Genomic DNA, 72089 nt, shown 5'->3' with positions numbered 1-72089 from the left:
GGGACCCATCAACTGTAGTTAGGGACCCATCAACTGTAGTAAGGGATCCATCAACTGTAGCTAGGGACCCATCAACTGTTGTAAGGGACCCATCAACTATAGTCAGGGACCCATCAACTGTAGCTAGGGACCCATTTACTGTAGCAAGGGACCCATCAACTGTAGCCAGGGACCCATCAACTGTAGCTATGAACCCATCAACTGTAGCCAGGGACCCATCAAATGTAGTCAGGGATCCATCAACTGTAGCTAGGGACCCATTAAACTGTAGCTAGGGACCCATCAACTGTAGCCAGGGACCCATCAACTGTAGTCAGGGACCCATCAACTGTAGCTAGAAGCCCATGAACTGTAGACAATGACCCATTAACTGTAGCAAAAGGTCAATCAAGTGTAGTCAGGGAACTGTAGCCCTGGATCCATCAACTGTAGTCAGGAACCCATCATCTGTATCTAGGGACCGATCAACTGTAGAAAGGGATCCATCACTGTAGCTAGGGACCCATCAACTGTAGTCAGGGACCCATCAACTGTAGCTAAGGACCAAGCAACTGTAGCTAAGGACCCAGCAACTGTAGCTAGAAGCCCATCAATTGTAGCCAGGGAACTGTAGCCAAGGACCCATCAACTGTAGTCAGGGACCCATCAACTCTATCTAGGGATCCATCAACTGTAGCTAGGGACCCATTAACTTTAGCTAGGGACCCATCAACTGTAGCCAGGGACCAATCAACTGTAGTCAGGGACCCATCAACTGTAGCTAAGGACCAAGCAACTGTAGCTAAGGACCCAGCAACTGTAGCTAGAGGCCCATCAATTGTAGCCAGGGAACTGTAGCCAAGGACCCATCAACTGTAGCCAGGGACCCATCAACTGTATCTAGGGACCCATCAACTGTAGTAAGGGATCCATCAACTGTAGTAAGGGATCCATCAACTGTAGTAAGGGATCCATCAACTGTAATAGGGGATCCATGAACTGTAGCCAAAGACCCATGAACTGTAGCCAGGGACCAATCAACTGTAGCTATATATGAACCCATGAACTGTAGCCAGGGACCCATCAACTGTAGCTATAAATGAACCCATCAACTGTAGCCAGGGACCCATCAACTGTAGCTAGGAACCCATCAACTGTAGCCAGGGACCCATCAACTGTAGCCAGGGATCCATCACCTGTAGCCAGGGACCCATCAGCTGCAGTCAGGGACCCATCGACTGTATCTAGGGACCCATCAACTGTGGTCAGGGACCCTCAACTGTAGATAGGGACCCATTAACTGTAGCTAGGGACCCATCAACTGTAGCCAGTGACCCATCAACTGTGGTAAGGGACCCATCAACTGTAGCTAAGGACCTAGCAACTGTTGTCAGGAACCCATCATCTGTATCTAGGGACCCATCAACTGTAGTAAGGGATACATCAACTGTAGTCAGGGACCCATCAACTTTAGTAGGGGATCCATGAACTGTAGCAAAGGACCCATGGACTGTAGCCAGGGACCCATCAACTGTAGCTATGAACCCATCAGCTGCAGTCAGGGACCCATCGACTGTATCTAGGGACCCATCAACTGCAGTCAGGGATCCATCAACTGTAGTCAGCGACCCATCAACTGTAGCCAAAGACTGGTTAACTGTAGCCAAGGCAAATCAATTGTAGTCAGGGAACTGTAGCCGGGACCCATCAACTGTAGCAAGGGACCCATCAACTAGCTTGTGGGAACAGGAGAAACGGTTTGTTTCTTCGAATTCATTTTACGAGCACATACCACGGAAAAAGGCATGTAATTTGTTTTCATGGGTCCTGGGACACGTGAACGCGTGTTTCTACGAAATAACAACCACCGGTTTCACTCTTTCATACAATAGTCAATAATACACTTCACAAGGTTTGTTCAGTACTGTTCAAATGCCTGTTAATGTCGCCTTCAGAACGCCACCGTGTAACTGCTCCACCAACTAATTACTATAGAACCAAACTGATAAAGATCTTGTCTGTAGAAACAATTCAACTCCGATAAACACAGAATACACCAGTATGACATTATTCTAGATGTTATGATCTCATGGACATACTTTCAATTTACGTTTGGTACAGCTCCCGCTTGAAATAGCCATAATTCATTTTGACACAAAGCCGTATAAAGCTTAGGTATCAATAGCGTCACTAAAAGAATGTCCATCATACAATTACAGCTATGGGAAAACAGCCGGTATGACCACTGAATAATGTTTGGGTAGCCCCTGTCCCGATCAGCATCTGATAAACTAATAGTTTAAATCATTGGTATCATCGTCGTCTACGGTATATGTATAATTACTTAATTCCTTACTACATACACGTAGTTACTGAAAAAGGGAAACCTAGAATGGTTCGAGCACTTTATTCAGGAAAATTAGCGAGCCTTACAAAAACAAACCAAAAACTTGGTGTAAGTATACTTCCTTCACCAATGTAATGTACAAAGAAGCAAACAGTTTGTTCAAGACGTGTCGAAATCGCCATCGAATATACCCTGTTAGAATGGCTGTTTTAACTGTACGATATACCGTCATGTTACATTGATTGATGTGTTTTGTTGGTTTTTATGTACGGCATTATTTGTTTAGGAATTTATTTACATTGATAATTTAATCACATGCTCCACATCTAGTTCACCGAATACTGGAACAGTTTTAATGAAATAAGCTGGCTGTCAATAAGATTATGTCTCCTCCGTTTCATGTACTTTATAGGGGAAACACATTGATCAGTCTCCCTCGGGTACTTGTATCAGCCCACAATCAATCAAAGACACATGTCACGTCGTTCCCTCTGAGTACGTGATCAAGATTCGTGTCGTCATAATAGAGTAAAAGGTGTTTGACATATTATTACATAGGATCGGTTTGGTGACACGTGGAATCTGAGGTGTAAAACAGTTCTTGTCAAATATAATTCATTTATTACATTGTTGATGTTATTGAACACCAAACTAAAGCTTTACATTCAAATACATCGACATCTTATTTACACGATATCTGATACTATAGGTAAGATTTACACGATATCTAAAACTACAGGTATGATTTACACGATATATGATACTACAGGTATGTTTTACACGATATCTAATACTACAGGTATGATTTACACGATATCTGATACTACAGGTATGATTTATACGATATCTGATACTACAGATATGATGTGCGATATATATGATACTACAGGTATGATTTATACGATATCTGATACTACAGGTATGATTTACACGATGTCTGATATTACAGCTATGATTAACATGATATATGATACCACAGGTATGACTCACACGATATCTGTAATTACAGGTATGATTTACAAGAAAAATGATACTACATGTATGATTTACACGATATCTGATACTACAGGTATGATTTACACGATATCTGATACTACAGGTATGATTTATACGATATCAGATACTACAGGTATGATTGACAAGATATCTGATACTATAGGTAAGATTTACACAATATCTGATACTACAGCTATGATTTACACGAAAAAAGATACTACATGTATGATTAACATGATATCTGATACTACAGGTAAGATTTACACGATATCTGATACTACAGGTATGATTTACACGATATCTGATACTACATGTATGATTTATACGATATCTGATACTACTGATATGATGTGCGAGATATATGATACTACAGGTAAGATTTACACGATATCGAAAACTACAGGTATGATTTACACGAAACATGATACTACAGGTATGATTTACACGATATCTGATACTACAGGTATGATTTACACGAAAAATGATACTACATGTATGATTAACATGATACCTGATACTACAGGTATGATTTATACGATATCTGATACTACAGGTATGATTTACAAGAAAAATGATACTACAGGTATGATTTATACGATATCTGATACTACAGATATGATGTGCGAGATATATGATACTACAGGTAAGATTTACACGATATCGAAAACTACATGTATGATTTACACGAAACATGATACTACAGGTATGATTTACACGATATCTGATACTACAGGTATGATTTACACGAAACATGATACTACAGGTATGCTTTACACGAAAAATGATACTACAGGTATGATGTACAAGAAAAATGATACTACAGGGATGATTTACACGATATCTAAAACTACATGTATGATTTAAACGATATCTGATCCTACAGGCATGATTTACACGATATCTGATACTACAGGTATGATTTACACGATATATGATACTACAGGTAAGATTTACACGATATCAGATACTACAGGTATGATTGACACGATATATAAAACTACAGGTATGATTTACACGATACCTGATACTACAGGTATGATTTACACTATATCTGATACTACAGGCATGATTTACACGATATCGAAAACTACAGGTATGATTTATACGATATCTGATACTACATGTATGATTTAAACGATATCTGATACTACATGTATGATTTACACGATATCTGATACCACAGGTATGATTTACACGATATCGAAAACTACAGGTATAATTTATGCGATATCAGATACTACAGGTATGATTGACACGATAGATAAAACTACAGGTATGATTTACACGATCCCTGATACTACAGGTATGATTTACATGATATCTGATACTACATGTATGATTTATACGATATCTGATACTAAAGGTATGATTTATACGATATCTGATACTTCATGTATGATTTAAACTATATCTGATACTACATGTATGATTTAAACGATATCTGATCCTACATGTATGATTTACATGATATCTGATTCCACAGGTATGATTTACACCATACCTGATACTACAGGTATGATTTCCACTATATCTGATACTACAGGCATGGTTTACACGATATCGAAAACTACAGGAATGATTTATACGATATCTGATACTACAGGTATGATTTACATGATATCTGATACTACAGGTATGATTAACATGATATATGATAACACAGGTATGATTTACACGATATCGAAAACTACAGGAATGATTTATACGATATCTGATACTAAAGGTATGATTTATACGATATCTGATACTAAAGGTATGATTTATACGATATCTGATACTACATGTATGATGTACGAGATATATGATACTACAGTTATCATTTACACGATACCTGATACTACAGGTATGATTTACACGATATATGATACTACAGGTAAGATTTACACGATATCAGATACTACAGGTATGATTGACACGATATCTGATACTACAGGTATGATTTACACGATATATGGTACTACAGGTAAGATTTACACGATATATGGTACTACAGGTAAGATTTACACGATACCTGATACTACAGGTATGATTTAAACGATATCTGATACTACATGTATGATTTAAACGATATCTGATACTACATGTATGATTTACATGATATCTGATACTACATGTATGATTTACATGATATCTGATACCACAGGTATGATTTACACGATACCTGATACTACAGGTATGATTTACATGATATCTGATACTACAGGTATGATTAACATGATATATGATACCACAGGTATGATTTACACGATATCGAAAACTACAGGTATAATTTATACGATATCAGATACTACAGGTATGATTGACACGATATCTGATACTACAGGTATGATTAACATGATATATGATACTACAGGTAAGATTTACACGATACCTGATACTACAGGTATGATTTATACGATATCTGATACTAAAGGTATGATTTATACGATATCTGATACTACAGGTATGATGTGCGAGATATATGATACTACAGGTATGATTTACACGATACCTGATACTACAGGTATGATTTACACGATATCTGATACTACAGGTATGATTAACATGATATATGATACCACAGGTATGATTTACACGATATCGAAAACTACAGGTATAATTTATACGATATCAGATTCTACAGGTATGATTGACACGATATCTGATACTACAGGTATGATTTATACGATATCTGAAATACATGTGCGATATACACCAAATTGTAAAACAGATGTGATTAAGGTTAACTTAATGTGAGTGCGCACGACCGTTTAAACATCACAGAAAGAGGTTAGAAAAATTCTCACACTGTTATATTAAATGGACATAACTGTACAAGTACTGATAAGCTTCAAACTTACCCGCCATAGATGATGTATTATCCAAACGTTGCATCTAGAGAGCCATTCTTTGGGTACACGAGTTGTTTACAGTAGTGATAATACTATCCAGTGCTGTCGTTCGGCAATGTACGGAGCCTGTAGATGTACACGCCTCCGTGTAGGTTCGTCTTGTAGCGTTCATATAAAACACTACAGACTCCAGCAACTCCTTAGGACTGGTTATTAAAACTACGGAAGATCGCCAGCGCAATAAGGCATGGCATTCACGACTTACATATAGTGTCTCCTGTTCAGCAGGAATGATACTTTTATAATACGGAATCAAACCTGATATCAGACGATATGGATTAATGTCCAGGTTCGATGAAGGAAAACTGAAAAAGATCGCTATATATTATTGTAAGTGATACTTGACAATATAAGACATGTTGACAAACGAACTGATCCGTTTACCTGTGAAACAAGTAATCAACTACCCCGATATGAAATTAAATCCCTAGATATGAGCCGATATTAACATATCTGGTTTCTATATTCACCGTTTACAGCGAAAATGACGACATTAAACCCATATAATAAGTTACTACACCTATATCAAAGTTTGGTAATGGACATCAATGTTTAAAATGTATTCATGTTTAATACTATATATATATATCACAATCGAAAATGGCAGAATATGGATATTTTTCATGAGTGCGAATCACAAGTAAAAATGTCGGCATATTCCATAGGAGTGAATTATGTATGGTATTCAATGGGAAATCTTTTCCATATTCTATTGACGTCACGCTTGATAACTCTGCAGGTCGGGGATCGAGAAAAGAATAGTATATCGTATGGCATTGCCACTATATATAACCCTACCAAATTCAGTAGGCATTCATTTAGGCTATGAACGCCAAGTACCGATTATTGACGTCATCATTATAATGACGTCATAATTGTTACGTTACAAACCACTGACTCTCACCCTGGCGCTGGCTATTCTATTAATTGAACAAGCATACACGACACATACATTATTTGAACTAAATGCTAATCAATAATAAGTGTAATTGAATTTTCTATGAGATGAAGTGATTCCGAAAAATTGTAGATATCATGATAATAATAATTAATAATTCTAGGTTCTTATTTACCGCTTTATCACAACCTAGTTCGTAGGTCGTCTCAAAGCGGTTCACAGATCATTATCCGTGGTTATAGGGCCTTTGCAATCAGCCAATATTTTTCTCAACTCCCTGGGGAGCATACAGCCGGTGCTGCCATTTCGGCGCTCACAGCTAGCATTCTACAATTCTAGCACTGCCAAACCACGTACTCATTTACAGCTGGGTAGACTGGAACAAGAGGGGTAAGGTATATTTCTCTAGGATACAACACAGTGCCGTGCCGTGACTCGAACCCGCAACCCTTCGGTCACGAGCCCGGCGTCTTACCACTAGACTACCGTATATCCAATAAGTATTGAACTGCTTTCAGTTGGCTTTCATATGCAATAACAAGAGGCCAAATGGGCCTGCATCGCTCACCTGGTATTAATCTCACACTTGTAATCTTAAAAGTGGTCTAAAATACACCTACAGGCAGAATATCAGTGTTAGATTCATAAGAACATATTAAAAGATTTAAACATTTGACCCCTGTGACCTTGAAAGTGGGTCAAAGTCTTTCATTTGAACAAATTTGGTAGCCCTACATCCCAGCATGCTACAGGCCCACTATCAGTACCATGGACTTTCTGGTTATTGAGAAGAAGTTGTTTGAAGATGTCAAGTCATTTGTCACCTGTCACCTTGAAAATTGGTCAAGGTCATTCATTTGATCAAACTTGGTAGCCCTTTATCCTAGCATGGTACAGGTCCAATATCATCACCCTGGGCCTTTTGGTTATTGGGGAGAAGTCGTTTGAAGATTTTAACATATTTGACCCTTGTGACCTTGAAAGAGGGTCAAGGTCATTCATTTGAACAAGCTTGTTAGTCCTTCATCCCAGTATGCTACAGGCCTAATTTCAGTACCCTTGGCCTTTTGGTTATTGAGAAGAAGTTGTTTGAAGATTTTACGACATTTGATCCCTGTGACCTTGAACGTTGGCCAAAGTCATTCATTTGAACAAACTTAGTCGCCCTTCAACCCAGCATGCTACAGGCCCAATATCAATACCCTGGGCCTTTTGGTTATTGAGAAGAAATTGTTTGAAGATTTTACGACATTTGACCCCTGTGACCTTGAAAGTGAGTCAAAGTCATTCATTAGAACAAACTTGGTAGTCCTTCATCCCAGCATGCTACAGGCCTAATTTCAGTACCCTTGGACTTTTGGTTATTCTGTAGAAAACTTTTGAAGATTTTACGACATTTGACCCCTGTGACCTTGAATGTGGGTCAATTTCATTCATTTGAACAAACTTGGTATCCCTTCATCCCAGCATGCTACAGGCCCAATATCAGTACCCTGTGCCTTTTGGTTATTCAGTAGAAGTCGTTTGAAGTTTTTAACATATTTGACCCCCGTGACCTTGAAAGTTGGTCAAGGTCATTCATTTGAACAAACTTGTTAGTCCCTCATCCCATCATTCGGGCCAGGTGAGCTGAAAATGAGAACTGGACAAAGGCAAATTCAATAAAGGGCACTAAATGCTTAAACAAATCTGCTGTTTTCCTCTACATGGTCGTACGAGGCGACTAATGTGGAAATCCTTTGCAGAATTGGGGATTTCAGTGAGATAGCATTATAAAGTCGGCATCAGATCGGCGCTATCACAAGGAGACATACACACAACATACTCTGCCTCCGGCACATATACACACGCGTACGCATACACAACAAACATGGAGGCACATCCTTGACAACAAGGCTGCACGCCATTTTAATGGGCTACTTAACACATCACTAACAATTTTTTCTACTATTATTTTGTATGATTTGCTTACAATAAATGGTAGCAGTTGTGAAGGTTAACTAATAAAACATCACATAAAATTATGTCTGTCAGTGTATGTGTGAAAAATATAAGTTTATCAAGTTGAGGGAATATTCAATATCTCACTGGCAAATATGTGTAGCTCTGCACCAAAAATAAGTCCAATTCAAATTAACATATCATGCAAAGTCCCCGGAGCAACTCAATGATTCATAACAGCATAAGTCACGAAATGACGAAATGAATTTTGGAGAATTGCAGACATTGTCCAATCTATTACATCAGATTTTTTATTTCTACTTTCTTTTAATGTAACGTTGCCTTTTCTTAAAGAGAAAATCAAAATCCACTACAGAGAGGATTCACAGCCGGAGTGTCGCTAATGAACGTCGCTATACTGGTTATCGGAGGCAGACAAAGGAAATTAGCAGAAATCTATGTTAAGTAACATCAGACGCCCAAAAAGCTTCGATAATATAAATAACGAGTGGTGTTCAACAACTTACTACACGCTTAAATCAATGACCGCTATGGACAACAGCCTGAAGTAGGCACCACGGGTCTTCCACGAAGATATACTGACAAATCAACTCGTCTGACAGTGTCAAACACTTACAAGAAACAAAGCAAGGCACTATCATCCACCTGGTATGTTTCACAAATTAACACGTATATGGGAACCCACATAGGCAACATCTGACGACATGGCTATTCTAGCAAATAACCTTCACGAAACGCAAGCTCCTCTGACCCACGTTAAATTCCACACTGAATTAGACAAGTCACAATCAATTTATCTCTTCCAAACCAGAACTTTTAATGTATGGAACAAAAAATACAAACGAAAACACAATGACAATGAAAGCATGGCCACCAAAACGGGAGCAAACCGCCTAGAATCAACACACTCTGAAAGCAAACATTGGTGAAAGGATCAGAGCAGCAAGAGAGGTCATCCACGCCATTTACAGCATGTCACCAACTCGCTCACAAGTTACAGAGGATAGATATGCCACCAGGATTAACCTTCTGTCTTGAAATAATGTTTACAACTACATTGTACTGCCGAATGAAAAACTCTCCCGACAGCTAAAAAGGTTACCCAGTGTCACAGCAATGCTGCAGTACATATACTAATGGTGTCGAATGGTTAAATACCATTTCAAAGCACTTCCAGAAACCAAAGGTTCTACAGAACACGTTAATGTCCTATCAACAGCTAAGGTCATATAAGGAATGCCTCCATGTGTGTTGTGTATGCGTGCTTGCATGTGTTTGTGCAGGTGGCAGGGTGTGTTGTCTTTTGTGATAGCGCTGATCTGATGCCGACTTTACATTGCTATCTCACTGAAATACTATGGCGAAGGCACCAAGCACAGCATTACGCCCGGTCACATTATACTGACAACGGGTGAACCAGTTGTTGCCATTACCCAAAATGCTGAACGTGAAGCAGGGAGTAACAACTACCATTTGGTATGTCCCGGCCTGGGGACAGAACCCATTGCATTCCTCACATGGGCGAACGTTCAACATTAAAGCAAAACATGAGGTGTTGCCAAGCAAGCATTGCTTGTCTATACTTTGCTTGTCGATCTGTTTTTTGGGGTCTATGTTTTGTTGTTCGAAGGTTTGTTTATCTATCTATGTTTTGTTTGTAAGTCTATAATATCATATTCTAAATATTGCAATGGTTGCAGCAGATTTATTTTGGTCGCTTTTGTGTCCACAAGTAGAGGGCACAAAAAAAAGAAAATCCTCAATTATGCAGGGGGTTACCTCATTAGTCTCCGCTTACGATACATGCCGTGGGTAATAACAGGTGTACTCTTTTCTTGATCCCCTACCTGCAGGGATTGCCAATGAAGGAACAAAACAGTATATTCCTTGTATCAAAGTTATCACAACTACTAGCCAAACATTAAGTGTCATCAGCTTTGGATATCCTTGAACACCCCACCATCAGCATTGGCTATCCTTGAACACCCCACCATCAGCATCGACTATCCTTGAACACCCCACCATCGAAGCGGGAATCGAAAAGCCCGTTAAAACTGCCAAAACATGCTGGGAAATCACCCACAAATAGAAAGAGAAATACAAAAACCTGTTATCTACCAATTCAAAATCAGGCTCTCAAACATCACAACAGCTGGATGAGTGCAGCAATGTCAACAAAAAAGATGAAAGCCACAGGTATCGAGGCCAGACTCGTTATCAACGCCTGCAACATATAAAGTTAACGGGATACGAACCAGAGAAATGTGAGGAAACAATGAGGACGAGGACCTGATATAATTCCAAACTCATGATGAACACCATAAAACAAAAAACGAACACTAAAGGCGAGGAATGCTGGAATAGGATAAACACTTGAATCCTATCTTTCCAAATTATTTCTAAATATTTTCTTCGTGTGATAAGAGTGGATTGTAAACATACGTTCATGAAGCACAACCATTAAAGGTTTTCGCACGACGTTTCGATGACCATTATGATATGTCCTCTATTACCTTCATCAGACAAGTGACAAGTGAAGCGTATGCACACAAAGGTGTAAAATATGTACGAGTTGGCAACAATCAAATCGCTGTTGATTCGTCTACGCTACGCCTAAGATATCAAATCTCGAAATCCAGGACATCATGGATTTGATAGAATTTGTACTGACAACAGCAAATTTCATAGTCCAGTGTTTCCCATGGCGGCCAATTTCTGCATGACATATTGAGCAAGAAGTAACAGTCACTGCCCACATAGACGACATACAAGTTATACCGAACTATCGAGATTGGTTGACAACATTTTATGTTATATTTGAATATATTTATAAATAGGAACAAATTCTTGTTTGATAAAAACATCGCGGCTCCCTTCATCTATATCAACAGTTCAAATTACTAACAGGAAAATAAAAGTTACAAAATTCGAAAAACTCAAAGAACAAAAGTATTTCAGACGAGTTGATAATATATCTTTTGTTCTACATGTGTGATGTAGTTGCAGAAAATGACCGTCAGAGCTATAATTGACGCCTGGTAATTCATTCTTGGCACCGGACTGCGTCAGCAGACTTCAAACTGAAACATATCAGTTGTGCATATTGGTCGTTCTATAGGGAGCAGGGAAAAATATGGTGGAACGATCGTCACGGAAATGTGATATGTCTGATTCTTAATTTATTTTAAAACCAGAAAGAAATCTGTCTGGCTCAGAAGCACCATATGATTACACAGAGAAAAGCGACATTTATTCCATTGAAGGTAGTTCAGATATATCATCAAACCTGAAATGATAATTGGGTGGTATTTCTAACAGGTGATTATGTTTATAATGCTCATGTATTTGTACACAAGAATAGCTAGTAAACGTCGCCTATTGTACGTTTACGTGCTGCAGTTAGCGGAGAATACCTTTTCAATAATCAGCCAACAATGCTCGATTGTGACGGACCCGCGATAGAGCAACTTCTAAGAACCGTCTCACTCAAATATCGTATCTTAAATACAGAATATAACGTTATTATGTCCATCCACAGTCAACCCCTCCACTCTCTCATCCCCACCCTTATCCTCAACCGTTCTCATATCCGTCCCTCTCATTTCCCCGTCTGCAATCCTGTTCCCACACCCTCTTCCAGGTACAATCCCTCGAACCAACGTACCCTCTTCGGTGCAAAAGCTCTCATCCATCTAACATATTTCAGTTCCCTCAACAATGGTCTAGGACATCTGACACAATGACCTTCAGACATACATCACAATAACCTTCAGACATACGTAACAATGACCTTCGGACAAACGTAACAATTATCTTCAGAAATACATCACAATGACCTTCAGACATACGTAACAATGACCTTTAGACATATGTAACAATGACCTTCAGACGAACGTAACAATGACCTTCAGACAAACGTAACAATGACATTCTGACATACATCAAAATGACCTTCAGACATATGTAACAATGACCTTCAGACATTTGTTACAATGACCTTCAAACAACTCTAACAATGACCTTCAGACATATGTTACAATGACCTTCAGACATGTGTAACAATGACAATCTGACAAGTGTAACAATGACAGTCTGACATTTGTAACAATGACCTTCAGACATATGTAACAATGACCTTCAGACATATGTAACAATGACCTTCAGACAAACGTAACAATGACATTCTGACATACATCAAAATGACCTTCAGACATATGTAACAATGACCTTCAGTCATTTGTTACAATGACCTTCAAACAACTGTAACAATGACCTTCAGACATACGTAACAATGACCTTCAGACATTTGTTACAATGACAGTCGGACATGTGTAACAATACCCTTCAGACATATGTAACAATGACCTTCAGACATACGTAACAATGACCTTCAGACATGTGTAACAATGACAGTCTGACATGTGTAACAATGACCTTCAGACATATGTAACAATGACCTTCAGACATGTGTAGCAATGACAGTCTGACATGTGTAACAATACCCTTCAGACATATGTAACAATGACCTTCAGACATATGTAACAATGACCTTCAGAAATATGTAACTATGACCTTTATATTATGACATTGACTTCTGTATCATCAAGACTTGACCAGACCCCCCAATATTTTTAAGATTCATCCAATTTAAACTGACCAATCAGATATTATCAGTAGTGATGTCACAATAGCCTGGTGTTATACAATTGTTGGTGGGAGATGGACTAAATAATACAGTCTATGTCAAAAGAACATGTGAGAAATGTAATAATCTTGGTTTGTTGATGAAAACAGTTCAGTTTCATCCTGTTGTTACTTGAGTGACGCAGTAAAATAGGGAAAAAAGGACACAGACAAGAGCTAAAATTGTGGTGTGCCCAAGAGCCCAGTATCAGGAATTGTATGTGCTTCTTTATTCCATGTATTTAATTTCATAAGTTCTTTATATTTCCTGAAATACTGGTAGGTTTATGTAAATCAACGATGTTTATGTAGAAATACCACAAGCTAGTGACAGATATCAGGCGGTAAGTGACCTTAAGGATGATAATATATGGTGACATTGTTCCAGCACTACAGATTATCATATGTAATAATGATGTAAATAGCAATACATCCCAGACCATCAGAATATAACAAGTACCATTAGTCTTACCCAATAAACACTGCCTCATAGGTATACCTCACTAAATCATAAAGAATGATCAGCACAATATACTGTAGATTATTTATTTCACAAATAAGTACAATGTACAATTTTATAATTCATTTGACAACATGTTAAAATGACTGTGTTTTATATAAAACAAATAAATTAACTATTCACAGTAAAACCATTAGAATTCATACTAGATATGTAAAATACTTAAAAACAGTTTATAAACCATAGATAGCACACTGTCAAATATTGACACAAGTTTTATCTGTGTTTTCTATTAGAAGAGAGACTTTTTGTAAAAATCTCCAAAAAATCTTGGTAATGTGATAAAAAGACATAGAATTAGTTTCCATTTCAGATTTCGTAACTTGTCCTGATATTACTGGTATACAGTGACATTTCTAAACATTGGATTTGAGCCAATGTAAATCTTCACATCTGGCCCATGATAATGTAAGAATTTTAATTATCCTTGACATAAACAGAGATTTTATCTCAATGCCCATTTAAGGACCCTTACAGGGTCCTGTAAGACTCAACCAGACTATGTGAGCGAATCTGAAACACACTACCAACTGATAATGTAGGATCAATTATATCAAATTTGGCTCAGGTGAGCTAAAATAATATAAGAAACAAACTACTACAATATGTATCAATATGCATGTAACAGTCTGAGTTATTTCCCTTCAGTTTACAAGCGTAGAGGTTCTGGTTTCTATAACACTGATAAGGTGCATATGATAGATCCATATTGTAAAAAATTGTTTAACATCAATATTTTCATCGTCAAGTAACTCGCCACATTGCATCCTCTTTTCTGTTAGGTACATGCATCTTCTAATGGAACTGTGAAAACAAATGTCCAGAAAAATAACACCACCAACTAATGACAGATTTGACAAGTGACTGTTGTGGTTTCTAGGACTTGTTGACATCCCAAAGGCCAGCTGTTGGACTGTCAGTAGGGGTAGAATCAGTGTTTAGGAGGGGTGGGAGTTGTGCGTTTCTTGCTCTTGGACTTGTTGATACCCCCAGGGACTATCTGCTGTGGCTGTTGTGGTTTCAGCTGTATTGGGTGGAGCTGGAGTGGCTGCTGTTTGTTAAACGTCAGCTGTGTCGCCTGTAGCTGCATCAACTGCTGCGGCTGAAGTGTGCCCCCTGGTGCCTGGCCTGGCTTCAACTGCGACAGCGTTGCCACCTGGTGGCCGGCCAGGCTCTGGGCCGACAACACTCCTGGAAATGAAACATTATATGGTGAGGTGAATATTACACGAAGATACCTGTTACAACATATTAAACACCATTATGCCAGGCACATCCTGTCAACCTCGTCATTGCTAGGGTTAGGGTTGATACCACGTAAATCTTTGAATTAATTTCTTTGTCAATGTGACAGTGCGACAGCATTTCTAATGCTCTTAACTTGTATATATAGACTGTCTGTATGATAATGGAGCCATAGTTGGTAGTATGGCATTACATTTTGATATTAATTTTGATTACTTTTAGCTTGGCAGTTCATTTTATGTATTTAATATGGACATCTTGTTTTTTGTGTTTTTTTATGTGCCCAGAAAACACTGACTGGAAAGCTGGACAACTGGGTTAGTAGTGGTTTATATTAAAGACACTTGACTATACATATATATCATTTTGTTCCCTATAGCCAACTGAAATTCATTTTAAAATTCATGTAACACTAAACAAGTTTTGATGCAACAACGTACCTGTTGTTGGTATTGAGACGGCCACTTTAGTGCCACCGAGCTGTTGTCCTGCTGGCTGAGACGCCAGATTTGATGTTCCCGTTTTCAGAGGAGCTCTCTGCTGTTGAAGTCCCAAAAGCTGTATCCCACCATGTTGTCCTTGAATCTGAAAAAAATTGTAACATTTTAGAAAACATTTTTTTCTTTTTTTCTTTCATTTCATTGACTTATGACTGTTGATCAACCAAACAGCTATTGTCAAGGTGTCAAACTGTGCTCAGTGTACCAAACTGTGCTCAGTGTACCAAACTGTGCTCAGTGTACCAAACAGTGCTCAGTGTACCAAACTCTGATCAGTGTACCAAACTCTGATCAGTATACCAAACTCTGATCAGTATACCAAACTGTGCTCATTGTACCAAACTCTGATCAGTGTACCAAACTGTGCTCATTGTACCGAACTCTGATCAGTGTACCAAACTGTGCTCATTGTACCAAACTCTGCTCAGTGTATCAAACTCTGCTCATTGTACCAAACTCTGATCAGTGTACCAAACTGTGCTCAGTGTACCAAACTGTGCTCTGCATACCGAACACTGCTCAGTATACCAAACTCTGCTCAGTATACAAAACTGTGCTCGGTGTACCAAACTGTGCTCAGTGTACCAAACTGTGCTCAGTGTACCAAACTGTGATCAGTGTACCAAACTGTGCTCAGTGCAACAAACTCTGATCAGTGAACCAAACTCTGCTCAGTGTGCCAAACTCTGCGCAGTGTACCAAACTGTGCTCAGTGTACGAAACACTGCTCAGGGTACCAAACTCTGATCAGTGTAACAAACTCTGCTCAGTGTACCAAACACTGCTCAGTGTACCAAACTGTGCTCAGTGTACCAAACTGTGCTCATTGTACCAAACTCTGATCAGTTTATCAAACTGTGCACATTGTACCAAATTCTGCTCAGTGTATCAAACTCTGCTCACTGTACCAAACTCTGCTTAGTGTACCAAACTGTGCTCAGTGTAACAAACTCTGATCAGTGTACCAAACACTGCTCATTATACCAAACTCTGCTCAGTGTAACGAACTCTGATCAGTGTACCAAACTGTGCTCAGTGTAACAAACTCTGATCAGTGTAACAAACTGTGCTCAGTGTACCAAACTGTGCTCATTGTACCAAACTCTGATCAGTGTACCAAACTGTGCTCATTGTACCAAACTCTGATCAGTTTATCAAACTGTGCACATTGTACCAAATTCTGCTCAGTGTATCAAACTCTGCTCACTGTACCAAACTCTGATTAGTGTACCAAACTGTGCTCAGTGTACCAAGCTGTGCTCAGTGTACCAAACTTTGCTCAGTGTAACAAACTCTGCTCAGTGTAACAAACTTTGATCAGTGTACTAACAAATTCTGATCAGTGTAACGAACTCTGATCAGTGTAACAAACTGTGCTCAGTCTCACAAACTGTACTCAGTGTACCAAACTGTGCTTAGTGTAACAAACTGTGCTCAGTCTAACAAACTGTGCTCAGTGTCACAAACTCTGATTAGTGTAACAAACTCTGATCATTGCACCAAACTCTGCTCAGTGTAACAAACTTTGATCAGTGTACCAAACGCTGCTCAGTGTACCAAACACTTCTCAGTATACCAAACTGTGCTCGGTGTACCAAACTGTGCTCAGTGTTCCAAACTGTGCTCAGTGTACCCAACAGTGCTCAGTGTACCAAACTTTGATCAGTGTACCAAACTCTGATCAGTGTACCACACTCTGCTCAGTGTAACAAACTTTGCTCAGTGTACCAAACTGTGCGCAGTGTAACAAACTCTTTTCAGTGTACCAAACTGTGCTCAGTGAACCAAACTGTGCTCAGTGTACGAAACTCTGCTCAGGGTACCAAACTCTGATCAGTGTACCACACTCTGCTCAGTGTAACAAACTCTTTTCAGTGTACCAAACTGTGCTCAGCATACAAAACACTGCTCGGTGTACCAAACTGTGCTCAGTGAACCAAACTGTGCTCAGTGTACCACACTGTGCTCAGTGTACCAATCTGTGCTCATTGTACCAAACTCTGCTCAATGTATCAAACTCTGCTCATTGCACCAAACTCTGATTAGTGTACCAAACAGTGCTCAGTGTACCAAACTTTGATCAGTGTACCAATTGTACCAAACTCTGATCAGTGTACCACACTCTGCTCAGTGTAACAAACTTTGATCAGTGTACTAACAAATTCTGATCAGTGTAACGAACTCTGATCAGTGTAACAAACTGTGCTCAATGTAACAAATTCTGATCAATGTAACAAACTCTGATCAGTGAAACAAACTCTGATTAGTGTACCAAACTGTGCTCAGCATACCAAACACTGCTCGGTGTACCAAACTGTGCTCAGTGAACCAAACTGTGCTCAATGTAACAAATTCTGATCAATGTAACAAACTCTGATCAGTGGACCAAACTCTGCTCAGTGTAACGAACTCTGATCAGTGTAACAAACTGTGCTCAATGTAACAAATTCTGATCAATGTAACAAACTCTGATCAGTGTGACGAACTCTGATCAGTGTACCAAAATTTGCTAAGTGTAACAAACTGTGATTAGTGTACCAAACTGTGCTCAGGGTACCAAACTCTGAGCAGTGTACCAAACACTGCTCAGTGTATCAAACTCTGCTAATTGTACCAAACTCTGATCAGAGTACCCAACTGTGCTCATTGTAACAAACTCTGATCATTGTACCAAACACTGCTCAGTGTAACAAACACCAGTGTACCAAACTGTGCTCAGTGGACCAAACTGTGTTCAGTGTAACAAACTCTGATCAATGTACCAAACTCTGCTCAGTGGATCAAACTCTGCTCATTGTACCAATCTCTGATCAGTGTACCAAACTGTGCTCAGGGTACCAAACACTGCTCAGTGTTCTAAACGCTCATTGTACCAAACTCTGATCAGAGTACCCAACTGTGCTCATTGTAACAAACTCTGATCATTGTACCAAACACTGCTCAGTGTAACAAACACCAGTGTACCAAACTGTGCTCAGCATACAAAACACTGCTCGGTGTACCAAACTGTGCTCAGTCTAACAAACTGTGCTCAGTGTACCAAATTCTGATCAGTGTACCAAACTGAGCTCAGTGTAACAAACTGTGCTAAGTGTAACAAATGCTGATCAGTGTAACAAACTCTGATCGGTGTAACAAACTGTGCTCAGTCTCACAAACTGTACTCAGTGTACCAAACTGTGCTTAGTGTAACAAACTGTGCTCAGTCTCACAAACTGTACTCAGTGTACCAAACTGTGCTCAGGGTACCAAACTCTGATCAGTGTACCAAACTTTGCTCAGTGTACCAAACTCTGCTAAGTGAAACAAACTCTGCTCATTGTACCAATCTCTGATCAGTGTACCAAACTTTGCTCAGTGTAACAAACTCTGATCAATGTACCAAACTCTGCTCAGTGTATTAAACTCTGCTCATTGTACCAAACTCCGATTAGTGTACTTAACTGTGCTCAGTGTACCAAACAATGCTCAGTGTAACAAACTGTGATCAGTGTACCAAACTTTGCTCAGTGTACCAAACTGTGCGCAGTGTACCAAACTGTGCTCAGCATACCAAACACTGCTCAGTGTAACAAACACCAGTGTACCAAACTGTGCTCAGTGGACCAAACACTGCTCAATGTAACAAACTGTGCTCAGTGTAAAAAACTCTGATCAGTGTACCAAATTTTGCTAAGTGTAACAAACTATGATCAGTGTACCAAACTCTGCTCATTGTACCAATCTCTGATCAGTGTACCAAACTCTTATCAGTGTACAAAACACTGCTCAGTGTACCAAACTCTGCTCATTGTACCAAATTCTGCTCAGTGTATCAAGCTCTGCTCACTGTACCAAACTCTGATTAGTGTCCCAAACTGTGCTCATTGTACCAACCTCTGATCAGTTTATCAAACTGTGCACATTGTACCAAATTCTGCTCAGTGTATCAAACTATGCTCACTGTACCAAACTCTGATTAGTGTCCCAAACTGTGCTCAGTGTACCCAACAGTGCTCAGTGTACCAAACTTTGATCAGTGTACCAAACTCTGATCAGTGTAACAAACTGTGCTCAGTCTCACAAACTGTACTCAGTGTACCAAACTGTGCTCATTGTACCAATCTCTGATCAGTGTACCAAACTTTGCTCAGTGTAACAAACTCTGATCGGTGTAACAAACTGTGCTCAGTCTCACAAACTGTACTCAGTTTACCAAACTGTGCTCAGTGTACGAAACTCTGCTCAGGGTACCAAACTCTGAGCAGTGTACCAAACACTGCTCAGGCTCAGTGTACCAAACTGTGCTTAGTGTACCAAACTGTGCTCAGGGTACCAAACACTGCTCAGTGTAACAAACACCAGTGTACCAAACTGTGCTCAGTCTAACAAACTGTGCTCATTGTACCAATCTCTGATCAGTGTACCAAACTCGGCTCAGTGTAACAAACTGTGCTCAATGTAACAAATTCTGATCAATGTAACAAACTCTGATCAGTGTGCCAAACTCTGCTCAGAGTTTGTAACACTGAGCTCAGTTTGGTACACTGATCAGAATTTGGTACACTGAGCACAGTTAAGTACACTAATCAGAATTTGGTACAATGAGCAGAGTTTGGTACACTGATCACAGTTTGTTACATTGAGCACAATGTGGTACACTGATAAGAGGTTGTTACACTGAGCAGAGTTTGGCATACTAAGCAGAGTTTGGTTCACTGATCAGTGTTTGTTACACTGAACACAGTTTGGTACACTGAGCAGGGTTTGGTACACTGATCAGAGTACCAAACTGTGCTCATTGTACCAATCTCTGATCAGTGTACCAAACTCGGCTCAGTGTAACAAACTGTGCTCAGTCTAACAAACTGTGCTCAGTGTACCAAGCTGTGCTTAGTGTACCAAACTGTGCTCAGTGGACCAAACACTGCTCAGTGTTCTAAACGCTCATTGTACCAAACTCTGATCAGAGTACCCAACTGTGCTCATTGTAACAAACTCTGATCAGTTTATCAAACTGTGCACATTGTACCAAATTCTGATCAGTGTATCAAACTCTGCTCATTGCACCAAACTCTGATTAGTGTACCAAGCTGTGCTCAGTGTACCAAACAGTGCTCAGTGTAACAAACTGTGCTAAGTGTAACAAATTCTGATCAGTGTAACAAACTCTGATCAGTGTAACAAACTCTGATCAGTGTACCAAACTGTGCTCAGTGTAACAAACTGTGCTCAGTCTAACAAACTGTGCTCAGTGTACCAAACTGTGCCTCTGATTAGTGTACCAAACTGTGCTCAGTGTACCAAACAGTGCGCAGTGTAACAAACTGTGCTCAGTGTAACAAACTCTGATCCGTGTAACAAACTCTGATCAGTGTACCAAACTCTGCTCAGTGTAACAAGCTCTGATCATTGTACCAAACTCTGCTCAGTGTATCAAACTCTGCTGATTGTACCAAACTCTGATTAGTGTACTAAACTGTGCTCAGTGTACCAAACTGTGCTCAGTGTAACAAACTCTGATCCGTGTAACAAACTCTGATCAGTGTACCAAACTGTGCTCAGTGTAACAAACTCTGATTAGTGTAACAGACTCTGATCAGTGTACCAAACTGTGCTCAGTGTAACAAACTCTGTGTACCAAACACTGCTCAGTGTACCAAACTCTGCTCAGTGTAACAAACTGTGCTCAGTCTAACAAACACTGCTCAGTGTACCAAACTCTGCTCAGTGTACCAAACTGTGCTCAGTGTAACAAACTCTGATTAGTGTAACAGACTCTGATCAGTGTACCAAACTGTGCTCAGTGTAACAAACTGTGCTCAGTCTCACAAACTGTACTCAGTGTACCAAACTGTGCTCAGTGTAACAAACTCTGATTAGTGTAACAGACTCTGATCAGTGTACCAAACTGTGCTCAGTGTAACAAATTCTGATCAGTGTAACAAACTCTTATCAGTGTACCAAACTGTGCTCAATGTAACAAACTGTGCTCAGTGTAACAAACTCTGATCCGTGTAACAAACTCTGATCAGTGTACCAAACTGTGCTCATTGTACCAAACTCTGATCAGTGTACCAAACTGTGCTCATTGTACCAAACTCTGATCAGTGTACCAAACTGTGCTCACTGTAACAAACTGTGCTCAGTCTAACAAACTGTGCTCAGTGTACCAAACTGTGCCTCTGATTAGTGTACCAAACTGTGCTCAGTGTACCAAACTCTGATCAGTGAAACAAACTCTGATCAGTGTACCAAACTGTGCCCAGTGTACCAAACAGTGCTCAGTGTAACAAACTGTGATCAGTGTACAAAACTTTGCTAAGTGTAACAAACTCTGATCAGGGTACCAAACTCTTATCAGTGTACCAAACACTGCTCAGTGTACCAAACACTGCTCAGTGTAACAAACACCAGTGTACCAAACTGTGCTCAGTGTACCAAACAGTGCGCAGTGTAACAAACTGTGCTCAGTGTAACAAACTCTGATCAGTGTACCAAACTCTGCTCAGTGTAACAAACTGTGCTCAGTCTAACAAACACTGCTCAGTGTACCAAACTCTGCTCAGTGTACCAAACACTGCTCAGTGTAACAAACACCAGTGTACCAAACTGTGCTCAGTGTACCAAACTGTGCTCATTGTACCAAACTCTGATCAGTGTACCAAACTGTGCTCATTGTACCAAACTGTGGTCTGTACCAAACTGTGCTCAGTGTAACAAACTGTGCTCAGTGTAAGAAACTCTGATGAGTGTAACAAACTCTGATCAGTGTACCAAACTGTGCTCAGTGTAACAAACTGTGCTCAGTCTCACAAACTGTACTCAGTGTACCAAACTGTGCTCAGTGTAACAAACTCTGATCCGTGTAACAAACTCTGATCAGTGTACCAAACTTTGCTAAGTGTAACAAACTGTGATTAGTGTACCAAACTTTGCTAAGTGTAACAAACTGTGATTAGTGTACCAAACTTTGCTAAGTGTAACAAACTGTGATTAGTGTACCAAACTTTGCTAAGTGTAACAAACTGTGATTAGTGTACCAAACTTTGCTAAGTGTAACAAACTGTGATTAGTGTACCAAACTTTGCTAAGTGTAACAAACTGTGATTAGTGTACCAAACTTTGCTAAGTGTAACAAACTGTGATTAGTGTACCAAACTTTGCTAAGTGTAACAAACTGTGATTAGTGTACCAAACTGTGCTCAGTGTACCAAACAATGCTCAGTGTAACAAACTGTGCTAAGTGTAACAAATGCTGATCAGTGTAACAAACTCTGATCAGTGTACCAAACTGTGCCCAGTGTACCAAACAGTGCTCAGTGTAACAAACTGTGCTAAGTGTAACAAATGCTGATCAGTGTAACAAACTCTGATCAGTGTACCAAACTTTGCTCAATGTAACAAACTGTGCTCAGTGTACCAAACTGTGCTCAGTGTACCAAACACTGCTCAGTGTACCAAACTGTGCTCAGTGTAACAAACTCTGATCAATGTACAAAACTGTGCTCAGTGTACCAAACAGTGCTCAGTGTAACAAACTGTGCTCAGTGTAACAAATTCTGATCAGTGTAACAAACTCTGATCAGTGTACCAAACTGTGCTCAGTGTACCAAACAGTGCTCAGTGTAACAAACTGAGCTCAGTCTAACAAACTGTGCTCAGTGTACCAAACTGTGCTCAGTGGACCAAACACTGCTCAGTGTACCAAACTGTGCTCAGTGTAACAAACTCTGATCAGTGTCCCAAACTTTGCTAAGTGTAACAAACTCTGATCACTGTACCAAACTCTTATCAGTGTACCAAACACTGCTCAGTGTATCAAACTGTGCTCAGTGTACCAAACTGTGCTCATTGTACCAAACTGTGGTCAGTGTAACAAACTCTGATCAGTGTAACAAACTCTTATCAGTGTACCAAACTGTGCTCAATGTAACAAACTGTGCTCAGTGTAACAAACTCTGATCAGTGTACCAAACACTGCTCAGTGTACCAAACTGTGCTCAGTGTACCAAACTCTGATCAGTGTAACAAACTCTGATCAGTGTACCAAACTTTGCTAAGTGTAACAAACTCTGATCAGTGTACCAAACTCTTATCAGTGTACCAAACACTGCTCAGTGTACCAAACTGTGCTCAGTGTACCAAACTGTGCTCAGTGTAACAAACACTGCTCAGTATACCAAACTGTGCTCGGTGTACCAAACTCTTATCAGTGGACCAAACACTGCTCAGTGTACCAAACTGTGCTCAACGTAACAAACTGTGCTCAGTGTAACAAACTCTGATCAGTGTACCAAACACCGCTCAGTGTACCAAACTGTTCTCAGTGTAACAACCTCTGATCAGTGTACCAAACTGTGCTCAGTGTACCAAACAGTGCTCAGTGTAACAAACTGTGCTCAGTCTAACAAACTGTGCTCATTGTACCAAACTGTGCTCAGTGTAACAAACTGTGATCAGTGTACCAAACTTTGCTAAGTGTAACAAACTCTGATCAGTGTACCAAACTTTGCTAAGAGTAAAAAACTCTGATCAGTGTACCAAATTCTTATCAGTGTACCAAACACTGCTGAGTGTACGAAACTGTGCTCAGTGTAACAACCTGTGCTCAGTCTATCAAACTGTGCTCAGTGTACCTGTGCTCAGTGTACCAAACAGTGCTGAGTGTAACAAACTGTGCTCAGTCTATAAAACTGTGCTCAGTGTACCAATCTGTGCTCAGTGTAACAAACTTTGCTCAGTCTATCAAACTGTGCTCAGTGTACCTGTGCTCAGTGTACCAAACAGGGCTCAGTGTAACAAACTGTGCTAAGTGTAACAAATTCTGATCAGTGTAACAAACTCTGATCAGTATACCAAACTCTTATCAGTGTACCAATCTGTGCTCAGTGTAACAAACTTTGCTCAGTCTATCAAACTGTGCTCGGTGTACCAAACTCTTATCAGTGTACCAATCTGTGCTCAGTGTAACAAACTTTGCTCAGTCTATCAAACTGTGCTCAGTGTCCCAATCTCTGCTCAGTGTACCAAACTGTTCTCAGTGTAACAACCTCTGATCAGTGTACCAAACATTGCTCAGTGTACCAAACTGTTCTCAGTGTAACAACCTCTGATCAGTGTACCAAACTGAGCTCAGTGTACAAAACAGCGCTCCGTGTAACAAACTGTGCTCAGTATATCAAACTGTGCTCAGTGTACCTGTGCTCAGTGTACCAAACAGTGCTGAGTGTAACAAACTGTGCTCAGAATAAAAAACTGTGCTCAGTGTAACAACCTGTGCTCAGTCTATCAAACTGGGCTCAGTGTACCAAACTGTGCTGAGTGTACCAAACTCTGATCAGAGTTTGTTACATTGAGCACAGATTGGTACACTGATAAGAGTTTGTTACACTGATCAGAATTTGTTACACTTAGCACAGTTTGTTACACTGAGCACTGTCTGGTACACCGAGCACAGTTTGGTACACTGATAAGAGGTTGGTACACTGATCAGAGTTTGGTACACCGTGCACAGTTTGGTATACTGAGCAGTGTTTGGTACACTGATCAGAGCTTGTTACACTGATCAGAGTTTGGTACACTGAGCAGAGTTTGCTACACTGAGCACAGTTTGATATACTGAGCACAGTTTGTTACACTGAGCCCTGTTTGGTACACTGAGCACAGGTACACTGAGCACAGTTTGATAGACTGAGCAAAGTTTGTTACACTGAGCACAGATTGGTACACTGAGCACAGTTTAGTACACTGAGCAGTGTTTGGTACACTGAGCAGTGTTTGGGACACTGATAAGAGTTTGGTACACCGAGCACAGTTTGGTGTTTGTTAAACTGAGCACAGTTTGTTACATTGAGCACAGATTGGTACACTGATAAGAGTTTGTTACACTTAGCAAAGGTTGGTACACTGATCACAGTTTGTTACACTTAGCAAAGTGTGGTACACTGATCAGAGTTTGGTACACCGTGCACAGTTTGGTATACTGAGCAGTGTTTGGTACACTGAGCAGTGTTTGGTACACTGAGCAGAGTTTGGTATAATGATCAGAGTTTGTTACACTGGTACACTGATAAGAGTTTGTTACACTGAGCACTGGTTGGTACACTGAGCACAGTTTGGTACAGTCTACCAAACTGTTCTCAGTGTAACAACCTCTGATCAGTGTACCAAACTCTTATCCCAAACTGTGCTCAGTGTAACACACTCTGATCAGTGTACCAAACTTTGCTCAGTGTAACAAACTCTGCTCAGTCTAACATACTGTGCTCAGTGTACCAAACAGTGCTGAGTGTAACAAACTGTGCTCAGTATATCAAACTGTGCTCAGTGTACCGAACTGTGCTCAGTGTAACAAAATGTGCTCAGTCTATCAAACTGGGCTCAGTGTACCAAACTGTGCTCAATGTAACAAACTCTGATCAGAGTTTGGTCCACTGAGCAGAGTTTGGTACACTGATAAGAGGTTGGTACACTGATCAGAGTTTGGTACACCTAGCACAGTTTGGTATACTGAGCAGTGTTTGGTACACTGAGCAGAGTTTGGTACACTGAGCAGCGTTTGGTACACTGAGCACAGTTTAGTACACTGAGCAGTGTTTGGTACTACACTGAGCAGTGTTTGGTACGCTGATCAGAGTTTGTTACACTAATCAGAGTTTGTGACACTGAGCACAGTTTGGTACGCTGATCAGAGTTTGTTACACTAATCAGAGTTTGTGACACTGAGCACAGTTTGGTACAGTCTACCAAACTGTTCTCAGTGTAACAAACTCTGATTAGTGTAACAAACTCTGATCAGTGTACCAAACACTGCTGAGTGTACTAAACTGTGCTCAGTGTAACAAACTGTGCTCAGTCTATCAAACTGTGCTCAGTGTACCAAACTCTGCTCAGTGTACCAAACACTGCTCAGTGTACCAAACTCTGCTCAGTGTACCAAACACTGCTCAGTGTACCAAACTGTGCTCAGTGTACCAAACTGTGCTCAGTGTAACAAACTGTGCTCAGTCTATCAGACTGTGCTCAGTGTACCAAACTCTGCTCAGTGTAACAAACTCTGATCAGTGTAACAAACTCTGATCAGTGTACCAAACTCTGCTCAGTGTAACAAACTCTGATCAGTGTAACAAACTCTGATCAGTGTACCAAACTGTTCAGTGTACCAAACACTGTTTAGTGTACCACCAAACACTGCTCAGTGTACCAAACTGTGCTCATTGTACCAAACTGTGCTCAGTGTAACAAACTCTGATCAGTGTACCAAACTGTTCAGTGTACCAAACACTGTTTAGTGTACCAAACACTGCTCAGTGTACCAAACACTGCTCAGTGTACCAAACTCTGCTCAGTGTACCAAACTCTGCTCAGTGTACGACACTCTGCTCAGTGTACCAAACTCTGCTCAGTGTGCCAAATTGAGGAACCAAACTCAAGTCATGCTATAGTTCTACCATTGCAATATTTGCTTCCAATTATAAAATTAGAAATAAGTTCCTATAAACCTTGTAAATACCAGTATGTTCCTAAATATAATGGTATTTTCAACTTCTTTATTGATTGAGCATTGTTTTATACAGCTTTTCTTAACAGCTTTGCAGTTGCTGGTTGTGTTAGACCTACCTGTAGGAGGGGAAGTGTGGTTGGTGCCCTAATATTGCTCCCTGCCTGCTGTTTGATCCCAGACATGAAGGGACCCAGACCAATGGAACCCAGAGGGAGTGACAGCATGCCAGCAGGGGGCAGCACTGATGCTGGGTTATTAGCGATTCCTACAACAAACACATTTACTCATTCTATAAAAGCAAATACAGCTAAAATTTTAGGACTACCTGTATTTCACTCAGAAAACTTTCTTTGCTTTCCAAAACATTTCAAACCAAACCAGTGGAGTAATGCAAGGTATCAATGGAGAAGGATTTTATATTTGTTGTAAGTATAAAAGATCAGTACCTTAAACATACTTTTTTGACTTCTATGGAATGGTCATAGGAAATGTAAAAAACTTGTAATCAATCTTTTTCAAAAACTGTTTAATTATATATGCAGGACAGTGATGAAGAGTTGCACTGGGGAGATAAAAGTAGACTTTGGTATATGAGCACATACCTGATGTCCGACCACCACTAGATGCTACTGTTGTTGTGTTTGTAGTGGAGCCATGGTGAGTCACTGAAGATATGGCGGTTACCATGGTAACCATGGTTGGAACACTAGCACCTGATGAGGATGTCTGATAAAGCACAAGTGTACATCAGGTTATCAAAATTATCATAATTTCATCATAATTAAAATTGTACTTAATCTGTTCACCGATCAAATCAAAATCTTTGTTTTCCTATTGACGTTCCATATCATTCCTCGGATTTCTCCACCACTCACACATCCTATGTCACACATACATATCTAATGCTGTTTTATACTGATGGTTAATTGTAATTTGATTCTTAGACTTGTCAATGTAATCCATTCCCCATAAATAGCAACTGAATGTAACAATAATGTTAGAATATGACAGATGTCCCCATGATGGATAATTAGTGAAAATGGGAATACATTTACCTAGTTATCCACTTTTCAGAACCAAGAGAACTGTTCACTAAATATCTGCTATAACAGCCCTATACACTGTTTATAAAGCAGATACAGGTATGTCCTTGCTCTATCTGACTTACCTGGGCAAGGGATGCTGACGATACTATGGGAGATGATGTGCTTGTCGATGATGACACAATGCCGCTGGGCAGTGAGCTGACAAAGATACCAGTGTGGTTCTGGATCACACCAGCGTTTGTATTAATAAGGCTGAGTGGGACAGGGATGCTCCCTCCTCCCGGGACAGACAGCGATACCTGCATGTTCTGTAAACCCTGAAGGTTGGTAATATTCATGCCTTGTAAACCTGTTAGATTCTGGAGGAGGTTGGACGGCAGGCCGATGTTGGCTATATTAATGTTTGTGATTGGTTGTTGGTTTAGTGTTGCCTGACCGGTGTTGCCCTCTGTAGCTAAAATAAAAGCAAAGTAAATTTATTCATACATATTTTACTTCGACACACTTTCATTTTTATACAGGATCTTCATTACCATAATTTTTGAAACAGAATCTCCAATGAGTTCCAAAAAAGGACCAATGGCACACTCCTTACTGATGGCTTGTATGTGTATGAAATGTAATAAAAATGTTTTCAATGGTAAAAAGTATGTTCCAGACATCATCAACTGATGAACGGACAGACAGTGTCATATCAAAATACGTCCTGTCAAAATTGTCATATTTAATTACATGATAAACACAGTTGATGATATATAGCTTGCGATAAACAATTTTTTAATTAATCTCAAATCATAAAACGTTAAATATTTTCCCTTTTTTTTTAAACACATTTGATAAGGGTTTAATGACCTATATAACATTATCATAATGCCATAAAAAATTAATGTAGAATTTCTGGTGAGGGCAAGCCACTGAATTTGCATTGTATAATGTATAATGAAAGACTTACTTTGTACAAATGTGATGTTGCCGGCCTGTTGGAGGCTTTGTTGGATCTGAGTGATGTTGGAGTTGTCTATCCCTGGCTTTCTGCCTTGCAGATTCAGGTTAGTGAGTGTGGTGTTGGGTGGGGGTGTTGGGGTGGGGATCGGAGTCTTCACACTGTGAACTGAGGTCACAGAAGTCGGACCCTGGGGAAACAGCTGACCTTGACCTGCAAACACAAGCAATATTACTTTAGTCAATTCTATATTTAATTTGATGTTAAGTCCATGTTCCAAATCTCTTCACATGTACTTAAGAAATAGGCTTTTAAGAATTGAACCGAATTTCTCATAATGCATCTCAATTATATGCCCCCCCCCCCCCCCTCCAATGAGGGCTCCACCTTCATGTATAAATGCTGAGTAACCTGGCCCTGTGACGTTCCATACTAAGTTTGAGGGCTCCACTTTCAAGTATCAATGCTGTGTAACCGGGCCCTGTGAGGTTCCATACTAAGCTTGAGGGCTCCATCTTTCCTGTATAAATGCTGAGTAACCTGGCCCTGTGAGGTTCCATCCTAAGTTTGAGGGCTCCATCCTTCCTGTATAAATGCTGAGTAACCTGGCCCTGTGAGGTTCCATACTAAGTTGGAGGGCTCCACTTTCATGTATAAATGCTGAGTAACCTGGCCCTGTGAGGTTCCATACTAAGTTTGAGGGCTCTACCTTCATGTATAAATGCTGAGTAACCTGGCCCTGTGAGGTTCCATACTAAGTTTGAGAGCTCCACCTTCATGTATAAATGCTGAGTAACCGGGCCTTGTGAGGTTCCATACTAAGTTTGAGGGCTCCATCCTTCCTGGATAAATGCTGAGTAACCTGGCCCTGTGAGGTTCAATACTAAGTTTGAGGGCTCCACTTTCATGTATAAATGCTGAGTAACATGGCCCTGTGAGGTTCCATACTAAGTTTGAGGGCTCCACTTTCATGTATAAATGCTGAGTAACATGGCCCTGTGAGGTTCCATACTAAGTTTGAGGGCTCCACCTTCATGTATAAATGCTGAGTAACCGGGCCCTGTGAGGTTCCATACTAAGTTTGAGAGCTCCACCTTCATGTATAAATGCTGAGTAACCGGGCCCTGTGAGGTTCCATACTAAGTTTGGGGGCTCCATCCTTCCTGTATAAATGCTGAGTAACCTGGCCCTGTGAGGTTCCATACTAAGTTTGAGAGCTGCACTTTCATGTATAAATGCTGAGTAACCGGGCCCTGTGAGGTTCCGTACTAAGTTTGAGGGCTCCATCCTTCCTGTATAAATGCTGAGTAACCGGGCCCTGTGAGGTTCCATACTAAGTTTGAGGCCTCCAACCTTCCTGTATAAATGCTGAGTAACCGGGCCCTGTGAGGTTCCATACTAAGTTTGGGGGCTCCATCCTTCCTGTATAAATGCTGAGTAACCGGGCCCTGTGAGGTTCCGTACTAAGTTTGAGGGCTCCATCCTTCCTGTATAAATGCTGAGTAACCGGGCCCTGTGAGGTTCCATACTAAGTTTTGTTCAACCCATTGCTTGTTTTGGACCATAATCTTGTTGTGCCATGATATCCCCTCACTAGCCCTTCAGACAGATGAGCTGACATCACAGTTCAATGATCAACATGATGTTTTACCTGTAGATGTGGGTGTTGATGCTGGACAACATGATGTTTTACCTGTAGATGTGGGTGTTGACGCTGGACTCTGATCTGGCGTGTTGGGTATAGACCTGTAATAGTTAAAAGTTGATATTCAAGTAAAGATATGTGTGGCTCTTAATTTGGTTATAGGTCTAGAAAAGGTTATTTATTACAAATGGAAATACAGAATACATGGTATAGGTTACAGATGAATATCTGCCAATACAAAAAATTGTGATCTGAACATTCAAATGTAAAATCAAAATTGTCAAAAAGATTGTGGAGTCGAAACAACAATCACACTGACAAAATTACTAGCAGTCTACCATCTTTTCACCGTCACCTTAAACCTATACATCACCACCATCTGTAAAACATATCTGTATCAATTCACCTTTGTCCAATTCCATGGTGGCCTAGTTTGGTACGAGACAGCGTCTGTGATTGGTGACTTGTTGGCTGTTTCTGTATGTTAAGCTGCAGCTGATTGGGTGCTTGTGAAGTGCTTCCCGGGGCTGAAAGGAAAAACAGTTGTGTCAAAATTTCTGTTTTAAAGTTTTCTGACAATCATCTGATAAACGGTCTCTTGCTTTGTCACCTCCAGTGTATCAATACATCATGATGGAAGACCAGGTTCTCCAAGAGCTGATGCGGTATATCACAGTAAATAGAAGCTAAAATAAGTCAGTGTTTAATTTTGTAAAGGATCAATAACACACGACATCCATCAGGGAACCATTTTTAATAATTATGATGACAGCACAAACAAATTATATTAAAAGTAAAAATATTCACATCATGATATTTAAAATTGTGAATGCCTTCACGCATTATCTTTAATTTCATACTGTGCAAAATATAAGTGAGGAACAGTATCGTAAAAATGTTGGACCAGCCTTAATAAATAAGTTTCCTGCTGGAGCTATGGTGAGTGAGAGCTGTATGGGGACATACCTGCTGGAGCTAGGGTGAGTAAGAGCTGTATGGGGACATGCCTGCTGGAGCTAGGGTGAGTGAGAGCTGTATGGGGATGTACCTGCTGGAGCTATGGTGAGTGAGAGCTGTATGGGGACGTACCTACTGGAGCTAGGGTGAGTGAGAGCTGTATGGGGACATGCCTGCTGGAGCTAGGGTGAGCGAGAGCTGTATGGGGATGTACCTGCTGGAGCAATAGTGAGTGAGAGCTGTATGGGGACGTACCTACTGGAGCTAGGGTGAGTGAGAGCTGTATGGGGACGTTCCTGCTGGAGCTAGGGTGAGTGAGAGCTGTATAGGGACGTACCTGCTGGAGCTAGGGTGAGTGAGATCTGTATGGGGACGTACCTGCTGGAGCTAGGGTGAGTGAGATCTGTATGGGGACGTACCTGCTGGAGCTATGGTGAGTGAAAGCTGTATGGGTATGTACCTGCTGGAGCTAGGGTGAGTGAGAGCTGTATGGAGACGTACCTGCTGGAGCTAGGGTAAGTGAGAGCTGTATGGGGACATACCTGCTGGAGCTATGGTGAGTGGGAGCTGTATGGGGATGTACCTGCTGAAGTTATGGTGAGTGAGAGCTGTATGGGGACATACCTGCTTGAGCTAGGGTGAGTGAGAGCTGTATGGGGACGTACCTGCTGGAGCTAGGGTAAGTGAGAGCTGTATGGGGACATACTTGCTGGAGCTATGGTGAGTGAGAGCTGTATGGGGACATACCTGCTGGAGCTATAGTGAGTGAGAGCTGTACGGGGACGTACCTGCTGGAGCTATAGTGAGTGAGAGCTGTATGGGTATGTACCTGCTGGAGCTATGGTGAGTGAGAGCTGTATGGGTATGTACCTGCTGGAGCTAGGGTGAGTGAGAGCTGTAAGGGGACGTACCTGCTGGAGCTAGGGGAAGTGAGAGCTGTATGGGGACATACTTGCTGGAGCTATGGTGAGAGAGAGCTGTATGGGGACATACCTGCTTGAGCTAGGGTGAGTGAGAGCTGTATGGGGACATCCTGCTGGAGCTATAGTGAGTGAGAGCTGTATGGGGACGTACCTGCTGGAGCTATGGTGAGTGAGAGCTGTATGGGGACATTCCTCTTGCCAGCCAGTAGTCCAGCAGCTGTGGTTCCACTCTGTGGGTCAGGCTATCACAGACAAAAGTAAACATTCCGATCATACAGTGTGGATATGTTGCTATAGCAATAGTAAAACCCGGTACAGTTACACCCTGCTAGTTCAGGTTGTCAGGTTGTCCTACTATCTTGCCTTTCAAACAAATTTCTTTTTGTATAAATAATAATTTATTTACAAACCAGCTTCAACCGATCGCTCTCTATCATGTTTGTTTACTGTTGAGTTACTGGTTGTTATGTTCCCCGATTCTGAAAATATTTCTCTCTTTTTCTTTTTTATAATAGATCTTTCTAATATGTTAGGGATCTTTTACTTGTCATGACATACATGGGCAATGGTAAGGTTTGTAGAGTTGTTTGAGAATCATTGTAATGGTGAGAGTTGTGGTGGTGTACCTTTGTCATGGTGAGTTATGGTGACTTACCTGGGCAGTAGTGAGAGTTGTGGTGACTTACCTGGGCAGTAGTGAGAGTTATGGTGACTTACCTGGGCAGTAGTAAGAGTTATGGTGACTTACCTGGGCAGTAGTGAGAGTTTTGGTGACTTACCTGTACAGTAGTGAGAGTTGTGGTGACTTACCTGGGCAGTAGTGAGAGTTGTGGGGACTTACCTGTGCAGTAGTGAGAGTTGTGGTGACTTATCTGTACAGTAGTGAGAGTTGTGGTGACTTCCCTGTACAGTAGTGAGAGTTGTGGTGACTTCCCTGTACAGTAGTGAGAGTTGTGGTGACTTCCCTGTCCAGTAGTGAGAGTTGTGGTGACTTATCTGTACAGTAGTGAGAGTTGTGGTGACTTCCCTGGGCAGTAGTGAGAGTTGTGGTGACTTATCTGTACAGTAGTGAGAGTTGTGGTGACTTCCCTGTACAGTAGTGAGAGTTGTGGTGACTTCCCTGTCCAGTAGTGAGAGTTGTGGTGACTTACCTGGGCCGTAGTGAGAGTTGTGGTGACTTACCTGGGCCGTAGTGAGAGTTGTGGTGACTTACCTGGGCAGTAGTTAGAGTTGTGGTGACTAGCCTCTGCGGTTGTGAGAGTTTTGGTGACTTACCTGGGCAGTAGTGAGAGTTTTGGTGACTTACCTGGGCAGTAGTGAGAGTTGTGGTGACTTACCTGGGCAGTAGTGAGAGTTGTGGTGACTTATCTGTACCGTAGTGAGGGTTGTGGTGACTTACCTGTAAAGTAGTGAGAGTTGTGGTGACTTACCTGTGCAGTTGTGAGAGTTGTGGTGACTTACCTGTGCAGTAGTGAGAGTTGTGGTGACTTACGTGTACAGTAGTGAGAGTTGTGGTGACTTACTTGGGCAGTAGTGAGAGTTGTGGTGACTTGCCTTGGCAGTAGTGAGGGTTGTGGTGACTTACCTGGGCAGTAGTGAGAGTTGTGGTGACTTATCTGTACAGTAGTGAGGGTTGTGGTGACTTACCTGTACAGTAGTGAGAGTTGTGGTGACTTACCTGGGCAGTTGTGAGAGTTGGGGTGACTTACCTGGGCAGTTGTGAGAGTTGTGGGGACTTACCTGGGCAGTTGTGAGAGTTGTGGTGACTTACCTGTCCAGTAGTGAGAGTTGTGGTGACTTACCTGTGCAGTTGTGAGAGTTGTGGTGACTTACCTTGGCAGTAGTGAGAGTTGTGGTGACTTACCCGGGCAGTTGTGAGAGTTGTGGTGACTTACCTGTACAGGAGGGAGAGGTGGGGTGACTTACCTGGGCAGTTGTGAGAGTTGTGGTGACTTACCTGTGCAGTTGTGAGAGTTGTGGTGACTTACCTGGGCAGTAGTGAGAGTTGCCGTGACAGCTTGGCGACTCATGAGAGCCTGCGCAGCAGTGATTGTGATACCAGGAGTGGAGGTGGTCAGCGTGGTCTGGGTGTATTCTATGTGGGGGGCGTGGCCTGGTTTCTGAGTTGTTATCTTTACTGCACGCCGTCCCTCCTCAGTGAAGATCTCCTTAAACTGCTGCAAGTACCTACAGTAATAATGAAGTACTTATTGATGATCTAAAGCAACTTAGACATTCTTCCATTACTCTGTCCTAAGTGACTTACTGACCAACATAATCTCAAGGATGCTTGGGAAGTAGCTTTCATCGTCAGACTCTGTCCTAAGTGACTTACTGACCAGAGATAATCTCAAGGATGCTGAGGAAATAGCTTTCATCGTCAGACTCTGTCCTAAGTGGCTTACTGACCACAGATAATCTCAGGGATACTTGGGAAGTAGCTTTCATTGATAGGAGGAGAAGTATACTTGAAGTCAAAGTGTGGAATTAAGATAGTAATATCGTTCAATGTGTGCAATGTATCAAGCTGAATGTTGTTCTGTATATATTTATACTTACTTGTCAACAACACTTTTTGTTCTCAAGTTAAACCTGAAATATAAGAGGATAAAAGAATTAACAACAGGTATATGAGAATCAATGGTTATATTCAGCAAACAAAGCACTTTGAGGTTGTATTGTTTACACAACAATCCTAAAATACCATTTATAGCAATATGCTGTTATCTCACACATTTTATTTTTTTCAAAAACTGCAAGTTATAGACCTTGTAGTAAATATCAAACTTCAGTCCGAGTGGTCTATTTTATGTTGTACACCCTATACCTGACTACATACGTGCAAGTCTTTCCTCGCGAGTTCTCCTTGTAGTCGTGGTCCAGATACAGAGTACCAAAGTACATATCATCAGACTTCCGTTTCCTTATACTCAGTCGAGCCAGTAGTTTTTTCTCTGTGTTGATGTCTCGCTCCAGTGTGGTCTCTTCAACCAATTCCTGTGATTATACACATACAGATATTGTAGAAATATTGTTCAATAGCGGGGCATTTTTTTTTTTGAACTTCTGCCACTTCACTTGTGCATGAGAAATAAATCCAGAACAATGTATATTAAAGAGTTTCCCTGTCAAATACTTAAAAAACAGAGTCACATAACAACTCTGAATGAAACAACTTGCACTGGATAAAATTAGCCTCAAATAATGTCAACTTATGATACTCTCAGTAAAGAAGTACAATGTCCTTATGAATCTTTCTTCATATAACTATTTCTGTTACATTTAAAAGTGAACATTTATCAGTAAGAATGTCTATTGATTAAATAAACATCATAGGAGAAATAAACAGCAAAGCTGTAGAGTTTAACATTTCAGGACCTCTTTCACACTTATAATTATATAGCAATGTGAATATGGGGTAGTGGAACCTTGGTACATGTAATACATGTACTTGAGGAACAGTTTTCCATAAGGAGCTATCGATGTTGGTGAGAATCAGAACACAAGTTAATACAAGACAGAAATATTGGCAATTTTTTTTATTTATTTTTTTCACTTAAGAAATTGAAATTGAAGCAGTCTAGATATTGAACTTCAAAACTATCAAACTTAAGCTCTGCTAAATTCATTTTCTATCAGGATTGTTGATATTTTGTGTGTTTGACCTGTTGTCTTCCATTCCAACCCTGTCAGCTAGCTGTAGCCACTTTAAAATCCATCCTTACTTAATACCATTATTACATTTACCCATTGTATACTATTTATATACAGTAATGCCTATTGTTTCATTGGCTGCAAACTTCATCAACAACATAATCTCAAGGCCCCATTTCCTCATTGCTGAACAATTTCATCATATGTCCCTCCCAATAGTTGTTATATTGACAAACCACTTTAGAATGACGAAATTGTACAGGACGAATTGTGGCTGTGTTATAAAGCTTACTTGAAGGTTGAACTCAGTCTAAAACTGAATCCTTCCCTCCTTCCCAGATTCAAACTAATCCATTAGGAGACTTACCAGGACATTATTGGGGGTCATTTCAGGAGGTTCCTGGGCCGTAGCGTACTTCTCCACCTGTTAAAATCCACACAGATTTTATACAGATTATGTCAAGTTAACAAGATTTTTTGCAAAAGGTTAAAGATATGAAGGAGTAAGAATGAACAAGTGAGTGTGAAAAGTACTATTGTAAGATATTTAATACTGAAAACTTTAAAAAAAAAAATAAAAAAAAAATGTTTTTATTATTAATTGATAACACTAGTACTGCTGCAAAGATTATCTTGTATGCAGCATTTTTTAAACTTTCTTTAGCACAAACACAAAAATCTTCTTTAGTAATGTTAGTACAATTTGATGATTATATACCAGGAACAAAAACAAAATAAAAGAGTACCTGTGATCCAGAGAGGAAATGTTTGTAATACTTACATCAACAGTCTCCGGTACAGACAGCTGGACAAGTCTCTGTTGCCACATGTCCACCGGCTACAAAAAGTACAGCATACATACAATCACTTTATATAAGATCAGATTTACATAAACTTTAATTCTGTAATCAAATTTCACATTCAATGAGCTTGAGAGTTAATGTTTTCAAAGAAAACCACAACATATTATTTGAACATTTTTATACAACTAAGGTAATTCAATGCAGTTTAAAAATTACAGGTATGTATACAAATTACAGGTATGTCTAAAAATCTACCAAGCATTTTATTTGGCAGTCCCTGTCATTTTGCTTAGTTCATAATCAAACTTAAGACACTTGGAACAACATTTACCCGGGTTAACAAGTTTAATCTACACTGAAATCTACCGTAGAACCTATCATAGGTTTGGCTGTAAAACAATCTCCAAATTATCGAGGAAACAAACCAACCTTATGAACAATCTAAATGGCATATTGCTCTACAGAGCAGTTTGATCAATATTTATTTGTCTTTAAGAAAATCTCATTGGAAAACCACTAGCCAACAAGAGTGGAGGATGTACTTTTCAAATCATTAAATTCTAGTAGGTCAGTACAATTTACTTTTACCCAGAGGCAAATTAAAACGGCAATGTTCTAATACCACAAAGTCAACTTGGTACCAAACAAGGACTTTATTTCCGTATGATGTAGGGTGTTACCGGTTTTCCTATTTTTAAGTTGACATTAGGAGTATGTGTGCGTGACTTCTTTTTCTGTAAGAAGTCCAACAGTCTCAGCTCCTTGGGTGCTGCGGCCTGAGCAAACTTTCTCTTCCTGTTGATGGCAGCTTGGGTATATTTTTTTACAGATCTGTAGAGAAATGTAATAAGATGTACAAGTTATAAAATAAAAATTTTACGGTGAAGACATTTTTAATACCTATTGTCTAAAGATAAACATTGTAATGGGAAATTTTGCTGCAGTATAACTGTTGCCCGTCTCACCCTTCAAACATCCTCAATACTCCAGTGGCTATGCTAACTTATGTTCTCTGCACCCCTTGAATATGTCACGACAAAATCAGAGGCTTAGTGTCCATCGCCTCATAGATAGTAAAAGAAGACTAGATTATCCTTTGATGTACATCAAAAGAATCCAGAGACAGCCTAATGGTAAAATTGACCGACTCTGAAGTTGGGTGTTGTTCCTTTGTAATTTTCAAAGGACAGGTATCAGCCTAGTGACTGGTCAGCTGTTTTACCTGGGATTAATCAAATAGCTATCAGCATGCATTAAGTTTTGCCACGACATACTCAAGGGGCACAGAGAGTGTATGTGAGCATAACTCCTGAAGTAATGAGAATGCCCTTTGAAATAAGGGCAAATTTATTATAATGGTGAATATAAGGACACATCATATCCTATATAGTAATAACATGTGAAAGGCGAAATTCACTCTTGGTCAAATATTTATCTGGACAAGAATATACCAGCATACTTATTGTCTAGCAAAGAGATGAAATACATATTGTCTAGTAAAGATTTTTATCATATGAATACTGTGTTATGCAGTTTCAAAAAACCATCAAATAAATTATGTTAATGTAATGTGTTTAGTATCACTTCTGAAATGAATGTGACGTCACGTCATTGTGAAGCAGAAACAGTTTTCATCATTTTAGAGGCGGCCAAGTGCAAAATATTTGTATCAGATGACATTCATACAGTTTACTTTGTATTAAATGATAAAAAGAATCTGTCTTAGGTTTCCCTTCATATTTGATCTATGATAGTCGTTTTGGCTTTTTCATATTTGCTCACCAGAGGCTTGCAAACATGAAAAATCCAAAACGACTATCATAAATCTGATATGAAGGGAAACTTATGACAGATCCTCTATATAATACACAGGGGACTGGTAAAGGGAAATAATCACCTTTTCAGTAAGGGAGTGTTAAATTTCTTTTTATCATACTGTTGCCGATTAGCCACCAGTAACACTGAGGGGGAGGGGTCCAAACAGATAGGGTCCTCTGTCGCTAGTATCAACTGACTTTCCAAGGTCAATAGGTCATCTGGTGTCCATCTATGTCCATCACTGGACAGATTGTAGATGTCCGATAGCAAGGACTAAAAGGCAAAGAATGTATAGATATATAGGTAAAATGATAAATTAAAACAATTTATATTTCCATAATAGGATTTTATGGTTACTTAATCAAAATAATACACTTAATAATGGTTACTTAATCAAAAGAATACACTCAATAATAACATAAGTGATAAATAGTAAGGACAACTAGACAACACCAACTCCTATGATTAAATATTAGTGACTAGAAATCAACTGACTGGGAACATCAAACACATTGAACTTATAATACAGGCATTTGAACTCTTTACATCTTATAAGTGGTACTTATAGTTATACAGTGTATCTATATATGGATAATGGAATGTTATCATGAACTTGTTTTTTTTAAATTAACACAGTAAACCCAAATTTTGTTTCAGTAATTTTTGTGTTATAGCCTTTTAAAATGCTTGGTGTATAATTTCCATTTACCGCTGATATGTCAAAGTTGTCTGAATACCAGATTTAAATATGTCACATCTGAAGTGAAAAATTTCACCCAACACAATTGAAAAGGTATTCTAAAGACTAAACTTACCTGTTGGGAGGGTTTGAGCAGTACATACCGTGTGTTGTGTCTAAACATACCTGTTGGGAGGGTTTGAGCAGTACATACTGTGTGTCGTGTCTAAACTTACCTGTTGGGAGGGTTTGAGCAGTACAGACTGTGTGTCGTGTCTAAACTTACCTGTTGGGAGGGGTTGAGCAGTACACACTGTGTGTCGTGTCTAAACATACCTGTTGGGAGGGTTTGAGCAGTACACACTGTGAGTCGTGTCTAAACTTACCTGTTGGGAGGGTTTGAGCAGTACATACTGTGTGGCGTGTCTAAACTTACCTGTTGTGAGGGTTTGAGCAGTACATACTGTGTATCGTGTCTAAACTTAACTGTTGGGAGGGTTTGAGGCTTTGAGCAGTACATACCGTGTGTTGTGTATAAACTTACCTGTTGGGAGGGTTTGAGCAGTACATACCGTGTGTTGTGTCTAAACTTACCTGTTGGGAGGGATTGAGCAGTACATACTGTGTGTCGTGTCTAAACTTACCTGTTTTGAGGGTTTGAGCAGTACATACTGTGTATCGTGTCTAAACTTACCTGTTGGGAGGGTTTGAGGCTTTGAGCAGTACATACCGTGTGTTGTGTCTAAACTTACCTGTTGGGAGGGTTTGAGCAGTACATACCGTGTGTTGTGTCTAAACTTACCTGTTGGGAGGGTTTGAGCAGTACAGACTGTGTGTCGTGTCTAAACTTACCTGTTGGGAGGCTTTGACCAGTACATACTGTGTGTCGTGTCTAAACTTACCTGTTTTGAGGGTTTGAGCAGTACATACTGTGTATCGTGTCTAAACTTAACTGTTGGGAGGGTTTGAGGCTTTGAGCAGTACATACCGTGTGTTGTGTATAAACTTACCTGTTGGGAGGGTTTGAGCAGTACAGACTGTGTGTCGTGTCTAAACTTACCTGTTGGGAGGCTTTGACCAGTACATACTGTGTGTCGTGTCTAAACTTACCTGTTGGGAGGGTTTGAGCAGTACATACTGTGCGTCGTGTCTAAAGTTACCTGTTGGGAGGGTTTGAGCAGTACACACTGTGAGTCGTGTCTAAACTTACCTGTTGGGAGGGTTTGAGGCTTTGAGCAGTACATACTGTGTGTCGTGTCTAAACTTACCTGTTGGGAGGCTTTGACCAGTACATACTGTGTGTCGTGTCTAAACTTACCTGTTTTGAGGGTTTGAGCAGTACATACTGTGTATCGTGTCTAAACTTAACTGTTGGGAGGGTTTGAGGCTTTGAGCAGTACATACCGTGTGTTGTGTCTAAACTTACCTGTTGGGAGGGTTTGAGCAGTACATACTGTGTGTCATATCCACCATTGGCAGATCTACGGTAATCTCTCACCTCCACAATTACACAGCCACTATAGAACACATTCACCTGTAACAACACAGAAAGTACCAGACAGCGGTGAGGGAATGCCATGGTTCAGGTTGTTTAGTGGTGATTATACATATATTTAGTGGGTTTATACAGAAACGTTTACTTGATACTTTAAGAATTCAGTTACTGTCAGTGCTTCAGAAAAAATTATAACATAAACAAAACCACAAAATTCATTTCACTTTAACAACCATTAAAGTCGAAAAAAAGCAATCTAGTGGGATGTACAGTGTACACTCGACTTTAACAAATGACCTGATACTGTAACATGAAAACAATTATACTAACTAGTCTTAAGTGTATTAACCTCTCAATTGAAATTGAAAGATTCCCAATATCACACGTCAATTTTTTTATCTTTTTAATACCATACATTTAAACGTCACTGATAAGTTATCCATAAGATTGCTATAGACAATTATAATATAAACTCCAAAAGGTAACAGCTTACCTGAGCTCGTTCCAACAAGTCAACAAGAAATGGAGGTAGCTGAAATATGATAAATAAAAGTCAATGAAGGCTTCATCAGCAAAAAAATAAATTGAGATTCCAAACACAGACGAAAGCAGAAGAGATTATTTTCCACCAAACAAAGTTATGCATAAGCAAATACCTACAACTAAATATCAGACAAATGGAGAAGTATGCTCATGAATACAAATATATTAATTCAAAGTTCAGTCATGAATTTTAACATTGATTATTGATCAAACTCTGTTGTATGGGTATACAATATACAGGAGAATGTCACATTCATTTGATATTTAGATTGTCATTATCTATCAATGGCTAGGTACTCCCACAAACAAACATGATACACATGATATCAAGTGTCGCTTTCCCTCAATGTATAATGGCTAGGTACTCCCACACACAAACGTGATACACATGATATCAAGTGTCGCTTTCCCTCAATGTATAATGGCTAGGTACTCCCACACCCAAACATGATATCAAGTGTCGCTTTCCCTCAATGTATAATGGCTAGGTACTCCCACACCCAAACATGATACACATGATATCAAGTGTCGCTTTCCCTCAATGTATAATGGCTAGGTACTCCCACACACAAACATGATACACATGATATCAAGTGTTGCTTTCCCTCAATGTATAATGGCTAGGTACTCCCACACACAAACATGATACACATGATATCAAGTGTCGCTTTCCCTCAATGTATAATGGCTAGGTACTCCCACACACAAACATGATACACATGATATCAAGTGTCGCTTTCCCTCAATGTATAATGGCTAGGTACTCCCACACACAAACATGATACACATGATATCAAGTGTCGCTTTCCCTCAATGTATAATGGCTAGGTACTCCCACACACAAACATGATACACATGATATCAAGTGTCGCTTTCCCTCAATGTATAATGGCTAGGTACTCCCACACACAAACATGATACACATGATATCAAGTGTCGCTTTCCCTCAATGTATAATGGCTAGGTACTCCCACACACAAACATGATACACATGATATCAAGTGTCGCTTTCCCTCAATGTATAATGGCTAGGTACTCCCACACACAAACATGATACACATGATATCAAGTGTCGCTTTCCCTCAATGTATAATGGCTAGGTACTCCCACACACAAACATGATACACATGATATCAAGTGTCGCTTTCCCTCAATGTATAATGGCTAGGTACTCCCACACACAAACATGATACACATGATATCAAGTGTCGCTTTCCCTCAATGTATAATGGCTAGGTACTCCCACACACAAACATGATACACATGATATCAAGTGTCGCTTTCCCTCAATGTATAATGGCTAGGTACTCCCACACACAAACATGATACACATGATATCAAGTGTCGCTTTCCCTCAATGTATAATGGCTAGGTACTCCCACACACAAACATGATACACATGATATCAAGTGTCGCTTTCCCTCAATGTATAATGGCTAGGTACTCCCACACACAAACATGATACACATGATATCAAGTGTCGCTTTCCCTCAATGTATAATGGCTAGGTACTCCCACACACAAACATGATACACATGATATCAAGTGTCGCTTTCCCTCAATGTATAATGGCTAGGTACTCCCACACACAAACATGATACACATGATATCAAGTGTCGCTTTCCCTCAATGTATAATGGCTAGGTACTCCCACACACAAACATGATACACATGATATCAAGTGTCGCTTTCCCTCAATGTATAATGGCTAGGTACTCCCACACACAAACATGATACACATGATATCAAGTGTCGCTTTCCCTCAATGTATAATGGCTAGGTACTCCCACACACAAACATGATACACATGATATCAAGTGTCGCTTTCCCTCAATGTATAATGGCTAGGTACTCCCACACACAAACATGATACACATGATATCAAGTGTCGCTTTCCCTCAATGTATAATGGCTAGGTACTCCCACACACAAACATGATACACATGATATCAAGTGTCGCTTTCCCTCAATGTATAATGGCTAGGTACTCCCACACACAAACATGATACACATGATATCAAGTGTCGCTTTCCCTCAATGTATAATGGCTAGGTACTCCCACACACAAACATGATACACATGATATCAAGTGTCGCTTTCCCTCAATGTATAATGGCTAGGTACTCCCACACACAAACATGATACACATGATATCAAGTGTCGCTTTCCCTCAATGTATAATGGCTAGGTACTCCCACACACAAACATGATACACATGATATCAAGTGTCGCTTTCCCTCAATGTATAATGGCTAGGTACTCCCACACACAAACATGATACACATGATATCAAGTGTCGCTTTCCCTCAATGTATAATGGCTAGGTACTCCCACACACAAACATGATACACATGATATCAAGTGTCGCTTTCCCTCAATGTATAATGGCTAGGTACTCCCACACACAAACATGATACACATGATATCAAGTGTCGCTTTCCCTCAATGTATAATGGCTAGGTACTCCCACACACAAACATGATACACATGATATCAAGTGTCGCTTTCCCTCAATGTATAATGGCTAGGTACTCCCACACACAAACATGATACACATGATATCAAGTGTCGCTTTCCCTCAATGTATAATGGCTAGGTACTCCCACACACAAACATGATACACATGATATCAAGTGTCGCTTTCCCTCAATGTATAATGGCTAGGTACTCCCACACACAAACATGATACACATGATATCAAGTGTCGCTTTCCCTCAATGTATAATGGCTAGGTACTCCCACACACAAACATGATACACATGATATCAAGTGTCGCTTTCCCTCAATGTATAATGGCTAGGTACTCCCACACACAAACATGATACACATGATATCAAGTGTCGCTTTCCCTCAATGTATAATGGCTAGGTACTCCCACACACAAACATGATACACATGATATCAAGTGTCGCTTTCCCTCAATGTATAATGGCTAGGTACTCCCACACACAAACATGATACACATGATATCAAGTGTCGCTTTCCCTCAATGTATAATGGCTAGGTACTCCCACACACAAACATGATACACATGATATCAAGTGTCGCTTTCCCTCAATGTATAATGGCTAGGTACTCCCACACACAAACATGATACACATGATATCAAGTGTCGCTTTCCCTCAATGTATAATGGCTAGGTACTCCCACACACAAACATGATACACATGATATCAAGTGTCGCTTTCCCTCAATGTATAATGGCTAGGTACTCCCACACACAAACATGATACACATGATATCAAGTGTCGCTTTCCCTCAATGTATAATGGCTAGGTACTCCCACACACAAACATGATACACATGATATCAAGTGTCGCTTTCCCTCAATGTATAATGGCTAGGTACTCCCACACACAAACATGATACACATGATATCAAGTGTCGCTTTCCCTCAATGTATAATGGCTAGGTACTCCCACACACAAACATGATACACATGATATCAAGTGTCGCTTTCCCTCAATGTATAATGGCTAGGTACTCCCACACACAAACATGATACACATGATATCAAGTGTCGCTTTCCCTCAATGTATAATGGCTAGGTACTCCCACACACAAACATGATACACATGATATCAAGTGTCGCTTTCCCTCAATGTATAATGGCTAGGTACTCCCACACACAAACATGATACACATGATATCAAGTGTCGCTTTCCCTCAATGTATAATGGCTAGGTACTCCCACACACAAACATGATACACATGATATCAAGTGTCGCTTTCCCTCAATGTATAATGGCTAGGTACTCCCACACACAAACATGATACACATGATATCAAGTGTCGCTTTCCCTCAATGTATAATGGCTAGGTACTCCCACACACAAACATGATACACATGATATCAAGTGTTGCTTTCCCTCAATGTATAATGGCTAGGTACTCCCACACACAAACATGATACACATGATATCAAGTGTCGCTTTCCCTCAATGTATAATGTTTCATATACATGGCAAAACACAAGATTATTCCAAATCTTAATACACATATAAAAAAACTTCAGGCTAAAACGGTTGATCAAGATACCAAAACAGAAGTAGTATTACTTATAAAGGTAACTTAAATCTACAAAAAATACATCATTTACACTAATTTACATTGATAGTTCTGTCTTCCTTCTGTATTTTACAACAACAACAAAATACTAACTGAAATAAATCATTAAATTACTTACCTCTGAAGAATCAATGTATTCCAGCAATTCTGATACCTAAAATGTACACCCAGGTATTACTAAGGTTATCACAAAACGTACACCCAGGTATTACTAATGTTATCACAAACGTACACCCAGGTATTACTAAGGTTATCACAAAACATACACCCAGGTATTACTAAGGTTATCACAAAACGTACACCTAGGTGTTATTAATGTTATCACAAAACCTACACCCAGGTGTTACTAATGTTATCACAAAACGTACACCCAGGTATTACTAATGTTATCACAAAATGTACACCCAGGTATTACTAAGGTTATCAAAAAACGTACACCCAGGTATTACTTATGTTATCACAAAACGTACACCCAGGTATTACTAATGTTATCACAAAACGTACACCCAGGTATTACTAATGTTATCACAAAACATACACCCAGGTATTACTTATGTTATCACAAAATGTACACCCAGGTATTACTAAGGTTATCACAAAACGTACACCCAGGTATTATTAATGTTATCACAAAACCTACACCCAGGTGTTACTAATGTTATCACAAAACGTACACCCAGGTATTACAAATGTTATCACAAAACGTACACCCAGGTATTACTAATGTTATCACAAAACGTACACACAGGTGTTACTAATGTTATCACAAAACGTACCCCCAGGCAGGTATTACTAATGTTATCACAAAACATACACCCAGGAATTACTAATGTTATCACAAAACGTGCACCCAGGTATTACTAATGTTATCACGAAACATACACCCAGGTATTACTTATGTTATCACAAAATGTACACCCAGGTATTACTAAGGCTATCACAAAACGTACACCCAGGTATTCCTAATGTTATCACAAAACGTACACACAGGTGTTACTAATGTTATCACAAAACATACGCCCAGGTATTACTTATGTTATCACAAAATGTACACCCAGGTATTACTAAGGCTATCACAAAACGTACACCCAGGTACTACTAATGTTATCACAAAACATACTCCCAGGTATTACTTATGTTATCACAAAATGTACACCCAGGTATTACTAAGGCTATCACAAAACGTACACACAGGTGTTACTAATGTTATCACAAAACGTCCACCCAGGTATTACTAATGTTATCACAAAACATACACCCAGGTATTACTAATGTTATCACAAAACGTATTCATTGATCAGTAGATACTCACATACCAACAGATCAAAACTGATGTCGAGACGTTAGATGTAGTTTTTTATCCTTTATCAATAGAATATAATTCAAATTCCACTGCATAAAATAAGTGCTAAATTTACATCACATACTTGTTCTCATACGCATAAAACACCTGGTACAAGTACCACACTCTATGCTTGTGTTCATTTCTGATTTAGCCAACACAGAAATTATCACATTCTAGTAATGCAGCTATGACATTTTTATTTATTTTTTCAAAATCAGTACCTTTTTGATTTAGATCTTGCAATTGGTGTTTATTTACCTAACAGGTATCTGATTATACAATGTGTTTATGGCTCGCAAGCCTTGTGCATGTCAATAGGAATGTTTTTATGTATTATTTACAAATTCCCTACACCGCTTCTTAATCACATGGAAGTGATCTGCTACTGCTGCAATTTTACCAACTTATAATTTCAGCCTCTCTCTTAAAGAAGATAAATCTACAATCTGCGACTCGGCTATTCACCTCGTAAGGTAACTTGAAAGTCTCCGACTCTACACCACTGCGACCTCTAAGCATCAGAGAGTAGCCCTCATTTCCCGGGTAAAGCTTCAGTATCAGACAGTTCAGACTATCACGTCTCACAAGCTTGGGCAGTAGGTTGGTGGCTCGGACCAGATCCTGAAGTATACAAAACTTTATCATAAGGCCTTATTGTACATAACAAAGTAATCAAACCAAGGACACGCAATACATGTCCGAGGAGAACAGCTCGGTCTACATCAATGTAAAAATTTGTTTGTAAAAAGTGTTTCTATTCATCAAATTTTCAAATACTTTAACCGGAAGCAAATCAATTTTGATTAATGTATTGACAAATCCATTGAAACTTTCAATTTTCATTTAACAAATAAATACAAAACAATACATTACAGGGATGCTGCTGGCCAAGTCGCACACGTAAATCATAAAACGTTTGTAAAACATACACACACATTCTGTTATTGATGGAAACTGAGCTAAACAAAAGTCAAACCAATATCAGTAAAATAAAAAAAGGTCACGGTGACCTACATTTGATATATTGGAACATGATGAAGTACTTTGTATGTTAACACCTAGAGAACAAGTATGTCACTGAAAAGTGGCTTACTGTGTCATCAGGCTGAGCCCCTGTTTCCTCAATATACAGCTCCAACAGTTTCTGGTGGATAGACTTCCTACAAAGGATAGTAGAACCATATAAATGTAGCTGAACAAACAATGGAGGCCAAAATTATAAGTAAATCTGAGACTACGTTTTTGAAAATTTGTTAGATTGGTACAAATTCAGAAACTTTTTCTGAAAGTTTAACATCATATATAAAAGTCTCTCATGTTTGTTAAGAATTAATAAATACAAAACTTAACAAAAAAGAAGTTACTGAGTGAATTTATCCTAGCTAACAATGACCCCATTCCTACTTCAAGAACATAATAGTACATGTGTTTAGCATATGTATTTTATTCAACATAAATTTCCAATAATAATTTACCAAAATATATCTGATGTCAAAGTGAAATTGCAAAGAAAGATTAGGTCACATCCACATAACAAGGGTATTATAGCCACACACATACCCTTTCGGATTGCCGGAGATTGGCTTGCTTAAAAGCTGAGAGGGCCTCTGTTTTGCTGTTTCAATCAAGTACTGAAAACAAAATTACAAATTTCATCAGATGGATTGAAACTGGTCAGTAATATAATAACATGTAAAAGCAGTAACAGATTAGATACACATATAACATAAAATTAAAATAAATCCATTTTCCCTAACATTTGATATTGATGCTCAAATCTTACATGACATCTGTCTGGTTAAGATTTCTACATTTTACAATAGTCATGTAAACCCCATTTTTGTATCAAAATGAACAAAAACTTGCAAAGCACATACATTTTCACATGTTCTTTTGAGAAACCAAATTAACCCGATTGGGACCCCACTTTCAAGAAGTTAGCACCACCACTGCTTTTATAATTATAAGTATCTATTAAATCACCAGAGATTATTAGCCTTTATCAGAACAATTTCAATGTAACTGTACATCTTATTATTTTAAAGAAGTCAGTGTTCCATTTTAGAGATATTTCTATGCAAACCTGGCCTCTGATTAACAGCTTATGTGATATTCATATCTATATGCTGCATATTGTCAATTTTATTATGTTATGGTTATAATTCATCCTTGTTTATGCAGCAGAAATAACTGTCATAATTGAAAAGCTGATGCTATCAAAGTTTCTTGTACACATATCATGTATATTCATAATTACAGAGTCTAATGTTTACCTCAGCATATTCAACATCCCTTTCAAGCTTTTCCATGGTCAGGTTATGGTATATTGTGAAAGATTCATTCTTGGGTCATTCATCTGCAAAATATATAAGATCATATATGCAGCAAGAAAACAATGTGATAACTAAACTGAGATGTCAAAATTTTAGCGTTTATCCATTGGTTTGTCAAGGTACTGTTATAAGAAAGCATCGACGATAAGAAGCAGACAGTCATATTTTTTCTGGACTCATCCAAAGCCTATGACACAGTTTCACACCAATTTCTTCTTCCCTAATAGAGTGTACAGAAGGTCCAAGACTTAAGATATTGGTAGCATTTCGCTGGTGCAGCACACCTTTTAGCAGGGCAGTAAACACTGCCGATTGGAATATAAAAAAGACCAATAATAGCTGTATCAACCAATCTGACAAAGGTCTTTGAGCTATTTTCACATTTCTTTTTAATGATAGGAAAATGGCAAAGTCAAGTTTAAAAGAAGATTTTTTTTTTTTTTTACAAAAGACATTAAATGTAAGTGTTCCTTTCAAAAATGTTGATGTAAAAAAAAACTGGAATTAAACTTATGAAAAAAGAAAATACATCTTTAAGTGTTTACTGTTTGTAGTCAACTTAACCATAAAGACCTACTTTTTGCGACTTTGCTTTAGAAAAGAGGATTTTGCACAAGCGTGTTATAATCAAGTCGAAGAGTTGTGAAACGGGAGAGAGTGTTTCCTTTAGCTATCTCAGAGAACTACTTGGTGTGCATCAATATACCGACATAATTTCGTAACTGACAGTCAACAAGATTCGCTGCCTATAAAGACATTCTACTAGCCCGAGTTTTCTCTGGCCCTGACACCAGACTTTTAGACATTTTGACTGATGGATGTCTAAAAGTCTGGTGTCAGGTACAGGGGAAACTCGGGCGAACATTCTACGAGAAAAGTCAAACTTCAGTCCGAGTAGACTAGGATGTAAACAAACCGAATAACTCAATACATCACTCAGTAAAGGTCCATAGGACGTATTTTTTCAGTGTTCAAACAATATCATGTATCATTATTATACATGGTGTTCTTATAAGATCATTACTGCAATGGAATGGCGTTATATTTAACAAGATTTGTGAATATTTACCATTAACATCTCGCACCTGCCATTTTGTTTTTAATCAAATCGATGTCGTAGATTCTCTTGAATTAGTTATATCTCACCGAGGAAGAGCAAAGCACCTTCCTGACAGGGATATATATATTTTCAATTTTAGTTCACGCCGTTCGCACAAACGATAACGACTTATCATAATTACCTCCCTTTACAACTAAAAGGGCGAAATAAGTTGCTAAGACCTACATACGTTAAATTGTATTACAATTTATACATTTGTGTTATAAATTATAAAACAAAGTTTACACGATGTGTTTGATGTCTGGAATTTCATGTATCTAAATTATACAACAATGTATGTCGTCAGATTTTTGTTTCATATTTGTTACATTGTTTGCAGGCACCTGATTCATACAGCCAGAGACGTATAATACGTCTCTGTTGCAGCGTTACATTGCGCGTGTACGTTAATCTGTATGATGTTATAATCAATCAATTAACAAACGTAGTAATTTTAGCGATATACTATGCTTAACAACGTAAATATTACTAATTTTAACACTATATTGTTATAATATTTACAACAATACATATTTCATTACACATTTTTTGATCAACATTGTACACGTATATTAGCTCAGTCAAAATGTATGTATTTATTTTGTACCATATGGTGTAGTGGCAAAAAAAAACCACTTTTGAATATCCACTTCTTTGTCTTTAAATTATTCAGCTTTTGGATACTGTAACAAAATATATCTTATTGATTTACATCACTTGATCGATCAAATTAATATTTTTGATTTTATTTGAAATATGTAAATATGATATTACCACTACGTATCTGCTGTCAATATAAAACCACTGTATATTGTTTATAAGGAGGAGGACGTTTTCTAAGTTGTATAACTTGTGTCCAATTCCTTTTGATTAAACTAACGTAAATATTGCATTTAAAACTTCACGGATCATCATATACATTCGTGTTTCTATACTCATACCGAGTTCCCCGGTGTTAGTGTACTTCTGTTAGCCGTTTGATTTATGTTGCTATCAAGCCACCTCTAACTTAGGTGTCCACTATCAATTCACTATTTATGCGGCCCGTCACGCTAGCTATCACTTATCCGGTTGTCCCTCTAAACAGATAGTACCGATCCAGTTTCTTCATTATCTAGCAGCGATAATGTGGTATTCCAACGAATCAGTCACCGCCAATTCTAGGTGTTCACTTTAAAGTCACCACTAACTTAGGTATTCACTATAAAGTCAGCACTAACTTAGGTGTCCACTATCAAGCCACCACTAACTTAGGTGTCCACTATAAAGCCACCACTAACTTAGGTGTCCCCTATAAAGCCACCACTAACTTAGGTGTCCCCTATCAAGCCACCACTAACTTAGTTGTCCACTATCAAGCCACCACTGACATAGGTGCTCACTATCAAGCCACCACTAACTGAGGTGTCCACTATCAAGCCACCACAAACTTAGGTGTTCACAATCAAGCCAGCACTAACTTAATTAGGTGTCCACTTTCAAGCCACCACTAACTTAGGTGCCCACTACCAAGCCACCACTGACATAGGTGTTCACTACAAAGCCAGCACTAACTTAGGTGTCGACTAACAAGCCCCCACTAACTTAGGTGTTCACTATAAAGTCACCACTAACTTAGGTGTCCACTACCAAGCCAGCACTAACTTAGGTGTCCACTATGAAGCCACCACTGACATAGGTGTTCACTATCAAGCAAGCCACCACTAACTTAGGTGTCCACTACCAAGCCAGCACTAACTTAGGTGTTCACAATCAAGCCAGCACTAACTTAGGTGTCGACTAACAAGCCCCCACTAACTTAGGTGTTCACTATAAAGTCACCACTAACTTAGGTGTCCAATATCAAGTCACCACTAACTTAGGTATTCACTATAAAGTCAGCCCTAACTTGGGTGTCCACTTTCAAGCCACCACTAACTTAGGTGTCCATGATCAAGTCACCACTAACTTAGGTATTCCCTATAAAGTCAGCACTAACTTAGGTGTCCACTACCAAGCCAGCACTAACTTAGGTGTTCACAATCAAGCCAGCACTAACTTAGGTGTTCACAATCAAGCCACCACTAACTTAGGTGCCCACTACCAAGCCAGCACTACCTTAGGTGTCGGCTATCAAGCCACCACTAACTTAGATGTTCACAATCAAGCCACCACTAACTTAGGTGCTCCCAATCAAGCCACCACAAACTTAGGTGTTCACAATCAAGCCAGCACTAACTTAATTAGGTGTCCACTTTCAAGCCACCACTAACTTAGGTGCCCACTACCAAGCCACCACTGACATAGGTGTTCACTATCAAGCCCCCACTAACTTAGGTGCCCCCTACCAAGCCAGCACTAACTTAGGTGTCCACTATCAAGCCAGCACTAACTTTGGTGTCCACTATCAAGTCACCACTAACTAAGGTGTCGACTATCAAGCCACCACTAACTTAGGTGTCGACTATCAAGCCACCACTAACTTAGGTGTCCACTATTAAGCCACCACTAACCTAGGTGTTCACTATCAAGCCACCACTAACTTAGGTGTCCCCTATCAAGCCACCACTGACATAGGTGTTCACTATCAAGCCAGCACTAACTTAGGTGTTCACTATCAAGTCACCTCTAACTTGGGTGTCCACTATCAAGCCACCACTGACATAGGTGTCCACTACCAAGCCACCACTAACTTAGGTGTTCACTATCAAGCCACCTCTAACTTAGGTGTCCCCTATCAAGCCCCCACTAACTTAGGTGTCAACTATCAAGTCACCACTAACTTAGGTGTCGACTATTAAGCCACCACTAACCTAGGTGTTCACTATCAAGCCTCCACTAACTTAGGTGTTCACTATCAAGTCACCACTATCTTAGGTGTCCACTATCAAGCCACCCCTAACTTAGGTGTCGACTATCAAGCCAGCACTAACTTAGGTGTTCACTATCAAGCCCCCACTAACTTAGGTATTCACTATCAAGTCACCACTAACTTAGGTATTCACTGTCAAGTCACCACTAACTTAGGTGTCGACTATCAAGCCCCCACTACCTTAGGTGTTCACTATCAAGTCACCTCTAACTTAGGTGTCCCCTATCAAGCCCCCACTAACTTAGGTGCCCCCTATCAAGCAACCACTAACTTAGGTGTCCACTATCAAGTCACCACTAACTTAGGTATTCACTATCAAGTCACCACTAACTTAGGTGTCGACTATCAAGCCACCACTAACTTAGGTGTCGACTATCAAGCCACCACTAACTTAGGTGTCGACTATCAAGTCACCACTAACTTAGGTGTTCACTATCAAGCAAGCACTAACTTAATTAGGTGTCCACTATCAAGCCACCACTGACATAGGTGTTCACTATCAAGCCACCACTAACTTAGGAATTCTTTATAAAGTCACCACTAACTTAGGTATTCACTATCAAGTCACCACTGACATAGGTGTTCACTATCAAGTCACTATTTATGCGGCCCGTCACGCTAGCTATCACTTATCCGGTTGTCCCTCTAAAAAGATAGTACCGATCCAGTTTCTTCATTATCTAGCAGCGATAATGTGGTATTCCAACGAATCAGTCACCGCCAATTCTATTTATTCACCTATCATGTCACCACTTTTCCGATTGTCCAGCATCTATCAAGCTGGATATTCCACCGTTTGTGCAGTATACATCTGGTTATTCCACTATCCACTTATCACCTGTCCTTACTTCCTATTGTGCTCCACCTACCTGGTCTCATTCTCTTTATGCATTATCCAAGGTTTTCATATAGAACTGTTCTTGTTTCATAATGCTGAGTTCGAACCGCGTTTTTGTTAGCCTTCGGTAGTCTGTCTTAATGGTCAACTGTTTGTATTTATTAAATGCAATGTTGGAAAACATCAAACTTTACGTAATGAACGTGACTGGAAATACCAATACTTGTCTGTGCAGCCCTTTACATCTGTAAAATCAGCCGGGAAGAATCGCGCGTAAAAGGACGAGAAAATAGTTACATTGTTTTACAGTTTACTCACGTAACAGATTTATGAATGAAAGCATTCTCTATCGTAAACTTCCCACGGCGGAATCCAGACATAGGTTATCAGAGAATGTCTCCCGAGAGTTCCATTTCAGAAGATAAGCATGGGTATGTATTATTTTTCGTTATGTTTAATAGTCGCTCACATAACATGAATTGCTTTTGTCATGGTCNGGGGGGGGGGGGGGGGGGGGGGGGGGGGGAGCAGTTTGTAAGTGATGTTTATATACGAGTGCCAGAAAAGAGGAAGGGGGAGGGGGGTGTCAATTTGTAAGTGATGTTTTTTCAAAGAGAAAAAAGGCGCGGCCAGACCGGGATTCGAACCCGGACCTCCGAACTCTAGTTCCGCTACATTCCTCCCTCCTTTTTCTATAAGTCTTCGCCTCCTAAGACCACAGGGACCTGAACATTTGTTACAGCTATATTTGAACTTAGCTAAGTTGTTCAGAGTAACTTTACATTTTTTAGGGGTTAAGATCAATATTCGGTAAAAAAATCCACCCCAATAATGAAATATACATATAATACGAGACTTAAAAATTCTTAGGTCCCTGTGCCTAAGACAACACTGTTAACAATTTACAGACCCACAATTTAGGTAAATCATAATGATATTACATAACACCACTTCCGAGGAAAGTCGATTTAAAAAAACACATTGAATCATCAGAAGAAAAAAAACCTGGCTGGCAAAGCCCGAATTTCCTCTGGCCCTAACACCAGACTTGGACTTTTTGACCGAAAGATGTCTGGTGTGGAGCCCCCGCCCCAGACATCAATATATGTCAAAAAGTCTAAGTCTGGTCAGAGGAGGTGTTCTCAGTTCCCCCACTTTTTAGAGAACAAAGAAAAGTGTTGATATAGGAAGACAATGGCAAACCAATTATAGTCTGTTTCATACTTACCAAACAGGTAACTTACCTGTGTGAAAGTTACCTGTCTGACTAGTAGCTTTTCTGTGTTTGTGACAAACTTTATTCAACTCGTTGGTCATTTCAAGTAAATGTGATCTCTATAGATATATGGTAGATACCGTGATGTTGCAATATTATTTAACAAAGTTTATACCAAAGCAACGTCGAATTATGATTACCAAATTACGTATGTCAGCTCTCAATCTTGCAATAGAAACGGGAAGATACAGGAATGTTGCAAGGAATAATAGATATTGCAGTAACTGTGACCTAATAGAGATATAAGGTGAATATCATTTTCTATTTACCTGCCCACGTCATCTAGATTTAAGGAGAAAATATATTTAAAATTATTACTGGCAAAAACCATCTGTACTCAAACTTATCGAATTAGTAAATACACACAATGTAAAAGAACTGAATTTGTTTAACTTATAAGTTTGTTTTACCTAATTTTGTGTTACTCAATCGTATCATGTCCATGTTTTGTTCGAAAAATCTTTCATGTCCAAGATGGTAAATGCTCAATGTTTTTTGTTGTTGTTGATGATGATGTTGATATTTTGATGATGATGATGATGAGGATGATGATGTAGTATTTGATGTTGATTTAAAGAGATGATTATTTCCTGATGATGAGTTATAAGACGACGACGACGACGATGTTGATGATGATGATTGATGACGATGATAATGATGATGATGATGATGATGATGATGATGATGATGATGATGATATTGATGATGATGATAATGATGATGATGATGATGATGATGAAAGCGATGAATTATGATTTCGATGATGTTGTTGTTGCTGCTGATTTGTGATGAATGTGCCAGTAATATGTAATTATATGTTGTACTTATATGAAATTATTTGTTGAAAATCCTATAAGTTGTAAAACTTACGGAAATAAATTGAATATTACTTCTATTGATACGTAAGGTACTTTTTGGATATATATATTATATGTTTTAATAAATTTTGGGGGGTATGAAATTGGTAAAATAAAAAAATAAACACTTAATTGTCTGTTTATCAAATTTTAGGTTAATAATTTAAAATGCACATGATACAATCATTACACATTGATGTACAATACAGACATAACAACAACAACTAAATAGTAAGAGTTTACAGTAAAATATATACCCCGCCCCAGACATCTATATGTATGTCAAAAAGTCTAAGTCTGGTGAAAGGGCCAGAGGAAACTCTGGCTATGGCTGGCATAGCGAGGCTCCCCATGAACGAAATATTGATGACTAAACTTTTAACGTATTAATGTATATTACTTTAAAAAAGGTTTATTGATATACTATATGGGACAGCGCCCCCTCACCAATCTCCAACCCCTAACTCCATACTGGCCCGGCAGAACGAAAACATATTTCTACATAGATTTAAATGCCATTTTATGCAAATTGTTACGATTTCTGGGTCATTTTAGGTCTGACGTCATTCAACAAATGCACCCGTAATGTACACAAATCATTTCTTGTCCAAAGAAAAAGTTGAAAATTGAAATTAACGTTTTAATAAATGAAATGAATTTTACATTTCAGTCTGAATGATTAAAATAAAGGGCATATTAAAACAGATCGCTTTTAATACTGCCCTCGGCCTTCGGCCAAAGCACGTGATTTTTGTCGCTGCACGTGCAATTGCGGAAACTCGCATGCTGACAGGTAACCGACGGTATTTTGCTCGTATTATGCCCGTATTATCACTTATATACATATAGTACCGTTACGGACAGTTAATAATACAAGAACCAATGATCCATTTTAGATCAAGAGAAATGAAGACGCAGCAGGTAAAGCCGGAAGCAGCAATGGACAGCTTCCTCGCGGTTTTAGGCCTGTGGCGAAAACCTGTTGCTAGAGACGGATTCTGTTTATTTCGTGCAGTTTCCGAGCAGGTAAAAAACATATATGATCAGATAATAGCTGCACATATTTTGATGGATACAATTTACATTTTAGCGGTTTTGCTACAGGAGGAAATGCGCGCTCCAAACAGATTACCTTTATTGTGTAATGCATATGTTGTCGATTTCAACGAATTTTCTTGAAATACGCATTTCGCCTAAAATAAAATATAGAAAGATTGTGAAATAAAAGAGCAAAACACAAGTTAAGTATAGTCTACGCAAATAATGATTTTTTTCCCTCATTTCGACGATATTGTGTTAATTGCTACAAAACTCGATTTTTGTTGCAGGCGATATGCATTTTTACTTTTTTTTCATGGAATGTTAATAAATTCTGATTTAGCCTATTGAAACAACTTTCCACGAATGAAAATTGTCTGAATTTTCCCCTCTTTATTATATATTTGTTCGTTAAGCAGTTTTTGAGATATGACAAACTAATTTTGTAACGAATTAAAAAAAAGTGGGGCAGATAGGTAACAAAATTGTGCTAAATCAAAAAACAAAAAGGAATGTATGATGCAGAGCGAGAAAAAATGCTTGTGACCTTTTATTAAGCAGTTAATCTGGTTTGGCACACGACACTGTGACGACCGTACGCCAAAGAATGATAGAAATCGATACTGTTTAACCACAGTATCAAACAGGCATTACTCTGTAGCATGGTTAGATAGTTATTTGCCTTTGGTTGTCTTTTGTAGGTATATTGCACGCAGACATTTCACCAAAACATATATGAACTAGCAAAGTTCTACTACCAAAAGTGGAATGAAGAGGAAGATGGATATGTGAGTTAAAAGTTTTAAAGTTCTTTGTAAAATATGTACTGAAACAATTTTCAAATTAATCTATTCAAAGTTGGGTTGTAGGAAAACAAGATATTTCTATATACATTTATAAACATAGAGGCTGCCATAGTTGTCTCTGGACTGAGCTTTTAGATAAAAACTTCATTAATTAAAAAAAAAACAACATAATGTTGACTCTTGTTAGCTGGAATGGCAGTGTACAGGGGATGGAAACCAGAGTACCTGGATGGAGTACACCCTAGCTTGTGGTCGGGTAGGTGACCTGGTACCTTTTTATATCTAATCATGGAATCTAACCCCAGCTGTCTCGTAGGTGTTGATCACCCAAGATTGTGCGTGGTATAGTGATGGAAAATTTGTAAAATTAGCCATAATACCGCTTTGGCACATCTCCCGCACTAGGGTCAAATTAACCCCGGATTTCGACAGTTACCTTCATACAACCCTTTGTAATTAAAAATCAAGATATTGAAGCACAGCCAAAAATTGACCCCTTGTGATTGCAACTGATGCCAGTAAGCTGTGAAAATGTTCGTGTTCAGTTAACAATCAAACAATCAATCAAAGTTATTGCATTTTACATCCAATTTACAAGGATCGAGCTGCAAACATCAAACAAACATTGATACTGTATAATTTGTATTTAAAGTTAACAATCAAGTTTCACTCTGATCTGAAAAATGCTTGTGTGAGGCAAGTGCCTGCAAACGGTCACTATTGTATTAAAATAGGCAAATGACTAAATAGTCTCCCAAGCAGTAAGGTGAAGGTGTGAAATATTGCTAGGAAGAGTTTGGGCAGTGCCTCTGCCACTTCACTGTCTGTCAAAGATATACTTCTAATGAAACACAAACTCAAAAAGACACCTATAAATCAGTTTACTTTTTGAAATGCCATCCTAACCTTTTAAAATATTATGAAGAATGAATAATAGGCCTAGCAACATTTTTGTATTTTTTTCATGTTTTTTTCTCATGATATCTCCAGGATTGTTTCAGTTATAATTTGTATAGCATCAGTACTAAGATATAAGAAATTGTATTTTTTTTATATCTTCTTTAAATACATTGACAACTTTGTACAGATTACATAGACCTACCTTCTGTGCTTAAGTACTACATTTACATATTCGATCAGGGTGAGGATGCAACCATGTTTGAAAGTTTTTAGGATTATGTCAGATAGGTTGTTTTTTCTTCAAATTTCACGGTATCCAGTCATTTTAGCTATATGCTAATCAATGTGAAATTTGTACATTGAAAACTGCCCTCCTGGACGAAACGCCCCAAAGGGTTTTTCACATACTTAACTCCTCATTTGAGAAATGGAATGAGGAAGCCTCCCTGATAGGAGATTTCAGAGGTTGATATCTATGCTGTCTTTATGAAAGGCCTTCAGTGTTCTATCTACTGTACCCCCTGACCAGAGCTTGACTGCGTCACAGTGGACCGATAATCATAATACAAATCAAATTATAATTTGTTGTAACAGTTTGTTACGTGTCGTTATTGACAGAGATTGCTGTAGACGTGTGGTTATTATAGCGTGGGAGTAAGAAATTGTGATTAAAAACTCCCAAGCCTTAAGTTTGATCAATGTGTCGACATCTGTACACGCTAATACACTGCCTTAAATCATTTCAAATCTCTTATTATTTTAATGATAACATTTTTCCTGTCAAAGTATCATAATCACTATTGTCTTGACTATTGGAGATTGGGCTTGCTGACAGTATAGGGTATGGACTTTTGCAGCTAGCAGTATTTAAATCAAATTTTCTATTTGAAGCTATGCTTATTTTTGTTCATGTTAATGTATATTAGAAACATAAGCTATCACCTTGCGACTTTTCTACATGTACATGTCTATGTATGTATTTCACTGTGTTTCACTGTTTTGCTTTCAAACTTTGTAGTTTTACACATGCGCAAATAACATTTTGAGTTAAATTGAACTTGAAGCAGTGTTCTGTTAGAATCTGTAGAGATCTGGACAAGTTATATGTAGGTACATTTTAAGAGTCTCAAGTGACCTATTGCGATCGCCTTTTGTCCGTCGTCGTCCGTCGTGCGTCCGTAAACAATTTACATTTTCGACGAACCAATTTCAATGAAATTTTGCAGGAACCTTCCATGAACAAAGGTCAACAAAAACAGTGGCCGGTTTAGTCCAAAGCCCCCTGAGGGGCCTGAGGGGCGGGGCCAAAAAGGGTCAAATTGACTAAAATTTCAAAAATCTTCTTCTCAAGACCCAGATATGGTAGAATCTAATACTCTTCATAGATGGAAGGGTCTTAAGGTGCTTTACCAAAATTGTGAATTTCTTGACTCTGTGGTCTCACGTTTCCCCCTGGGGAGGGGGTAAACTTTACTATAGTTTATATAGGGAAATCACATTTTGGACCAACATTTGTTTAATTTCCATTGGAAGTAATTCAATTTGGGTTAGCATTATCAGTATTAGGTAGCAGTTTGATAGTATCACATATCATCCCCATACCTGCCAACCCCGGACATACTAAAAGAGGGTGATGACCCTCTTTTGGAAATAAAAAAGAGGGTCATAGTGCGCGACGGCTTTTTTCGCAACAAATATAAGAAAAAGAGATATTAAATTAGAACTTAAATATTTTAATGATGTTAAGTTACATTCTACATTCATTGAACTGTTCTTCCAGCAGATCTAGCTAATCCTCATCCACAATACCAAATTCAAAGCTGAAAAATAAAAAGGTTTGTCAACAACACAACTTATGAAATTAATTCATAATAATATATATGATACAGGCATTTTTTATGTCAATTAAAATGGTCCTGACAATAACATGTCACATTCATATAAAATATCAGTTTTATACGAGGAGGGTTTGAACTCTTATTGTTAGGATAATTTTGATTGATAAATACAAATCATCAAATGCCTGTGCGTGTTTTTGAATGTCTTAGTAACGTCGTTTTAAGCACCAGATCAAACTGAAATATGCGATTTACAAAGACTAGAGTGCAGAATGCAGCGTTTGGTCCACGACCGCAGGACTTTATACACTAAAACTCATTTTCCTACGATATTTGATATGTGAACAATTATCTTTTCTTTTAGCATTTCGTGTATACTATAGTCAGAGATGTATATGCAAGTCCCGATAACAACTTCTTTCTTCAAGAAGACATAATGTTACCTTCAAAATACGATCTATTCTACGTAAATACAATTGTAAAAACAACTCTATTATTTGTTAAAACACCTGACTAATGAGTTGCCAGCAAGTTCAGTAACAACGGTATTTGTATAAACATTTGGAAAAAACGTTCTAGTACGTATATAAACAACTCGCAACTTACCTGTTGGTGTGAAACGAAAACAGAAAATAGATAGTCTTTCTTATGAAGAAGGATGGAAAAGTCTAGAGAATTCCGAGTGACTTCGGTAACTTCTAATATACGAAAAGATTCCGGGTGAAAACGGGTGAAATTGACGAAATCCGGGTCAAAATCGTAACCCGTTGGGTGAAGTTATAAAAGCGGGTGAAAGGCTAAAATCCCGGGTGTAACCCGACGAAATCGGGTCACTTGGCAGGTATGCATCCCTGACTGACCCCCCGGGCCTGAGGGGTGGGGCCAAAAAGGGTCAAATTGACTGAAATTTCATAAATCTTCTTCTCAAGACCTAGATATGGTAGAATCAAATACTCTTCATAGATGGAAGGGTCTTAAGGTGCTTTACCAAAATTGTGAATTTCATGACCCTGGGGTCCCACGTTTGCCCCTGGGGAGGGGGTAAACTTTACTATGGTTTATATAGGGAAATCACATTTTGGACCAACATTTGTTTAATTTCCATTGAAAGAAATTCAATTTGGGTTAGCATTATCAGTATTAGGTAGCAGTTTGATAGTGTGCACATATCAGCCCTGACTGACCCCCCGGGCCTGAGGGGTGGGGCCAAAAAGGGTCAAATTAACTGAAATTTCATAAATCTTCTTCTCAAGACCCAGATATGGTAGAATCAACCACTCTTCATAGATGGAGGGGTCTTAAGGTTTATGACCCTAGGGTCTCAGGTTTACCCCGTGGGGAAGGAGGGGGGGGGGGATTTATTATGGTTGATAATGGCAAATGATACTTTAAATATTACATGTTAATAACTTGATTGGACTTATAACCTTGAGTTGACAGTTTGATACTTTGAAAATTTTGAGCCAGCCCTACCCCCAAGGGCTGTAGGGTGGGGCCCAATGGAGTCAGTGTGCTAAAATTTCTTCATTTTCCTTGTTTAGAATCAGAGGTGCTAGTTTCAAATACTTTTTAGTCTTAAATCTGTATGCTAGATATTGAATAAGGTGGTTTTATTGTTTTTTGTCACTTTGAATAATATTTCTGTTCATGTTAAAAACAAAATCAACTCTCTGTATAAATATATAAGGTGACTGTTAAGGCCCATGGGCCTCTTGTTAACTCTAGTGGAAACAGGAAAAAGACATAGGAAAAGACAATTTTTTCAAAAATGAAAATTCCAAGTACTTTTCAGGGCTCAAGTTTTGACAGTAAAAAAATAAATAAATAGAAACCTATTTTATTTTTCAATGAAAAATTGGAAATGAAAATCTATAGTGTTCTAATAAAACATGTACATTTTATGCATTTTAAATCTTGAATGATTATCAATACTTTATGGTAATTTTTAGTCACCAATTTCGGTTTCAGTCCCAGATTTTGACCTCTGTTGTCTTGGGATGTTAAGTGTATGCTTCTGTCGGAATATACCAGGCGCTAATTATTAGCTCTTGAATAACTCAGATATCAATTTCCTTTTTAAAAGAAAATAGCATAAAACCTAAAGGCGTTCCAAATTTCCCACGGGAATAACATATAACCTAAAGATGTTCCGAGAATGAATCGACCCGACCTTTGAGGTTCCTGAAGGGGTAAAACTGTTGTATTATAAATTGCTGATTTAGATATTTTATGTCTGACCAACGACTACTGTTAATATTTGCGTAAAGTGCACACTTTTTTAAAGGAAAAATGAACTGTCAAGAAAGGGGTGTACACAATACTCAAGAACAATCCAAAACCAGTCCTTGGTCACGAACATTTCTCGTAAATATTTTTCGAGGATTTTCGGAAATGTTTTAAAATATGCTCGCAGCAATAAAACTGCTTAATTTCGTTGAATAACCCCTGATTGCATTGCCATTTTAACAATTACGAAAAGTTGCAAGTTTAAGTCATATTATATGATAGAATCGGATAAATAAACTCGAGTAAAGTAGGCCCAACTTTTCAGGACGTTACGTTGTGAATTGATAAATACCACGTATCGGGAAACACAACGAAGAATTGCATCGCATTTATCACTCTGTGGTTAAAATGTCGTTCTTGGGTACAATGATGCTGAACTCTTCAATCTTGACAGTAGGGATGTGTCAAAACGAAATGGGTAAAGTGGCAAAGTTAGCTAGTTTGTGTATTGCAAAGAGTCGAGGTCGCGTGATACTATTTACCGGCAGAAACTCGCAATTTACATACATGCAAATTTAACCGATAATAATAAAGGGTAGAGTTTGAAAAATAAATATTTAAAAAAACAGGCTCAAATCAGCCAAATACATTCCGATCTTTTCTTATCAAAGGAGAATTGCTGAAATCACAATTGTTTGGTGTTCTTCATGTCTCGCGAATTCAGCTTTTGGTGGTCCTCGTTGGACCTGTTTGAGTGACTGCCTTTAAGCGTACACATTCTGTCAATATCGATGACCGTTTCAGTCGGATTTGCAGACGATCAGAAAACTACTCGGAAAAGTGTATTTCATAACAAAAAAAAAAGTTAAAGATTTATCCGTATATAAGATTGAATCTTTTCTGACTTATTGTTGTGAAAACAACATCGTTATTTTCCAATTACCTGTTCTGCCCATGCCAGGTGACCATGTCAGAGCGCAGATCTCCCCGAAATTGAGGTGTCGGTCAACGCTAACGTTATATATGGGACATGCTTTCTTATTAGCTTATGCCATACCGTGGCATCCGTCCGTCCGTCCGTCGGCCGTCATCCGTCCGTCAACAATTTCTTTAAACGACTTCTTCTTCTTAACCACTGATTGGAATTTAACTAAATTTGACTGGAAGCATCCCAAGGAGGTGGGGATTCAAAATTGTACAGATGGTGTGGCTGACCCCCCAGGGGGCTGAGGGGCGGGGCCAAAAGGGGGCAATTTGGCTATATTGCTTTAAGCAACTTCTTCTGTAGAACTATGCCATGGATATCAATCATATTTGGTCGGAAGCATTCATGGGGGACAGGGATTCAAAATTGTACAAATGGTGGGGCTGACCCCCCGGGCTAAGGGTGGGGTCAAAAAAATGTATTGCTTGGAAATGGTTGAGATTCCCACCATATAACCACATATACAATTGCTGAGTATAAAGAGAAGAATGCACATTTGCTTCCAGGATGGCCCTAGGGTCTGGCCCCACCCTTGGAAACATAGTCCTTGGACCATAACTTTAAAACGGCTGAGATCTCCACCCCAAAACTATATATACAAATGCTGGGCATAAAGAGACGAATGCAGTCACAATATTAAAATAGACCCTGGGGTCTGACCAAACCCCTAGGGACCTAGTTTCTTAGTCACAGCTTGGAAACAGTTGAGATACCCACCCTATAACCATATAGACAATTGCCTATTACAAAGAGATGCATGCACATATGCTTCCAGGATGGCCTTGGGGACTGCCCCACCCTTGGAGACTTAACCCCTGGGTCATAACTTTGAAATGGTTAAGACCCCCACCCCAAAACTATATATACAATTGTTGGGCATAAAGAGACAAATGCAGTCAGGATATTAGAATTGACCCCAGGGTTTGCCCCACCCTTGCAGACTTAACCCCTGGGTCATAACTTTGAAACGGTTGAAATCCCAACCCCAAAACTATATACAAATGCTGGGCTAAAAGAGACAAATGCAGTCATGATATTAGAATTGATCCTGGGGTCTGGCCACAACCGTAGGGACCTAGTTTCTGAGTCACAGCTTGGAAACAGTTGAGATCCCCACCCCATAACCATACATAAAATTGCTGGGCATGAAAATCGAATATAGATATATATGCTACAAGGATTGGCCTTGGGTCTGGCATATTCCCTTGGATCTCATTTCGAGAATATTTTGCCATGATTGCTTTGATATCCAGGTGAGCGATACAGGCCCTATGGGCCTCTTGTTAATTCCATGTGTTGGCATGGCTACCTGAACAGCATGTATGTATTTACACCTGTTCATTGTTTACCATTTTGATTGACAGGTGGAAATATATCTGTTGTAGCTTGGTCAATGATTTATCGGAAAATAATCATACAGAATGATGGGGTGACATTCATGTCATTCTGATATATTTCTAGTTTTTTTTTAATCAAGAAACTATTGTAGAATTGAAATGGAAAACAGTAGAAGTTTTTGTTTTCAGTAAAGAAGACTTAAATACTATTTTCATTTCAGTAATAATTACCATAACTTTAGTATGCATATACAATACCTACACCCATCTTTGTAGCCCAAAAACAAAAGATTCAAATATCCCTACCTCCCTACCGTGACGTAACCTCTATCTCGATGACAGAGCCACGGAGTGATCTCCCTTCCTCTTCCTTTTATGGCGCCTGCTGCATGCTGACGCACGGAGCTTGCTCCAATTCAAAACTTTGTTTTGTCGGTTTGGTTTGAGTGTCAACTCATATTTTTGCGCAGTTTGTGTGCCTTTTACCCATCTGCCCTTATTGATATAGCTAATTGTTGTTGAAAATTATTTTTGTGCCTTTTACGGCCGGTTATTTTACTCCACGTGTGCCGGTGGTGTGCCACGGTCCGCCATTATCGTGGGTTAATTTCCGACCTCTGTTTATTTCGGTGACGGTTGTTTGTTTCGGCAAACGTTATTTATTTTAACCGTTTTCTGATTTATATTACGGGTGAAATTCTTTCTACGTTGCGTACTTTGTACTATCGTATTTTATCCTTATTTTCCCGTTTTATCTGCTTGTAAATTTTTTGTTTACGTTCGCTTTGGAGGGTATGTCTCGGTCGGGACAGCGACGAGGTAGTGCTCATGGGTGTTCCCATTTCTTTGTGGAACGGGACCCTCATGATGCCTGTCCCAGGTGTCGTCCTTGCAGTGAGGTTTCGCCTTGTGAACTTTGTTCACAGTCAAAATCTCAGGGCAAGGACTTCATTGTTCCAAAGCTACCCTCAACTTACCGTAAGACAGATTCGTCTGTTTCTTCCGGTAAGCGAGGGAAGCAGAGAGGTAGGGGTCGTGCCACCAGCTCTCTGGGGTCTGGTGGTACTGTCTCTGTTCCTGTCTCGGGGGGTCTTGCTTCGGCAAGTCCCTCTCGTGAGCAGGGGGTGGCCCTTCCTGTCCAGGAACTCCCTGGAGTAGGGGAGGGGCAGCCTGACCCTGGCTTGGCACAGCCAAGGGTCGAATTGGCCGGGAACGCCCGTAAGCTTTCGCGCTTGCCTTCGGGTAGGGACTACCGGCCGCCGGTCACTGACTCTGTCAGTGATCCCGGCATTCCAGGTGGTGCTGTCGTTGGGGACAGTCTTGGTGCCGGGCCTGTTCTTTCGGGTTCAGGTCCTGGTGTGACAACAGACTTTCTTTCGGGATTGTCTGTGTCTACCGGGATTAGTGACGCGCAGCTCACTAATCCCGGCATCAATGCTGGTCAGGCATACCCTCCCGGTCAGTTACCCGGACCCGGTCCTATTAGGTCCGGTCCCGAGTTTCATTCTTCTGGGAACCTGGGGGGTTTCCCCCCAGGGGTTGGGTTTGCTGGACAGGGGGCCGGTTTCCGGCCTCCGTTTTCCCCTGGCTTAGGGTATACGGGTGCCTGCGGGCAACCATCCTTGGGCCGCCCTTACCAGCCTGCGGATGGTTTTGGGTTGCGGCAGCATCCCGGCAGTTACGGGCTTAGCCCGTACATGTCCGGGTTTCCACCTGGAGGGAGTGGCGGTCCACCTTCGCCCTTTGGGCAAGTTGGCCAGCCCCAGTCTCAGGCAGGCCAGTTTGGCCAGTTCTGGGGTCACTCCCAGCCCGCGGGACCTTTCCCCTATCCTCCGGGATATGGGTTTAACCCCATGGCATTTCCGTCATGGAATCCTTGGGGTTTGGTCTCTCCCTCGCGGAGACGTGTTAGCATAGCCCGTACATGTCCGGGTTTCCACCTGGAGGGAGTGGCGGTCCACCTTCGCCCTTTGGGCAAGTTGGCCAGCCCCAGTCTCAGGCAGGCCAGTTTGGCCAGTTCTGGGGTCACTCCCAGCCCGCGGGACCTTTCCCCTATCCTCCGGGATATGGGTTTAACCCCATGGCATTTCCGTCATGGAATCCTTGGGGTTTGGTCTCTCCCTCGCGGAGACGTGTTAGCAGTTCTGTTGACCCCCCCCAACTTTCTGCTACTTCGGGGGCCTTATCGGCCGGTCCTAAGAAGGTGTGTCGGACCTTTAGGACTTCTGCCTCTCGGGCAGGCTCGTTGGTCTCTGGGTCCAAGGGTAGGGTTTTGGCTACTAAGCCTAAACCTACAGCCACGGCCGTTAGGCGCACTGCACCTAAACGCCGGTACGGGGAGCCTTCTCTCGGGTTGGCCCCTCTGGCTGGCCCATTTCCTCCGCCCCAGGCTTCTGGTCTGGATGGTGTGGAGGCTATGGACGTTGAGGGCGCGGGTATGGCAGAGGACAATGATGTTGTTCATCTTTCACCTGGTTGTTCGGATATAGACGCTGGTCTTTCCGAGTCGTCTGACGACAGTCCTCAGGAGGGCTTGCCCTCAGAGGAGGACTTCCAGGATGAGGGAGACCCTGAGGCTGCTGAGGTTGAGGCCCAGCATGTGTTATCCGGTATGCGGGGCCTTAGGGCTGACGTTTCCCGGATTCTTGGGGAGGAGGTTTGCCCACCACCTTCGGCATCATCTGTCCCCGAGTCCACCACCCTTTTGGGTTCTTTGGTGGCTCCTCGGGTGTCCGCTCGGTCGGACCGCTCTCTGCCAGAAGGCACCATTGTGTCTTCAGCTCTGGCCACCGCCCAGTCTCGGGTTTTAGGGAAGAATTCTTCTTCAACCCGTAGTCCTGGGTATGCTGGGTTGCAGCTCAGTGTTGGCGATTTGTCAGAGGTGCACGCCACTGACTATGCCACACATGATGGTCTGCTTGCCCCTCAACCAGCTAAGCTGGAATCGAGGGAACTTGCAGCTTGGCCCGGTAAATCGGTGGACCAGGTGGTGTTCGGTCCCAAAGAACACCACAAGATGGAGAGACTGCTGCGTCTCTCCATCCAGATTCTGTCGTATATAGACTACTTGACGGTTTGTCTATATAGGGTATCCGACTTGCCTGAGGGTCGGATAACCGAGACAGAGCAGGCCGACATCCAGGACAGAGTGACCTCTGCCCTGAACGGGGCATTGAGAGCGCTGGCAGCTTTACAGGTGTCATCCCTCGTCAATGTCTTGTTGGCTAGGCGGTTTTCAGTTTTGAAAAATCGCCCGGTCGATGAGCCTTACCGTTCCAGACTGTTGACTGCCCCCTTCTCAGGGTCCACTCTTTTTGGAGGGGCCCTTCCTTCTGTTCAGAAGGATTTGAAGGAGGACTCGGTCGCCTCTGCACTTCTGGTGAAGAGGATTCAGGCTGAGAAGGCCAGTACCTCGCAGGGGTCAGCGCCTCCTAAGAAGAAGGCTAAACCTTCGGCTTCGCAGTCCTCTGCGCAGCCCAAGTATAAGCCTCCCTTCAAGGGCAACAAATGGAAGGGTAAGAAGGGTAAGAACCCTCCTGGGGGTAAGAAGAAGGGTTCCTGACTCTTTTCTTCCCTCCTTGGTCGTGTCAGACGACGAGTTTGGCCGGGAGGAATGCAGTCCTCTCGGCTCAAGCTTAGGTCCTTCTCCCGCAGGATTAGGCTTCGGGTCAGCAGACGATTCTCTTGCCTGGCAAGGTCTCGATCTGCCTCGACCAGATCTTCCTGTGGGGGGTCGTCTTTCTGCTTTCCTTCCAGAGTGGAAGGAAATTACGGAAGACGCATGGACCTTGTCTGTGATCAAGGAGGGGTTAGGCATTCCGCTAGTGCGGGATCCGCCCTTAGCGTCAGAGCCAATCTTTTTTCCTCCACCGGGGGATCCGGAAAAGGCTCTGGCGCTCCAGGAGGAAGTAAGGACCATGCTTTCCAAGGGCGCGGTCGAGGAGGTTCCTATGTCGGGATGCACTCCCGGGTTCTACTCCAGAATGTTTCTGGTTCGGAAGAAGTCCGGGGCGTGGCGTCCCATCATAGATCTAAGTGCCTTCAACAAGCACGTAGATTCTCCTCACTTCAAGATGGAGACTCCTCGGGGTATTATCGCCTCCGTGAGAGAGGGAATGTGGGCGACTTCAGTAGATCTAAAGGACGCCTACTTCCACATCCCCATCAAGAAGTCGGCACGGAAGTACCTCCGTTTTACTTGCAACGGAAAGGTCTTCCAGTTCCGGGCCATGCCGTTCGGGCTCACGACTGCACCTTTGGTTTTCACCAAGCTGCTGCAGGTGGTCGTGGGATTCCTGCACTCTCGAGGAATAGATGTTCACATCTATTTCGACGACTCCCTCATGCTCCACCTAGTGAGAGAGTCTCTGGTACAGGTCACCCGGTTGGTTCTGAAACTCTTACTCAAGGTCGGCTTCATTCCTTCCAGAGAAAAGTCGGAGGTTTCCCCATCTCAGGATTTTGTTTTTCTGGGGAACCGTTTCAATACGGTTCAGGGCATCGCCCTTCCACCGATGGAGAAGTTCGAGAAGGCCAGGGCTTTTGCTCTGACCTTTATCGGCCGGTCTCAAGTCCAGGTACGTTGGTTTCTCAGTTTTCTGGGATATCTCAACGCCCTGGCCGATGTGGTCCCCTTAGGGAGACTTCACATCAGGCCTCTCCAGATGTTTCTCCTTGCCAACTGGGTCCCTTCTTCAAGGGATTGGGAAGCCTTGCTTCCTCTGAACCAGTCGGTCAAGGAGTACGCACGCTGGTGGACTCATCAGGACAATGTTCTCCGAGGGGTTCCTTTGTCCAAGCCAGTTCCCACTATGACCCTGTACACGGATGCATCCATGACAGGGTGGGGAGCTTATCTCGACGGGCGTTGCCAGTCGGGGGAGTGGTCTGGGGAACAGCTCTCGGAGCACAGCAATGTGCTCGAGATGAGGGCTGTTCTGTTGGCTCTGCAGTCTTTTCGGGAGATCCTGCATTCCAAGGTGGTTTGTGTGGCTACGGACAACACTACGGTTGTCGCGTATCTGGAGAGACAGGGGGGAACCAGGTCTCACACCCTGTGTGCCCTCGCTATCCGCATTCTGCTTCTATGTCAGGAAATGCAGTTGACAATTTGTGTCAAGCATCTACCAGGCAGGTTGAATGTTCTGGCGGATACTCTTTCCAGGCGCCGCCAGCCGGTTTTGACAGAGTGGCAACTGAATCCCTCGATTTTCGTGGGAATTTGTCAGGTGTGGGACAGGCCTCACATAGACCTGTTCGCCACTTCACTGAACAATCAGTTGCCAACGTTTGTCTCTCCGGTACCAGATCCAAGGGCTTGGGCCGTGGACGCTCTGTCTCTGGATTGGGAGGGAATGCATGCATATGCATTCCCACCCTTCAACATGGTGGGCAGGGTGCTGCAGAAGTTTCGGGAGCATCAGTGTTCCCTCCTCCTGATAGCGCCCCTGTGGCCGAGGCAGCCTTGGTTTCCGGAGCTTTTGTCGCTTCTGGTGGAAGAGCCCCTGGCTCTTCCTCTCAGAGCGAACCTCCTTCGCCAGCCTCGTTCCAGGACGATGCACTCTCGTCCGGAGATCCTCCACCTTCACGCGTGGAAGCTATCTCAGGAGGCCTCGCTCAGGCGGGCTTTTCTAGGGACGTGTCAGATCGCATCGCTCGATCAATTAGGGCTTCCTCATCTGCCGTCTACCAGTCACGATGGAAGATTTACTGTGATTGGTGTGTCGGCAGGAAGGTTGATCCGATCAAGGCTACTGTCCAGGTGATTGCGGACTTCCTTCTTTGGCTGTTTAGGGACCGCAATCTTGCCCCTGGCACTATCGCTGGTTATCGCACGGCCATTGCTAGTGTTCTCTCTGTTCATGGTAGGTCGGAGGTAGGCTCGTCCTCCTCTCTTTCTGCCTTGATTAGGGGGTTTGGGTTGGACAGGCCTAGGGTCCGGCAGTTGGCTCCGCAGTGGAATTTGCCACTGGTGCTCGAATCGCTGATGCGGGCACCTTATGAGCCTTTAGCGTCTGCCTCCTTGAAGTTTGTTACTTACAAGGTGGTATTCCTTGTTGCCCTGGCCTCAGGTCGAAGGAGGAGTGAGATTCATGCCTTGTCTTCTCACCCCTCTTGCCTCCGATGGTCCAGGAATTACTCTGCCGTTACCCTTCTCACTGATCCTGCCTTTATGGCTAAGAATCAGGTTCCTGGCTTCTCGCCCGATCCGATTAAGATTCCGTCTTTGACTGCCTTCGTTGGAGCTGAGGAACGGGATAGGTTGCTCTGTCCCTGTCGG

At 40.4% G+C, this 72089-nt stretch overlaps 2 protein-coding genes across 2 annotated transcripts in view; one reads left to right on the top strand and one right to left on the bottom strand.

Moving 5' to 3' along the window:
• Positions 1 to 14342: 14342 nt before the first annotated feature.
• LOC110458663 (transcription factor SPT20 homolog) lies at positions 14343 to 50914 on the bottom strand. Its single transcript, XM_021510480.1, has 24 exons — positions 50828 to 50914; positions 49699 to 49781; positions 48986 to 49056; positions 48519 to 48585; positions 47891 to 48046; positions 46199 to 46234; positions 41963 to 42001; positions 41401 to 41508; positions 39375 to 39568; positions 38158 to 38308; positions 37456 to 37512; positions 37042 to 37098; positions 35860 to 36017; positions 35580 to 35612; positions 35009 to 35207; positions 33172 to 33262; positions 31547 to 31667; positions 31189 to 31241; positions 29505 to 29708; positions 28675 to 29006; positions 28109 to 28232; positions 27623 to 27771; positions 15962 to 16106; positions 14343 to 15467 (listed from the first exon to the last, which is right to left on the bottom strand). Exons 2-24 carry the CDS (start codon positions 49732 to 49734, stop codon positions 15208 to 15210), a joined length of 2841 nt encoding a protein of 946 aa, XP_021366155.1. The 5' UTR covers positions 49735 to 49781; positions 50828 to 50914; the 3' UTR covers positions 14343 to 15207.
• Positions 50915 to 57448: 6534 nt separating this feature from the next.
• The window catches only part of LOC110458655 (protein ovarian tumor locus-like), a 90759-nt gene continuing 76118 nt past the window's right edge, over positions 57449 to 72089 (top strand). The window contains exons 1-3 of the mRNA XM_021510463.1: positions 57449 to 57472; positions 57576 to 57705; positions 58419 to 58505. Of these exons, the coding sequence (XP_021366138.1) occupies positions 57586 to 57705; positions 58419 to 58505 (207 nt within the window). The 5' untranslated portion in view covers positions 57449 to 57472; positions 57576 to 57585. The remainder of the gene's footprint in view (positions 57473 to 57575; positions 57706 to 58418; positions 58506 to 72089) is intronic.

This window comes from Mizuhopecten yessoensis, unplaced genomic scaffold (genome assembly GCF_002113885.1).
Source record: "Mizuhopecten yessoensis strain PY_sf001 unplaced genomic scaffold, ASM211388v2 scaffold9685, whole genome shotgun sequence".
NCBI lineage: Eukaryota > Metazoa > Mollusca > Bivalvia > Pectinida > Pectinidae > Mizuhopecten > Mizuhopecten yessoensis.
Note: the sequence above shows the minus strand (reverse complement) of the source record. Positions and strands in the feature narration are given on the sequence as shown.

Bases quoted from the DNA above. Each gene is read 5' to 3' on its own strand.
- LOC110458663 (XM_021510480.1), bottom strand. From the start codon at position 49,734: ATGGAAAAGCTTGAAAGGGATGTTGAATATGCTGAG. The intron at 36,018-37,041 runs GTAAGTCTCCTA...GTATAATCACAG, and splicing joins TGACCCCCAATAATGTCCTG to GAATTGGTTGAAGAGACCAC. The intron at 31,668-33,171 runs GTACGTCCCCAT...TTTTCCTTTCAG, and splicing joins ACTCACCATAGCTCCAGCAG to CCCCGGGAAGCACTTCACAA.